Source organism: Cryptomeria japonica, chromosome 10, assembly GCF_030272615.1.
Source record: "Cryptomeria japonica chromosome 10, Sugi_1.0, whole genome shotgun sequence".
Lineage (NCBI taxonomy): Eukaryota > Viridiplantae > Streptophyta > Pinopsida > Cupressales > Cupressaceae > Cryptomeria > Cryptomeria japonica.
This window is the reverse complement of record NC_081414.1, coordinates 537,558,601-537,630,689: the sequence shown is the minus strand read 5'-3', so window position 1 is coordinate 537,630,689 and position 72,089 is coordinate 537,558,601. Positions and strand designations below refer to the sequence as shown.

General features: G+C 36.0%; 1 protein-coding gene across 1 annotated transcript; it reads left to right on the top strand.

Moving 5' to 3' along the window:
- The first annotated feature begins 43,427 nt into the window (after window positions 1-43,427).
- Window positions 43,428-48,572, top strand: LOC131060782 (inactive TPR repeat-containing thioredoxin TTL3). Its single transcript, XM_057994176.2, has 7 exons — window positions 43,428-45,562; window positions 45,836-46,031; window positions 46,151-46,323; window positions 46,793-47,126; window positions 47,283-47,487; window positions 47,623-47,729; window positions 47,882-48,572. Exons 1-7 carry the CDS (start codon window positions 44,214-44,216, stop codon window positions 48,032-48,034), a joined length of 2,517 nt encoding a protein of 838 aa, XP_057850159.2. The 5' UTR covers window positions 43,428-44,213; the 3' UTR covers window positions 48,035-48,572.
- Window positions 48,573-72,089: the final 23,517 nt, after the last annotated feature.

The following is a 72,089-nucleotide window of genomic DNA, read 5'->3' as shown; positions in this document are numbered from 1 at the left end:
GAAAAAAATAAAACTATCACTCATATTGCAAGAATCTTTCAAATATAAGATCAACTTGTAAATCACTTTTTCATAGGCACTAGATAAGAAATTTTATGGAGAAACTATAAATTCAAGCCATAACTTGTAACAAGATATGTTAGCAATCTTTATCACATCAACATTACAAATAATTAGGGTCTTCAACTAATACCCAGGGTGATCAATGTCTGAACCTCATTGCTACTCATAGGACATTTCCCTCAAGAAAAAGTATAATTATATAATCACTCCACCTCTTCACTTCTTATTGCCACAAGAGTAAGAGTGACTTATCCACTCAAGAGATGCACAGTGGTAGCACATGTGGTGTATAATTTCTCGCTTGTACAAAACAATAAAAAAACAAATATTATGGATCAAAAAAATAACAAATATATAAATTTGTGATTCTAACTAAACATTTATGCTACCCTTATGTAACTCTCTCACCCTAATTCCATTACATTATTTTTCCTCCTCCACATAAACCAACCATGCCTTCTACTCCTCACCCATACATCCCTATTACCTTTTTCAAACTAGCTCTAATAATATTTCCTACCCTCTTTAGACAAAATACAAAATAAAATCTAAAGATCATCTTCCTCCTAAACCTGTTATGATCCTACATCTAATCTTTGATCCCTTCTCCCTATCCATAGCATTATGAGTTCAGAAACATCTAGATGGGAACTAGTTCCCTATCTCATTTAAGTTCAGTTGACTAGAACTCAAGACCCACCCCACATTCTATTCAAGAGAATCTAAAAAATGAGCCCTACCCTAATATTTGATTGTATTCTCAAACTTAAACATACTAATTAAAATAGATTTATTTTGTGATAGTATATATATTCATTTTATGATATTCTAGCCTAACACCCAACCCATTAGCATCCTCCCCCTCCTATAGCTAAATATAAACTTGAAAAGGATGGGAAATCCTTTAAACTATACATAGGGGAGAGGAGCCAAAACGTGTGTGGGGACCTAAATGTGCGATAGAACTGAGGCAGTTAGGGGCCCATAGGTGACCGCCTTACCCCCTAGTACATATGGACACATGTCCCAACACATGTACAATACAGAACCAAACAATAACACCATAAAAAATAGACATGTTTTAAACCCAAACTTTATCAATCACATTCCAAACATAAAACTTTAAGTACATAATAAAACATTAAAACATCATATTCTATCAGAATAATGGTTTCGTGTTCAGACATTAAACAGTATGTGCCCAGCAATGAGACCACAATAAAAATATTAAGTGTTTGCATTAAACATTAAGACGATAATATTTTGACCCTTCAGACAACCACGTTCCACCAAAAAGGGCTTACAAGACAACAATCCCATGTTGTGTGAGCACCCATTCAGAGTGATGTGGCCATACAAAGGCCTCCTAATGATCATGGTATGTCCATGTATGCATATGACCACAGGACCCTTTCACCACCTTTCCGCACCTGCCATCCCATATGTCCAAGTCGAACTAGTCGTAGATGGTCACTTGAGTGTCATCACTGGTCATATCACCTGCATCCATCACACCGACTTTCTAAGGCCACAAATTTAACAACAAAAATAATCAACTCAGCCACAAGTGGTAAAAAAAATGGAGATTCAAATTTTAAATGCAACGCAATTGGTAAAGATATTAAAGAACATCGATTCAAATTCAAATTCTCATTTATAAACACACATACATTCAATCATCCCATTCCATTCAGTGAAGCAAGAAGACAAAGCGCGAAGAAGCGAAGATGAGCAAGAAGCAAAAAGGAGCAAGAATACATAGCATGTTGCAGAGGTGCAAGAAGACACAAAATCAGGCAAAGAAGTTGACTACTCCGGGTATTATTCATCTTCAACAAACCAAAAATTTGTTTACAAATAACTTGTCTATTTTTTAAAAAAACAAAAAAAAAACCTTACCAAAATTGAATTCAAAAAACATTTGGCATACAATTCCTATTTCTTGGGGACCCCCATGGGCCCGTTACATCAAAAGTCTGCCAACTCATACTTTGGCTTCGGTGGCCACTGCTTGTCGTCTTCATCCCCACCCCCACCCCCACCTCCCACCTCTGCACCACCTTCTTTCTCACTCACATATTGATCCAACAATATCCATCCCACAGACACTTTGAACTTCCTAGTTTCTTGGTCCTCCCCTACTCTCCACCTAATGAATGGGAAGATGGTACTCACTCCTCCCTCTTCGGCCCCATTCCGAAGATCAAAACCCATTCCAGGGATGACCCTGTTGAGAAAATACTGTAGGACAAACAACCATTCCTCCCCCACTATTCCCTTCAATGGCCATGCAATTTTTTCGAGTTTATTCCCAATCTCCAGTCCCCATGTCGCTGCCATACTCACAATATTTGCATTGGTGCAGTACCTATGTTCCATTTTCATGAAATGGTCACCAAGATAAACCTTAAGTGTCGTAAGAAATTCTTCATCATGGTACTTGAAAATTGACTTCAATCTCTTGTCAGATGTTTTCCCAACAAATGTGAGTTGATGCCTTGTTGTGAAGAGAGTGAAAGTAGCTTCCATGGTTACCTGCATCTCCCAACTGCTTCCCCTCACCTGCACACTAACTAAAATAAACTAAATTCTCCATGCATTGCTTACTTCACCCATATAAATAGAACCATATGAGGGTTATTTAATATATCCTCATAAATTCCAACTACAAATTGTAGTCACCGAAATATCTTCTAAGATTTTGGCAAATTTATCTTCTCATTAAAAAACTACCACCTTGTATTCCCAAAATTAATGTCATTTGGTGCCAAATGCTTCGAAAATAAAAAAGGTTGTCCCTTTTCAATTCCCACCTCGTTGTATAAATTTATATGTGTTATATATATATATATATATATATATATATATATATATATATATATATATATATATATATATATATATATATATATATATATATATATATATATATATATATATATATATATATATATATATATATATATATATATATCTACTCTCAAATATATATATTTCATAGTGTATATATATATATACATATACTCTCCAATATATATATGCATTGAACTTTCAGAAAACTCTATTTTTAAATAGCCAATTCAACATACATATAAGCCCAATTGAAACATCAAAATCTAGATTGAAATGCACAATTGAACAAACATGTACATGACTGAAAAAGAACACTCCATCAATAAGAATCAATGCCTTCATGCCAATTCAATTAGACATTCAATTTTGGCTCAAACAACCAATGAACTAGTCAATCGAACAGTGACTCAATGCAATTGACAACATAAGCATCAAAATCCAAACATTGAGTCTACATGGTTGTATGTACAAACATAATTGAATTAATTGGCAATTGGAAATACATATCTATATATACATACATATACACCCACAAATGTTGTACATATTTTTATTGCCATATATGTACATACATAGCCGATGTACATAAATGTATATACAAAAATGTACCTATATAAGTGTTGTACATAAATGTATATACAGATATCTACATATCTCTACATACAATATTTGTACATACATATATGTGCATTCATGTATGAAAATTTTGGTACCTACCTATATGTACATATATGTATATACAAACTACATTAATTTGATTATTGTTTATAGCATTTTGTATCAAACTCTATACCATGTTTGTTTCACTACCTCCACAGAAAACCTTATTATCCTTTAATCATCTTACTCATGGTTATTGTTATGTCCCAGTTTGTAAATCACCAGTCATTGTTGCACCATATAGTAATGCACTCATTACTACATTCCATACTTCAACTTTTGGGTCATATGATATATTTGTAATCTATACCATGATGTAGATTATAATGGAGAAGTCAAAATGATACATTCTAGACATTAGACATGGACACATCTGAGCATGGATGTCTCAAACAGAGATGAACGCTATCAGATAGTTCAAAATTATGAACACGATAGGGAAAACTATTTGAAGGTCCATCAAACCCTTAAAAATCAGGATGTTGTTGCAACCCTCCATCCAAATGATGTAGATGATGAAATCCTAACTTACCTCTGTGAATCTTACCCCTCCTCACACAAAGCAATTCTACCCACTAAATGGCCAGTTCACATCCCATTTTCATGCATTCGAGCACAACAAGAGTGGATTGTGAAGCATGCTCATATTGTTTGTGAGCTCTTTGTCTATCCATACCCCTATGATGATCATCTCTTTCCAACCAGATTGTCTTTCTATTCAAAATTATTCAAGTTCAATAAGGAATCATGGAAAACCAACTATCTCAATAGATTTTTCTTAGAAAACTATGGTCCAGAAGTTTGTCAAAGCTCTGCAATTCTATGATTGCAACAGACACTTCAAAGAGTAGTCAATGAACATATCCCATCATGGATTTTTACCATTTTATGCATTCAACCGCATTGTGGTCAAACTGGGTTGCATTTTAATCTACCTTGCCGACTATACAGTCAACAAATTGTTTAGAAGGAAGCTATTATAGATACACCATCACATCTAGTTGACCCAGAAGGTTTTGACAATGAATCCCTGCCAGTGTAAGTTTCCATAAGTAGCTCTAAAACCCTACTATATAAGTCTCAAATAAAGAAAAACATCTCCAAGCACAAATGCCCAAAAAGGATAGCACTTTACATAGGGAACCTGATGCAGCCATAACCAGTGAAAACCCTCAAAAGAGTCAATTGGCTTATGCAGCAAGAGAGACACAACAAAAGGAGCAAAAAAACATAACAAATTGACATGAACAAATAATATTAAAGCCTTAGAACTTTCGGAAATCATTTGGCAATCATCATATTATCATCAAAGAACATCTGGTAGTTAACTGGTTACATGCAAGCTTCAAGCTAGATACAATCCAACTGAGACTCTAAGAATCAACCATATCACAATATGTGAATCTCAATCCTTATTATCAGTTCTACTTCCTCTTCCTCCATAAATGAATACATAATAACACATTTATACCCACCGAAACATATATGAGTCGGCCTCACAAGATTGCATTCACCAATGCAGGAAAAGAAAACGTGTAATTAGGTCATCCTTAAGAATTAAATAAATCTTTCTAGAAAATAACAACCAAGTGATGCAGTTCAGCAGGAAGGTCGTCCAATGCCAAAGAACATTGGACAAGACCCAAGATGGATCCAAACGCCAAGAATCACGTTGATAATGAAGGAAAACCAATGGGTAAGCACAAGAATTGTCTCGGCACCCAGAAATAGTCAACCGAAAGAGATAACTGACCAGAAAAGAACCCAAATGAATTGGAAATCTGGAATCAAGCACATGAAACCATCTAGAAATAGAAATTAAGATCTTCCATGAAGAACAAGCAACTACGGGTAAGAATACAAAAAACTGCACAAGGAACTAAACAAGAACAAAACTGAAAGGAAATATTTTTTGTTGATGCAAGATTGCTCATTGATCGGGGATGCTCCTACATCAGAACCATACTTCTATTGTTCAAGCATTGCTCCTTACTTGCACAACAGTGTCATGTCAAGCATCAAAGTTAATATCATTTAGTGGGCATCGATTTACAACATCACTTGGTTAGTTGGTTCCATCTCAATGTAACCCATGTTGTACTGTATATATGTTTGCAGGTTACATTTAAAATTACAGAAATATTTCATACGTACTATAAAATTAATATTGATATGTATATTTGTCATGGAAATACAACTAACGTACAATTTATTACTGTTCTCTACAAATAAGAAAGGCAAATAAGATGATTTCCTGTGGTGCAAAGAACAGATAATCAACAAGGTTGTCATCACATAAAATAGGTGTGAAATTCCTAGTTCAGCCACAAACCCCGCCTCCTAATGAGGCCGAAGTAGAGCCTATACCCCCATCACTAGAGGATCAGGAACCAAAACCTATCCCGCTACCCATAGTGGAAATTATTTCTCCTTCAACTAGAAGTAAATTTACAAGGCCACGGAAGTTGTGGTTGGATTCCACCATGGAGGGTACAATCCATGATGTAAAGTAAAATGACATGTCTAACAGGTCTGTATAAAAGAAGTGGGGCATCCCAACTACAATAGTGACAAAATGGTTGGGTGGTCTAACAACCACGTTGAAGAAAGGTCCCCCAACCATCCTCACTACTAAAGAGGAAGAAGAGATTGTTGAGTGGTTCCAACATATGGCAGCGGTTGGTCATGGCTTGGAGATCATGATCTTGAAGGCAGTTGTGGCACATATTTGTGAGGGTAGACCCAACCCTTTCAAGGATGGCATTCCTAGGAAGTCATGGTGGGCTTGTTTTAAAGCTCAACATCCAGAACTCACCTTGCGGACAACTAAAGGCCTTGACAAAGACAGGGCACTCAATTTGGGACCTGTCATTGTTACTGCTTTCTACGAGACATTATCAAAGGCCTATGCAACAAATCTTTATGGTCCTCGTCGGTTTTGGAATTGTGATGAAACTAGGGTTATGACAGGCAGAATTGGTGTTATGAGGGTGCTCACTAGGAGAGGAAGTCACAATGTCTCATACATAATCTCGAAGAGTCATGAATGGATTACCATGATGTGATGTGTGGATGCTTCCGAGCAAAGCATTACAAGCTTCTACTTGTTCAAAGGGAAGAAGCACCTACAAAATTACACCGCCAAATGCAAACTGGGTGCTTGCATGGAAGCACAGAAACACACATGGATGATGAAGGAACTATTCCTTAATTGGCTGCACCACTTTGTGTGATCTGTTCCAAGGGGTGTATCGCCCACCAATAGAAACTTGCTTATATTTGATGGCCATGGAAGCCATGTTGCAATGACAACCATCCAAGAGGCAAGGATGATTGGTATATAATTGCTCACATTATCGTCTCACACCTCTCACAAACTATAGCCACTGGATGTGAGTGTCTTCTCTCTGTTCAAAATATACTTCAAATCAGGAAGAGCATCGTTGTTGGCAAGGTTTCCAAATGTGGAGATCAAAAGGGCAGAACTGGCAGAAATAGGAAGCAATTCTTTAAAGAAGGCATTGATAGTTTCTAACATCATAGCAGGCTTTAGAAGGACAAGGATATAGCCCATCAATCTCAATGCCCTCATGATGAACATGCAGCCCAACACCACATTCGACATTCAAAATGGCAAGGATGTTTCAGCAGTGCAAAACATGCTTAGCCTATCTGGTGTTGATGTTTCAAGTGAAGTTGTTGCAGAAAGCATCAGTGAAAGCATGAGTGACAGTGTGGAAGACAATCTTTATCTTCCATCATAGCGAATAGCACTGACATGGGTGGTCAATGGGCCAATGGCTCTATGAGTTGACTTGGAAAGGCAACAAGAAGACTCCACATTCACTTTCCCTTCACCACCCGCAACTGCCATGGATGATGTGGTGCATTACTATGTCAATTGTGGCATATTAGATAGCCAACCTAATTCAGAATTTGCACAAGAAACAACAAAAGTTGGTAATCAGGAAGAGGAGAGCCTACTATCACAAGTCAGTGAGATGCCCACCTCTCAACAAGAAACAGGACTGTCAAGATTTTTAAAGTTGCTTGTTCACATTGTGAACAAGATAAAAGGGAAAGGTGTTGATAATGGACTTCGATTGTGCCGCGATGCACAGTTGATTACATATGATGAGTTCATGGAACAGGTAATGGTTCGAGAGGTGAAGAAGATGGAAGTGAAGGAGACCAAAGAAAGAAAGAAAGAGCATGCCAAAGAGAAAAAGGCAACAAGCATATTGGCAAAGCAAAAGAAGGATCAAGAAAAAAAAGAAAAGGAGATATTGCATAAGGAAAAGGAAAGGCTAAAAGAGATAGAGAAGAAGGAGAAGGAGGAAAGATAGAACCGAGAGAAGGCTTTGAAGATGCAAGAGGAAGAGGAAAGGGCCCTCGAGGAGCAGAGAATGATTCTGGTAGGAAAGAGGATGCTAAACAGTCTATCCACTCCATCGAGTCCATTGCCTGAACTAAATCCAATAATGTGGGAATCGTTGAACACAATGATCCCCAACTTTCGACCACCTTCAATTTGTCAACCAAATTCCCCACTCGCGACCTTTTCTATTCCTTCAACTCACATGCCAGGGGTTGTCGACAACCCTTGGTATTTCAGCCCAAGAGAAGGTGAGGAGAACATGGCACCTGTGGTAGGCTCAAGGGTTGCACCTAAAGTTGGAAGAAGTTTGTTTCCCCCTTGGTTTAACTAACCTCTACATGAACATATTTGCTTGTTTTTTTGTCTTTCCGATTTATCAGGACAAACCAGAACTACGAAAATGTCTTTTGAAGACATGGATTTGACATGATTTTTGTTTCGAACTATGCTCGTATGGTATCTTTTGTTTTATGTCAATGCAATATAGAACAAGTAATGGGATGATTGAGGAAGTTGTTTTATTTTTATTTTTTTATATGTCAATGCAATTGAGAACATGTAATGGGATGACTGAAAAAAGATAATTGAGGAAGTTGTGAACTAGTAAATGCTTTTAGTTTCCAATTATGTGCATTTCAATTTTTTTTCTATGATTTTGTAATTCAATACATGTAGTGGGATGATTGAGCAAAGATGACAACAACTACATTTTTTTTGTCTCCAATTACATACATGTAATGGGATGAATGAGCAAAGATGACAATTTTATATGTCAATGCAATTGAGAAGATGTAATGGGATGAGAGAGCAAATATTACAACTACCGCTGAGTTGGCAACCCATAATCAAAAGTTGACATGCCAACTTGGATTTTTGCTAGGTGAACACTGACTTGTCCTCCAAGTGGTCAAAAAAATGCCACTGCGGAGCATCAATCAGAACGTTAGTGGGCCCACGCTCGAAACCTGCCACGCTTGCCATCCACATCAAACGGGGTGGCCTTGTGGTTATCAATCACTTGCACACCTTATCAACCATCGAATCCACCCAATACTCCTACCACCACATTCAAATTCCATCTGCACAGGCATTAATTACACGTCACCTCTCCTTACTTGCACCTCCATAATCGACTACAACAAGGACACACAACTGTTTGAATACCTTTGTACTTGTGAATTGTGATGCACAAACCATTCAATATGAATTTTTAAGTGCGACATAAATCACGACTACAAATATTTCAAATGACATGTCCTCGTTGTGTAGAATTATGAGGATGGCATGTCCTTATCGTGTGAGTTAATGTAGTTGTTCCAATTGTTGAGACCTTGGCCCAATCATCACATTACATGTGAATTGGATTGAATCTAACAAAAGAGTCCTCCCATAAACTAGTTTGTGGACCTTTCAAGTTTGGATGTGCTACTTATACATGTTCTTTGATTACTGCTAGTTCCGCCCTCCTGAACAATATGGACCAAAAATATGTACATACACAAATGTTTATACATATATGCATATACATGTACATACATTTATGCATATACATGTACATACATATATGTATATACATGATTTATACATACCAAACACACACACACACACACACACACACACACATGTGTGTGTGTGTATTGTGGCATCTTAATTTATATATAGAAGTGATAAGGAAGGAGGAGGGTTCACATTTTCACTTTTAATTTTCCCTCCTAAACAATATGGACCAAAAATATGTGAATACACAAATGTTTATACATATATGCATATACATGTACATACATATATGTATATACATGATTTATACATACCAAACATATATATATATATATATATATATATATATATATATATATTGTGGCATCCTGATTTATATACAGAAGTGATAAGGAAGGAGAAGGCCTCACATTTTCACTTTTATTCTGCCCTCCTGAACAATATGGACCAAAAATATGTACATACACAAATGTTTATACATATATGCATATACATGTACATAAATTTGTGCATATACATGTACATACATATATGTATATACATGATTTATACATACCAAACATATATATAAATATATATATGCATATTGTGGCATCCTGATTTATATACAGAAGTGATAAGGAAGGATAAGGGTTCACATTTTCACTTTTATTGTCCAATGGGTTTGAGGGTTTCAAAGTTGATTTAGGGATTCACTTGATTTAGGGTTTCAGTTTCACTTTTACTGTTAAAGGGTTTTGAAATGGGGCAGCCAGCACATCAATCTACATGGGCATCTCGAAAAGTTGGCCTTTGCGTCCACGTGGCGTGCCACTTGGACCGAAGTTAGGGTGTGCACGTCCTGGCTCCTCTCCCCTAGTCACCTCCAAAAACATCTGCATATATACATGTACATATGTGCATGCATATATTTAAATATGTTCATGCACATCCATGTGCATACATATATGCATATACATGTACATACATATATGCATATACATGTCCATACATATATGCACATCCATGTACATACATATTTGCATATGCATGTACATACATATATGCATATACATGTACAAAACATATATAATGTTTATATATATGCATATTGTGGCAGCTTGATTTATATGGACAAGTGGGAATGAAAGACAAGGGACAGTAGTTAATGGTACTGCAAAGAAGAGTGTATAGTGGTGCCTAAAAGCATTTCAAAGAATGGTATAGTGACACATGTTTAAGGGATTCAATTTTATTGTTAATGTTTAAGGGTTAAAGGATTCATAATAATTAATTTTGTACATGGACATACATAATGTTTTCAATTAACTTCACAACTAGAATTGAAAGCTAGCAACCATTTCTAAAAGTATGAAACATGTAAAGTGATTGCAACAAATTAGAATGTAAAATACAAGTGAAAATGTGAACCCTTATACATTAAGAGTGAAACATTTAAAATTAAAGACAAGGAGTATTTTCAAAGTGTTCACATTGATTTAAACCCGCGAACAATGAACAGAAAGAAACGTTGATTTAAACCTTGTGATATTATTCTTTTTAAAACAGTGAAGAGTGCAATGCAAATTACTTTAACAGTGAACCCTAAGCCTAGATCCTTTAACAGTAAAAGTGAAATTGAAACCCTAAATCAAGTGAATCCCAAAATCAAGTGAACTTTGAAACTCGTAAAACACATTGTAAAATAAAAGTGAAAAGTTGAAGCTGTATAAATTAACAGTGAAACATTGTAATTGAAACCCAATGAGTATGTAAAAGTGTTCACATTGATTTAAACCCTCGGACAAGGAACACAATGAAACATTGATTTATACCCTGCGACAATATTATTTTTTTTAAACTAAAGATGTAAACCCTATGACAATGAACGCAATGCAGATGTGTAATCCGAATTACTTTAACAGTGAACCCTAAACCAATGAAGTGAATCCCATAATCAATGAAGTGAATCCCACAATCAAGTCAACTTGGAAACCATCAAGCACATTGTACAATAAGAGTGAAAATGTGAAGCCTTTTACATTAATAGTGAAACATTGTAATTGAAACCGAAGGAGTTGTTTCAAAGTGGTGACATTGATTTAAATCCTCGGACAAGGAACACAATGAAACAAGGATTTAAACCCTTTGAGAGTTTTCAATTATATAAACAGTGAAGATTGAAAAGTGAAAATGAAACCCAAAATGGAGTGAATCCCAAAATCAAGCCAATTTTGAAACCCTCAAACCCATTATACAATAAAAGTGAAAATGTGAACCCTTTTACATTAATAGTGAAACATTAAAATTGAAACCGAAGGAGTTGTTTCAAAGTGGTGACATTGATTTAAATCCTCAGACAATGAACACAATGAAACAAAGATTTAAACCTTTCGAGAGTTTTCAATTATATAAATAGTGTAGATTGAAAAGTGAAAATGAAACCCAAAATGGAGTGAATCCCAAAATCAAGCAAATTTTGAAACCCTCAAACCCATTATACAATAAAAGTGAAAATGTGAACCCTTTTACATTAACAATGAAACATTGAAATTGAAACCAAAGGAGTTGTTATAAAGTGCTCACATTGATTTAAATCCTCTGACAAGGAACACGATGAAACAAGGATTTAACCCCTTTGAGATTTTTCAATTATATAAATAGTGAAGATTGAAAAGTGAAAATGAAACCCAAAATGAAGTGAATCCCAAAATCAAGCCAATTTTGAAACCATCAAACACATTATACAATAAAAGTGAAAAAACTGAACCCTTTTACATTAACAGTGAAAAATCGAAATTGAAACCAATGGAGTTGTTTAAAGTGCTCAAATTGATTTTAATCCTCCGAAAAGGAACACAATGAAACATGGAGTTAAACCCTTCGATAATTTTCAATTATATAAACAATGAAGATTTAAAAGTGATATTGAAAGCCAAATGAAGTGAATCCCAAAAACAAGCCAACTTTTAAACCCTCAAACCCATTTTACAATAAAAGTGAAAATGTGAACCCTTTTACATTAACAGTGAAACATTGAAAAGCCCTCAAACCCTTTGACAATAAATGTGAAATTAAAAACCTAAATCCAGTGAATCCGTAAATGAAATGAACTATTAAACCCAAAAACCCATTATACATTAACAGTGAACCATTCAAATTGAAACCATTAAATCACAGTGATGTTGCAAATCGATACCAAAACTCCCAATATTATCATTGATACACAAATTGAGCCATAATTTTAATCAAAGGTCACCATTAAAATTACAGTAAAGCTAGAACAGAGGAGTATGATTCCCTTTTCTATGTAGTTGTGTTTATGAACACAGAATGTTGTGTTCAAAAAACACAAAAAACAACCATAAAAATTTCCTGAAGAATGCCAAACAATTAGAAACAAAAAATTTATGAGGAATGCCAAACAGTTAGAACAATTTTTTAAACGATCAAGTAAAAGGACAAATGTCAAAAGAAAACAATACAAATCGTTGCAAATTTGTGAGCCTTAGTGAGGAAAATTCCTCACCTAGGCCGAAGGGGAAAAGAGTTGATTCAACATCTGCAAGTAGATCCTCGTCGTCCTCATCGTTCAGTTTTGTACTTGCGAAATGGAGGCGGCGAGGGAGTAACAAAAAAAAACTGGAGCCGAACACGGAAACGTAACCCCAAAAAACCAGACAAAATCTTGTGAAATAGGGTATGCACTGAGGCGTTACCTGGTTTTGGGTGCGCATGTTCTGGTCCAAATCCGAGTTGAAGGCGTTCCATGGCGATCGGGTTGTGGCAACAGACGAAACCACCAATGGAGCTTGAGCGGGAAGCAAATAAACGGGCATCGAGACAATGTATGAGGGGTCGAGGGCATTGAAGGCTGAACACTTCAAAAAATGCAACCGAGTAGAGACAATGAAGGCGAGGTGACGCGTAGTTAATGCGAGTGTGGTTGGATTTTGAATGTGGCGGCGGGAGAATTGGGCGAAGTAGATGGTTTGTAAGGTGTGCAAGTGATTGATCGCCACGCGCCCAACACATTGGATGCAGACGGAAAGCGTGGCACGTTTCGGGGGTGGGCCCGCTCACATTCCGGTCGACAGTCCGAAGTGGCATTTTTTGGGCCACTTGGATGACAAGTCAACGTTGACCTGGCAAAAATCCTCATTAGCATGTCAACTTTTGATTTTGAGTTGCCAACTCAGCAGGGTACATGGACGGTTTGAAAAGTTGGTCTCTAGATCCACATGGCATGCCACATAGACCCCAGAAGTTAGGGTGCACACCTTCAAGCTCCTCTCCCCTATTAGTAGAAAAAGTTAAAGTAGATAGAAAATAAGATTAAAAAATATGCACTTTTCATCAATACACTCACACCAAAAACGTATTACAAGCAATGTATTTTTTAATATTGTTTTCCATTATTTTCCAAGAACTTTTATAATTAATGAAAGTGGGAGTGCATGGGCACATTGATGATTCTTGAGCGCCAAGATATAGCAGCTATAGCTATGGTTCTTGAAAAAAACGTTATGGGAGTTGAATTATTTATTGGGAAGCATTTTATGCGGCGTGACATAAAGCAAAAGTACGTGGGTGTGTGCATCTCAGTAATTAACGGGTGAGAATCTTCCACATAAACCTTTCATGCAATAATTGGATTAGATTTTGTGTAGAGTAAAAGCAAAGAGAGAAAATGGTAGAGGCTTCAGTAAAAGAGAAAAAGCTCCAAAATGATTGCTACACATGGGGCCTTACTAAACTATTTCTTCTTAACCATGTGACCGTCAGAGTTGGGAGCATTTTAATGCAAAAGTAACACTAATTTCAACTCTTATTAAATTGGAGAGCAGGAATAAAGGGCTTCCCAATGGAAGATGTGTCATTCCATTGCAAATAACTTTGGGACTTCATTAAACAATAATTCTACACATGCCCCTATTCACTTTAGCCTTTCCCAATCAATAAATACACACCTTTACATCATTAACTCTTCACTAACTTGGAGCTAACAATAATAAACATGTATTAATAAATTAATACATATATTTTATAAGGTTGAAATTTGTATATTAAAGTTAGTTTTTATGTAGACTACCTTAATACAATTATATGTTGTTTTGTGTTATATTTGTGCTAAATTTGTTTTCTTTCTTAATTTTTATCTATCTATATTTCATTTGATCTTATAAATTTGTCTTTGTTCTTACTTCATTTACATTTATTTCAATATATCACATCATTTCTGACCCTTGATTCTTATGCACTCTTTCTTTTTTTATAACTTTTGGAAATCGAATTGATACATACAACAAATTGTTATGTCTTGATAATATTTAAAGACATTAAATAATTCATATGATTATCATTTGAAATGTGAAGTGCATTACAAGAAACTTGTTTAAACCTTTAGAATCACTAGAATAAACCTCTAGAAATAACTATAAAACATTTTTTTGACAATAAAAACTAACCATTCATCATCTCTAGTGAGCATATAATACAAGTGCAACTATAATTTAAAGATAAAACAAATCACTTCCATTCTAGCCCAAAACACACCATCTACACTTTATTTAGTTAGCTTTTAATGCAATAATGCCCTAAATTAGCATCTATATCTTATCAATCAACATCACATAATCAATTGGTAACTATTTAGTGTTTATAAATCTCCTAATATATTAGGCATACAATTAGTCTTTGTTGTAAAGTTGTCAAATATTTCTTTTAAGTCACAATAACAAATATTAATTATAATGATTAATTAGTGGATTCATGTAGAATTTATTCTTCTATTTAAATTGCTTACATACCCTATACATATGTGGAATCAAGATCACGTCTAGTTTTTCCTTTCTATAGTTTTCTTTCAATTTGAATATTAAATTTTATCATAAGTTGATTACTTACAAGAAATACATTATTTTGTTTTAGTTTTTTCAATTTGTTTAATCATTATATTCTCTAACAATGGGATCATGAATAGTTATTTATAAATCAAATGAGTCATGATATTAAAATAATCAAATCTTTATCATATGAACAAGGTTTTCTTTAACAAATAATTTTATAATCTACTTACTAGCTATCATTTCACAAATTAGAGAATTATTGATAATAATTATATATTCATTTATTTAATCAAAATTAATAAAAAAATATTAATAAACTTTTAAGTGTTTCAAATGATGATGGTTAGGTTTAGATAAATAGATTTTTTTCTTGCACGAAATCACATAAGAAACCCTCTCAAATTTTAAATATGAATTATTTGAATTTTCTCATAAATTTAAAGTCATAAAATAGCTAAAAAATTTATGCTTTTATTTTGAAACATAAAATATATAAATTATAGATCATAAATCCACTAATAATTTATGATAATATTATAATGATTCTACTGCAACCCTTCTAATTAAGTAAACCATTCATTTGTTTCTATTGTGAAAAAAAAGGTTAGTTTCAAATGCTCATAAAACATGAATCTCAAAAAAAGATTATAAAAACATATAATTTTCTATTTCATCTAAATAATCATCAAATATTCAATTTTTCAAACCCCAAGCCTTTAATTTGATTAAAACATGATTTTGCATTATATTTCCCTATTTAACCATTTCATCGAAACTCATCATATTGATCATACAATATGCATCTAAAGAATTATTCAACCATTTATGAACATAGTTAATTATTTATATTAATATTGCAATCATGTTTAGGTCAATTTCCTCTTCCTAGAGTAATCAAAACTTAGCATTAATATAAATTTCTTTCCTACATAATCAAATACAAGGTTTGACTCTAATTTATAATTCGATCAATACATATATAATTTTACATATTCTATATACATCTTACTCAAACTATACATAAGTTTTTTATAAGAGATTTATTAATTGTTTTGGTTACTCTATTTAGAATTTACTAATTTATTGTTTGGACAATAAATGCAATTTTAAGTATATTTAATCTAAATTGAAAACATTTTCTTATGAGAGTTTTATGAAAAAGACACAATCTTTCAATGTTTTTGATTAATAAAGCAGTGAGAACAAGGGCATTGACCCTTTACATAGCAAAACTATTGAAAAATCATAGTGTAGAAACAACACTATAGCAACAATTAACAGTAACTATCAGCAAAAATGAACCAAGTCTTTAGAAATCAGAAACAAAAACAGATAACAAAAAACAAACTACAGGGGTGTCTTGCGCACCCCAGTGGCATCCATGGCACTGTTCCATTCATTGGACATGAACTTATAGAGGTCCATAGCCTCCTTCTTGTCCTCCTCAGTGTCTGTAGAACGTTCCCTCGACGGAGAGAGGGTGAGTGCGGAGCTATGTAATACCTGCACATGGAATTTGTTAAGGCCCGCCATTTGGGATTCCCAAGCCTCCATCTTGTTCTTGAGCCAGTTGACATCATCCTTGATAGTTTGCCAATCAAGCATAGGGCCGAGGTTTTCAATCCTCTGCGTGATGTCCAACACATCCGTGCTCTGCTTTTCCATTTATTGAAGAGTAGGGACACCCTGGGGGTTCTCGGCAGCCATGTCATCCATAGTCTCTTTGGTCTCTTTGGGCACACCACCAGCAAGGGAGTTATCACTATCATTAACCAAGCCCATTAGGGGGATAGATTGCATCACCTGTTCAACCATTTTTAACTTCGGGTCCAAGTTGCCAGAGTCCAGGGATTTGCTATCAAAAATTTCCATGCCCATAAGACCCTCAGTGCCCGTGTTCATAGGGGTCGTATCCTTAACATCAATGGGGTCATGGGTTTGTATTTCAGAGTTACCCATGTCAGTGGCACCAACAGTGGTCGAAACCATGGGGTCCCTAGTCGTATTCACATCCACACCATCCCCATTAGGGCCCCCCATAGTGGTATTAGGGTCCTCTTCCTCCTTGTCCCCAATGGGGTCCTCCTCAGAGTCCAAAATCTCGATCATCGGGGTCTTCTTTTTGCGGCTTTTGGAAGCTAGTCTGGAGGATCTCCTTTTAACCTCAGAATCAGGGGAAGGATTGTCGTTCTCAACATCCTCAGAGGAAGAATTGTCATCAAAGACAATGCATTTGCATTTAGCAGGGGTTTTGCCTTTGCCCTTGGACAGGGAGCGGGAAGCACTGGGAGAGGAAGATAGAGTTAAACTGGGGGAGACTGCCGATAAGTAAATTGTTGAGGCATAAGAAGGTAGGGACATGGTGGCTGTAGCAAAGCCCTCATGGGGATATTGGAAGAAACTACCGAAATCCATAGACAGGGCCGCAAGCTGCTGAGGAGTAGGCATGGGGGCTGAGAGAGCGAAAGGTTCTGGGGGGGCAAAGGGCCTCATGAAATTTATACAACTTGTAAATGAGGCCCTGGTGAAGGAGGTATGGTTGCCTATCCCCATGCTTGGGATCCATGGTGTCTTTAATAAAACTTTCTATAGAGTGTAGTAAATAAAATGACAAACAAAGCAAATCATTGTTGCGGAAGTGATTGAGGAGGGGCAAATGATAGTAGTAGAATACCTTATGCCTGCCTTCGAGAGTGAAATACTTAATGATCATAAGGCAGATCATGTTCCACGGGTGTTAGAGCTCCTCCTGAGAAAACCCACCTTGCATCTTGACAGGTTCTTCACGGTTACGAAAGAATCATTTCAAACCTTCGCTATTTGCAACATGGCTGGTATGCTTCTAGCTGCGACCGTCAAGGATCGGCTTTGTAGCTTGGGAAATAGTCTCCTTAGAGACATCAAATGAAATTTCACCAACTGAGACACGCCTACCAGACTAGGAGGAGGCAAAAGTAGCCGAGAGATGCTCAGCGTGGCCCTTCAGGCAATCCAAAAAATCGACAACCCCACCTTCAACACATAAATTCTAGACCAAGGGGTCATTATTAAAATTATCAGGATTATTCGGTTCATATCTAACTCTGTTGCCCCCCATATCCTCCGCCAACAGAGCTTCTTTAGTCATAAAAAAATTAGCACAGAGAAAGTTGCAGAGACCCTTCGAGAAGCAAGCCACGAAGAGATAATGGGAAGTGTACGAGCCCGACGTCATAAATGAGAAATGAAGTTGCGCGCATGGGAAAAATGAAGTCACTTTTAGAAATGATTTCCTGGTTACAAGGCATTAAGAGCTAGCAAATACCGGCGGCAACCAACACGTTACCAATCCAATCGTACCTCATCATGACTCTACAATCCCAAAGGAATTGCCAACACAACATCACGTGCATCATCACCAGCCTGGCCGAACGAGTCACCACCACATCAGAAGGGATCAAAGGGATATTCCTAATATTTGAATTATGAAACCAACTCCTCCAGACTACCCCGAGGGAAGAGAGGAGTGTAAGGGAAGCACTTGGCAATTGCTCAATCATTAGTAAAGATTTTGGATTTCTCTTCTTGTAGAAGGAAGTTAACATGGTCTGTGGAATCACCCTCAATGTCCAGAATCCTAATTCCCATGGTGAGGGAAATGCAGATTCCCCAGGCTAAGGCCATCGCTTCATCTTGATTAGAGGAATGCCCATTTAGGTTACCCACATAAGTAGTAACAAGGGCCCCCAAATGGGATCTAATAACCCCTCCACCACCAGCCAGGCCCCCCTGGTAGCCCCATCAAAATTGAGTTTAAAATTTGTAGTCGAAGGGAACCAGACCATGCTTTGTCTTAGGAGTCTATTAGAGAAGTCAACAAGAGAGAACGAGGGGGGAAGGTTCCAGCATCTAGCAATTTCCCAGTCCTAGGTAGAGGGGGGCTTGGATGCCATCTAGGTTTTAGAAACAAAGATATTCTCAAGAATCAACTTAAGGAATCGAGCAAACATAGTTTCCACAAAGGTCTCTTTGTCTTTGAATATCCTGTCATTCATTTCCTTCCAGATACTCCATCTCACGTGGGGGGGGGGATCTGCTTCCATAGTTGTTGGATAAGGAGGTTGGAAGAGGGGCCCCGAAACTCCTGGGACAGATTTAACAAACTATCATTCATGATCCAACAGATATTAAGCTTGTTGTAGACCATCCCCCAGAGCTCCCGAGTGAAGGCACGGTGGAGGAAGAGATGAGCAGGACTTTCTTCATCATTTTTGCAGAGGATGCATCTGTTAGGGAATTGGAATCCCCGCTTGACCAAGTTGTCTTGGGTTAAAATTTTGTTGAGGAGAGTAGTCCACTAGAAGAAATTAACCTTGGGGATTCCAGACCTCTTTCCAGATAGAGGTGTAAACAGGTTCTCTAAGTAAGCTGGTGTAGGCAATTCTGACATAGAAGTCTCCAGAGGGGTCCCACTTCCAAATAAATCTATCCTCCCTAGGAAACAGGGGGAGGAATATACCAGCCAAAAGCTTCTGGAGCTCTCTAGCAGTAGGGAGGAGGAAGGGATGATCAATGCAACAGTCCTCTAAGGCCCTCCAAGTGCAGTTGTTGAAATAATCACTGACCCTTTCACCAAAGAAGCTTTTGGTGGCATCCCGGATCCTTCTCAGGGAGGGGGGAGAATCAAGGGGTCTCTTTCCTAACCAACAATCTTCCCAGAAGAGAGTATTCCTGCCATTTCCAATAAGCCACCTCAATCCATGAGATAAAGGGTCTGTGGAGCTCAAGATGTTATTCCAAATTTTGGAACCCCTAGGAAGGCCCTCCTCTTTCAGAACAGAGGAAAAGTTCCCATTACCCAGGTACTTGGCCCTGATGATCCTACTCCAATCTGTATCCTTATTCAATAGCTTCCAGGCAATTTTAGTCATAAGGGCCTTATTGAACCTTGAGATCTTACGGGTTCCCAAACCGCCCATGGCCTTACAAAGACAAACTTTGTCCCAACCCACCAAGGCGAGCCTCTTATTTTCTTCCATTCCCTTCCAGAGGAAAGTCTTTTGGATGTTTTCCAGCTTAGCAGCCATAGTTACAGAAATCTTGAAGAGGGAGAGAAAGTACACAAGGATCCCCAGGAGGGAGGAGGAGAGCAGCTACAATTTCCCAGGACTACTGAGGAATCTACCTTTCCAACCAACCAACTTATTCTACATTCTTTCGAGGATAGAGATCCAGAAGGAATTAGAGACATCTTTAACAATAAAGGGGAGGCCCAGGTAGGTGCCAGGGAGGGAGGCCCTTTGACAACCTAGGATTCTGCAGACTTTATCTTGGAGTTGGACATTAGTGTGAAAGAAGTAAATGCTCCTCTTTTCATAGTTAATGTGTTGGCCAGATGCCAGAGCATATGAGTTAAGAAAGGATTTCCAAGCCTTAGCTTCCTGAATAAAGGAGATACCAAATATAATAGTGTCGTCGACGAACTGCTGTAGAACATTGGGGGGCACCGTAGAGGCAAGTTTGATGCCCAATTGAGCTCCCTTGCAAACCATAGAGTTCAAGTTAGAGGCTAACACTTCAGCAAGGATGATGAAAAGGTAAGGGGATAGAGGATCCCCTTGTCACAACCCTCTGGAGGCCCTGAACTTCTCCAGGGGGCTCCTGTTTAGAAGCACAGCATAGGTGACAATAGATATGCATTCCCCAATAAGTTTGATGAGTTTGTCTCCAAACCCCATAGCTATGAGAACTTTGAAGGGGAAGTTCCAGTTGACTCTATCATAAGCCTTGGAGATGTCAAGCTTGAGCACCATCCCCGGTTGATCACACTTATCCATGGAGTGAATAATCTCATGAGTAGAGATGACCGCATCAAGAATCTGTCTACCCAGAACAAAACCCTTCTGGGAGGGGCTAATCAAAGGATCCAAGAAAGGTTTGAGCCTATTAACAAGAACTTTGTTGAATATTTTATAAATAGTGTTGTAGAGACTGATAGAGCGGAAGTCCTTAAGAGTAGATGTCTCCTGAGTTTTAGGGATAAGGACAATGAAGGTGTGATTGAGTTTGTTGAGGAGCCTTCCATATCTGAAAAAATCCCTAGTAGCCAGAACAACATCAGGGCCCACCGCATCCCAGAAATCTTGGAAAAAAGTCGGGGGGAAACCATCAGGACCCGAGGCTTTGAAGGGACCCATAGCAAAAACAACGGACTTGACTTCCTCCTCAAAAACAGGGGCCAAAATAAGGTTGTTATCTTCCACCAAGAGGGGTGGTGGGAGGCAATTGAGAAGATCCTCCCCAGCAGGGGCCCCCAAGTCACCATCTTCCCTAAATAAAGTGGCAAAATAGTTGGTAGTCAGTCTGCTCAAACTATCAACATCATTGACCACCTGATTGTTGTCATCCATGAGGGAGGAGATGTGGTTTATACGCCTGTGGATAATAGCATATATGTGGAAGAAAGTTATATTCTTATCACCCTCTTTGAGCCATTGAACCCTGGATTTCTATTTCCAGTAGAGTTCTTCTTTGTGGGAGTTTTCCTTCCATTTTATATGGAGAGAAGCCTCCTCCATATGGGTAGCTTCAAAGGAGTCACCTTGATCAATGCGCTCTTGGATAACAATCAGTTTATTGTTGAGCTCCTTTTTTTACTTGAAGATATCCCCGAAGGTGTATTTGTTCCAACCCTAGACATTTCTTTTGACCAAGTCGAGCTTCTGGGCAATCTTGAGCATAGGTGTACCTGGTATGTTGGTGTTCCACCATATTTTAATGCAATCCTTGAACTCCGGATGAGAGTTCCACATAATTTCATATCAAAAAGGATGATTTTTCCTTGTAGCATTTGTGGTATTCCAAAGGAGCAGGGGGTTGTGGTCAGAGACCATTCTGGGGAGGGCAATGAGCTTCAAGAAGGGACCAATTCCCCAATTACTCAAGATGAGAAATATGTCAAGTCTCACTTGAATAAGATCCTTTCCCTTCCTAAGATTGGACCAAGTGATTTTTTGCCCCATTAATTCCACATCCATCAACCCATTCCTGCCAATGAAGTTGGCAAGATCAGTCATGTTGTCAAAGTACTCTGGAAGGCCTCCCAACTTCTTAGAGGGGATCAAAGGAGAGTTGAAATCACCTGCAATCAACCAGTGGGCATTAACATTATTTTGTATTAGAGTAGTTATGTTGTTCTAGAGATTTAGTCTATCTGATCTGACATTGGGGGCATAAACATTAACGAGAAGGCAGGAGTCCATTGAGGAAGAGAGTTCACAAACCAAAAGGTTGCCCGAGGAGGAGAGAAGACTGCCAGAAAAATGGGAGGGGTCCCACATGGTGACCAAGCCACCAGAGGCTCCAGTAGCATCACTAATAACAAACTTAGCACCAAGCCAAATTTTCCCAGCAACAAGGGAAAATGAAGACATAGACATCTTAACTTCTTGGAGAAGAAGGACCATAATTTTATTTTCAAAAATACACTTCTTAAGAGCATATTGCTTTTGGGGGTTGTTGAGGCCCCTTATGTTCCAAGAGAGGACCTTCATTTCTTACCTTTTATGGATGTCTCCAAGGTCCGCTGCCTACCATTGGCAATATCCCTTGTTGCTTCCTTTTGTCTTGATAGTCTCTGCGATGGTCAGCCCACTTTAAGGTCAGTCCGAACATTAGGCTTTGCATACCTAGTCTTGTGTCTTTGAGTAATCCAGCCCTCGTCAATAGGAGTCATGCAACCACTGGATGACGCACCAGGAGCACTAGGTGAGAGGATACCTTGGTTCGAGGTGGGAAACACCAACAGGGAGCGAGTTGTCTCCGAGGCGAGAGAGGGGTCCCTCACAATCTCACCATCTTCTAGTTGATCAACTAGTGAAACCGAGATGACCATCGAGGAGATGCATTGTTCCTTTAGGGCTGAATTAGAGGCTTCCTCCACATTCTTTGCAGGAGATTTGAGAAGGTTGTTAATACTCTCAACAAAGGGGTATTCTTCCATAATTGGGTCCTCAACTGCTGAGGGAGGCAAGTCCAGGCTAGGAGTAGGAGTCACAACAAGCCCCACAACCAGGTCTTGATGAATAATAGGAGCATCTGGAACAAGGTCTTCAACCAAGGTTGGGCCCTTAAGCTTGAGAGGCAGGGGGCAGAGCCTTGCATTGGGAAATAACATGCCCAAATTTACGACATTTTTGGCAGAAGAGGGTGGCATTTTCATAAACCAGGGCTTGAGTCCAGCAACCAAGCCTGGATTTGAGGGTTATAAAGTTGGGGAGATTCATGCTCACAGTAGCTTGAACACAGAAATGAGCATAGACCAGGCGCGATTTGGTTTTGGTGATATCTTTAACACCAACAAAATGACCAAAGGAGTTCCCAATCCATTTAAAGATGGACTCATCCCAGTATTCAAGGAGAAGCCTCGGGAGCCAAACCCATACTAGAGCAGTTTTCTGCAAGTCAGCCGCTGGGTCGAAGCCAACCTTCCAACGACAGAGGGAAAGGTTGTTTTGACCATAGGACCAACATCCAGAGAGGACAAGAGCAGAATCCTCCTCGGCAGTGAATTTGAAGAGGAAGAGGGCTCCAGGCATGGCACTAACAGAAACACTCCCTTTAAGTTTCCATTTGTCCTTGACCCATTTTCTGACCATCTCCACCGTGGGGCATAGGGAGAAGGATTTTCCCACCAGAGTATTAGCCATGTTCTATAAAATGCGGTCCAAAACAACGTCAGGAAGCTCTAAAGACGTTCCCTCCTCAGTTTGCGAGTAGACAGGGACGATGTTGGGGTCCACAGTCTCAGTGTTTCCAACCAACACGTTTTTCCAACCTTTGAGATTCATGTTAACAGCCGAAGGCTCCGTGATATTATGTTTATCAAGAACAATCGACACATCGAGAATAGGATCACAAACCTCGAGCGTGGCCAGAGAGCTCTCCGAAGAAGAACCGTCAATCTGAGACACAGTCGGACCAAAGGGAGGAACCACCGTGGGACCAGGGGAGGATGTGACAGACAGTATCAGTTTCGCAGGGTCCAAAATGGGGTCCGTAGGCAATGGGGGGAGATCCCCACCAGCAGACACTACCATGAATGACAGGGGTTTGAATTTTGAACTTGCAGAGCGAGAGAGCTCGATAATGTTGTTGTGTTCATCTTTCAATGTTAAATTAAATTTCCCATTAAATTTGATAATCAATCCATAATATCTCTCTAGAATAACTCTTCAAATTTTATAGATAAAACTCCTTTCAATCTCCTCAAAGCTTGCTTATCAAAACTTGTGTTACTTTTATAAGTTTCACTACTATTTAATAATATTCAATCTTGTGATTCACATAATTACTTGTTAAGAATTTTTAACCTATATATGCCCATCACACTTTACCATGATGAATGTTACATGTGCTCATAACATGATGTATTCACTATTACTATTTCCTTACCTAATTCATCTATATGTATGCTTATCTATAGATTATATTTACTTTCATGTATGGTTTTCCCTCTTCTTCAAGTCCTTGCATCTCATGGATACAACCAATTGAAGGGATGCATATATTCTCTCTAACATGCCCATGTTGAGTTTTTGGGTAGTGATGAGGGCTATAGAGACTCATTACTATGATTAGATAGAGCATTATCATATGACATGCCTTAGGATCCATGCACCTATCATCCTATGGATGTTGAGTCCAACAAACCATTATCATCTGTTAAATAGTTCCTATATCTTTACTCATTTCATGTTGTTCCTATTTCCTTGACAATTAGCAAGCTCCTATTTTGTACCTAATTTTCACTTGTGAGATAAAAGATTATCATTGTATATTGTTTCTCTATCTTGAAAGTTCCGATGGAGGGTGCATATTAGAGGACACACTTACATGTAATAATAGGTTACATGGTCCATTACTTTATATGGAACCCCTTTCATGTCCTGCGATGTTTGAATGTTTACTTTGCATGTGTGTGTTACATGCGTTGAAATGCACAATCATTTTAGGATTCTCTTGCACTTTAAAGTGGGGGCAAAATATAATGATAAATTTTACATGCACATGTCATTTCCTACTTCGTTTTGTACCTATTTTAATGACATGTCTTCATTTACATACAAAATGATAAATGACACAATCTTGTGTAATGCAACTCACTCCCCTAGCCTTTTATTCAATAATATACATACTAATTCTCATGCACATAGTACATCCCTTATCCTTATACATATTCTAATACATTTGTCATATCCACACATTCATTGCATTACTTGTATTTGTTGGCCACCTAGATTAGACTATTTTTCCAATATCATTTTTCGTGTTTTTAGACATGATCCTTTCCTTTCTAAAATTCAAAATTCAAAATCGACTTACTACCCTCCATTATTTTCCTATTCTAAGTTGACTAACTACATATTTTGTAAAAATTGATACTATATGCTAACACTTGAAGATATTTAATTGCATTCATTTCACATCTCTCATTTCTCAAGCATTGATTCTACTCGTAGAGCATTAAAGGGGCAATTAATAGTGTCAAATTTCAATCTAGTGTTGTAAGAGAAGTAGCAAATTTGCATACATCATTCTATTACTCTTGTTTGTTGTCTTAAAACTTTTATACACATTTTTTAAGGTTAAACTAAGATATCATGTCACCTTGTGACATAACAGTAACTCTTCTTATTTATTTTTTAAATGCCACCAATCTTAAAATAAATAAAAGAGGAAAGTAGATGTAAATTTATGGAAGAAGCAACATAGTATAATTGTACATTATGATGTTTTCAATTGAGGCTAGTTGTCCCCTCTCTCCCCGCTCTAAGTCTTTGGAGGATGATGTCTCGTCGAAAAGATTGTTCAAAGAAGGAAGATACTTCGTCCTAAACATGTTTGTGTTTTCCACACCCAAAACAAGACCTAAGATTATGTAGGTGGTCTTCCATGTCTATTTTGTTTGGTAGAATTGATACAACCTCATTGTATAGGACTTATGGGCCCCTTCAAAATCATCTCTATGTTTGCAACTTTGCTACATGGGTGTCTCCCAAAAACCAAACCTTTCTTATATGGCCCAATCCACCACAATCCTTTGTAATCCCTCAAGATGGAAACTCAACCAAGTTAAGGGATCTGGGTGGTTCAAATTTTGATCAAGATTTGTGGGCTGTCGAGATTTCTTGCAAGACAAGACAAAATGTAGGAATTCAATGGAGTTTTACCAAACATAAAGTAGGTAGTGTTGTGCAGTAGCAAATGCAAGTGAAGGAAAAGCAGTGTCTAGAAAGTTGGTGGTCCAGCTCAGCAAACAAAAAATGTTAGCTGGGTAGGTGGTGGGTGCATTAGAGTGAGACAGCAGGGCACTTTGGAAGAAGTGAGATGGAATAGATAGACCGTATATTCCATGTGCTTCCAGCCTGGCATCACCACCTTTATTGTTTTCATTGTATGAAAGTCTCTACCCTGCCATGTAGGACAATACATTCTACGTGTTATTGAAAGAGCCATTCCCTTGTTTTAAGCGTGGCCAAAACTCCTCCTTTGACTGCTCACAGGACACACGACAAAAGCCTCCCACTTAAACAACTATTTTCATCAGGACTTCAAATCATGCGATCTGGAATGTTAAGAGCCACACTCACATGCACAATATCTATACAATGGAAACGTATTCAAAATAAGATTTATAATAAAATTTGTATCTTCTGTGAGAATGATGAATGAATTTGAGGAGATTAGGATTTATATCAAAATTGATGTAATGTAGATTTTGAGTGTGTGATTTTATGATTTTAGTTTTGGGATTTTGTATTATAGATTCGAGATGAATAAGATTTTCAAATTTGAAGATTCGAAACAAAATTTTATTTGTGATCTAGTTTACTAACATGGTTATGTTTCAATGGTATAGGGTGGTAGAACAAATCTTTAGTACTTGTAGAAAATGATTGTGTAATAAAAGTGTAAGCATTGCAATTGAAAACAAGAAATATAAAAGATTTTAAGAGCTACATATCTATACAATAGAAACATATTCAAAACAAGATTTTTGTAGAACAATCATGAGAAGTTATATTGTGAATTATAAAATGTATGTTGTCTAATGGAAATGATGAATGAGTGTGAGGGCATTGAGATTTATATCGAAATTGATGTAATGTAAATTTTGATTTTGTGATTTTATAAATTTGGTTTTTGGATTTTGTGTCATAGATTTGAGATGACTGGGATTTTCAAATTTGATGATTCAAATTTTTTTTTTTAACTATGATCCAATTTACTAGCATAGTTATGTTTCAATAGCATAGACTAGTAGAAATAAACTTTTCAAACCTATAGAAAATGTTTGTCTAGTAAATATCTATGTTAGGAAAACTAGGTCATGCTAAATGTAAGCATTGGAATTGAAAACAAGAAATATAAAAGATTTTAAGAGCCACACCCACATGCAAAATATCTATACAATGGAAACTATAGACATCTAAAAATGGTCAACGCTTGTGAAATCATACTTTAACATTTGCGCATTGCCTTATTTTAGGGTTCTTGCGTCGCATTAACATTTCTTCTATGTTGCGCACTTGGTCTTTATCATTTGTGAGCATCGAGTCCTTCTTCTGCATTCCTCATTTTTCTCGCTTTTGAATTAGGTCTTGTCAATAGCAAATTTCAATCATGATTTTGGTCAATCCTTGTCCTTGTCAATCTCATCATTTTGCGATCGATTCGTCATCGATCCCTGTCCTTGTCAATCTCGTCATTTTGTCGATTCGTCATTGATCCTTGTCCCTTGCCAATTTTGTCATTTTGCGATCGATTCGTCATCGATCCTTGTCCTCTTCAATCATGTCAATTGGCGCTTATCAATTTGATCTCCTTGTCAATCTTGGTCAATTTGTCATTGATTTTTTGTCAAACAATTTTAATCATTTATCAACATTGGTCCTTTGTCAGTCATAATCATGATCGAACCTACATTAATCTCTTGTTGTCTTGACCTAATTCCTTGTCCTCTTATTTCTAGGGTTTTATGATTTGATCATTTAATCCTTTTCTTCTTCTTGGTGGGTTAAATAAATCTATTTATTTAGTCCTAGGTCTTTTTCATGAATTAATTAATAGATGAAAACCTATTAATTAATTCACCTAATTTATATTTCATCTTTTTCCTCAATTTTTCCAATTTACTAATTTCTCCTAATTCCTAATTTCTATTTCTCCTATTTTCTTCAATTTTTCTAATTTTTCCCCTAATTTTCTCCTATGTTTATGCTTCCATTTGTTGCAATCATGGAGGCTATTTTCTCTCTTCCCTTTTGTCATGGGAATGGTATTTCAATCTTGTCATAATTTGTCATAATTTTTGCCATTCATGATTTGAATTTCCATTCAAATCAATTTCATGCTAATCTTGTCCTCTCTCCAATTTGTCTATAAATTGGATGAGTTTCTTCAATCAAGAGAAAAAAAAACCATGCTTCTAGTATCCTTATGCTGCCATTTTTCTAGTCATCTTGCTTTCATACTATGCTTTTGCACTTGTAGGTGAGATCCACAAACACACTAATTTGAAGGAGAAAGAAGGGCAATGGAGGAACAATGAAGGAGATACATGCTTCGGTTTGCGTTTCATTTTAGTATTTCATCTTCATGCCTTTATTGAATGTTTTTAGGATTTCTTATCATTGCAATCTAGTTTTTGTGGTTGAGCTAGTTTAACATTGCTTTGATGCTCCCCAATTTCCTATCTACAGAAACATATTCAAAACAAGATTTGTAGAACAATTGTGGGAAGTTCTATTACCAATTATAAAATGTATAAATTGTCTGAATGTGAATGATGAGTACACGTGAGGGGGTCATGATTTATATCAAAATTGATGTAATGTGGATTTTGAGTGTTTTGATTTTATAAATTTAGTTTTGGATTTTGTGTTATAGATTTGAGATGATTTAGATTTTTGAATTTTAAGATTTGGAACAGAATTTTACATATGATCCAATTTACTAGCATGTTATGTTTCAATGACATAGTGTGCTAGAAACAAACCTTTGGTACTTATAGAAAATGTTTTTATAATAAATATCTATGTTAGGAAAACTAGGTGGTGCTAAGAAGCAAATCAAAACCTACTATAATAAAGAGCATTTTACTTCATCACTAACAACCAACCCCTTGGATCAATTCAACGATATTGGAGGTAACAAAGATTGCCAGAGGTTGAATAATATTGCCCAATATAAATTGAGACTGAGTGTATGAATGAATATGTAATATAAGAATTGACAATATTTTTTCTATTGACATTCAATGTGATCATGTTTGGATACAAATAAACTAGAATGTTTTTATTTGATATTGGCTTTATGGTATATTGAGATAGTTGATCAAAATCTTGATATGATGATGAAACACTTGTCATGTGACAAAAGTGGCCTTATACAAAATGTTTTGATGATATGGATTCTGTGGAACTTTGTGTCCTAGTCCTAGTCATAACCCTGACATGTGTTTTTTTTTCTAATCATAAGCTTTATCATCTATCACTACTAATTTGTTGGATCTATTCATTTGAACTCCTACACTTTTTTTCTAAATATCTTGTTGTGCTAAAAAAATAACGGGACTTGCTTTTGAGATACAAAGTGATCATAATTTGTCTATGTTATGCCTTTAACCTACTAATTATATTAGAATATGTGTAGTAAGCTTGAGGCTAGCATAACCCTTAATCAAGTTACATAATCATTTATATAGTTGTTCGCAAGTATTATCAAGTTTTTATAGCATATTCTCTATTGTATTCTTCTAGTGTTCAAGTTATTTCATTACAAGTGGTATGAGAACATGATTTCAGTAGCTAGAAGTCAAGAAACAAGACAAAAATATTTAATGGTTTAAAAGTCAAATTGTGAAGTGCATATCTCTCAATTTAGATTTTTTTTTTTTTTTAAAAGAACAAAGATAACACAATCTTCGTAATATTTTGCATCATGTAATAAGATAACAACAACCACCCTATAAAAATACATATTATTATTCACCATCAATTTGAAAATATAATTATTTAATTGAACATGTTCAAATTACTCACATATTACATAATATTTTACCATTTCCCAAATTTCCAAACCTTACAAAAGAAATAAATTAGCATATACATAAGACTCTAGCTTGTTATAGATAACTCACTATAGAAACATCAATAAGGATGAGAAGAGACCGTAAAGATCTTTTATTTAAAAAAAATAAATAATAATAATAATAAAGAAGAGAATAAAACCAAGGCCATGAAGATGGGAAGGATTGACAAATCGAGAAAGTGTTAAGTCGATGATGTCAAAAGAGTAAAATCATTTGATAATTCCTCTTGGTTATGAGTGGATAATCTTTAGATTCTTTTTACTTTTTGACTTTACAACAATTTGCAATTACCTTTATAAACACATACAAGCTTTCACGTATTTCTTAGTGTCATTGGATTAGTTTGTTACAAATCCCAAGTCATGTAGAGAAATAATTTGAGAATACGAAATTTAATTTTCTCAACCACTTAAAAATCGCATGCCATTAAAATACATTTCATTAACCAACTAGGTGAATTTATGTACCTTATAATTATTATAATTCGCCCTAGTTTCAGATATTATAGTAGGAGAGGATGTTTTTTTATTCAAACTTAGCTTATTAGATTCCCTACCACAAAAATCTAGTCACAAATTATTGGTTATCTTATTCCACCATGGAATCAAGTTAGGATTAAAACGTTGGACATGAAAGGGAATTTAAATATGTTCTAAAATAAAATTAGATTAAAAAATACTTTAAAAACATTTTGTTTTTGTTTGTGAAATGTTTTTGATAATAAAGCAGTCAAAACAAGGGGCTGATTCGGATTAAATTTGATTTAAAATTATTTTAGTTTTAAGATTTTCCATCTATTAGATATGAATTTCAAATTATCACAACTTCAATGACATAACATATATCTAGGTTTTAAATTTGGATCTAAACTCAAATCAAACATAATTTGATGATATTTTGGTTCCAAATTCTTTTTAGAATTTAAAGTAGTCTACAAGGTACTTTCGTTGTGCAAGTTCAAATTGGGTGTGAATCCTACTTAAACTATGACTTATCAAATTTTTGGATCTAGTTTTCATTCTTTTAGAGATTAAACTAATCTTGGATGCAAAACCTACTTAATATAACATATCTCAAAATATGAACCACAAAAATCGTCATACTTAACAAAGGTTAAACAACTAAATGAGTTCATAACAAGTATAATGATCAACTCAATGTATAATCTATCAAACTTGTATTATGAATTATTTATAATGATTCTGACATAGATAATATAGAACAAAGTACATCATGAATGAGTTCATAATACAATTGCATCTATTAATACATCTACTAGAAAATATACAATATGCCCAACAAACACGCATCTACAATCATGGTCAAGATCAACAATATAATATAAAAATTATATACCAAAATTAAGACCAATTTCCTCATCTCCCTTAAATTCTCCAACTACATATGAGTAAGGTGATATGATCCTCCCCAACCATCATCCTGCATTAGAGTGGATAAACAAGTGTAGCGTCATAAGATTGTGACCCCTGCAATTTTAACCACATTTGGGGTCCTCACCTTGGCGATGACATCTCCTCCCCTAATCGGGACCTATTTCTGTATCTCCAACCTTTATATCTTTCTCCTCCATGTCCTGTATTTGCTCTAGACCCTGTCCGAGCCCCAAAATAGGGCAAGACAGTGGCGTGGCGCTCCTGTCCCTCTAGGACATTGGTGTGGCGCCCCTGTCCCCACCTCTTAGGGTGGCCCTATGTTAGGTATGCCCGGTCTCCTATGCATTATTTGTCTTTGGGGCTTGCAATTCCTCTTTGTCGGCCTTCGGTGTTTGAAAATTAGTCCTTGAGGCATGCATAAAAGGGAATTAAATACCCTCATTCATGGACAGATGACAAATGGATAAGGAAAAGATAGATAAAGAGCATAAGGAGAAGTTACAATATTTCAAGGTCATCATCAGGCATTCAAGTCTTCTTCATTCATCCATTGGAGCAACATTACAACATTCATTTGCAAGCATGTGTGTGTGTTAGGGTTTTGCCATGTTACATGCCATTTCATACAACATTTGTGGTTACATTCAGGAAGCAAAGCAATCATCACCAACAAGTTGCAGATCTAAAAGGTATACATCTCCATTGTTTACATTCAAGCATTTGCAATTACTTTCTTTCTAGGTTGATTCCTCAACCGAGGTTTGACTAAGGCAAACCCCTATCCACAACCCTCCTTTTCTTCTCTTTTATGTGTGTAGGTTGCAGGTGTGTAGCTGTAATTGCAGGTTTGGGCTTCATTTGTAGAGACGGAAGAACCCTTTTTGTTTTGCGGATTTTGTGGCGGACCATGTACATTCCCGCCACGGTCCCGATGAATTTTCTCCAAATTTGCAGGGCAGATCCGTGTTAGTTTAATTAGCTTAGATCCAAATTTACAACACGATCCCAAACCAGTAGCTCTTCATTTCACTCATTTTCCCTCTCTTTTCCGCATAGTCAACAAGTCAACTTTCTCATTTACAAAAGAGGATAAATCATGCTTCAACCACTTGCAATCCACTCAGAATTCACATCCTTGTTTCCCTTGGATTTGGATCTAGTGGATTCAACCCCTTTTTTGAATGTAAGGTCCTTTCCAAGTGAAAATCATCCTAGTGGCTTCCTTTCTCCCTCCTAGGTGGGGAGTCACTAGGATCCAATTTTCCACTTTACATTTTGGTGAACCCGACGTGAAACACATTAATTCTAATTGCTCATTCTTAGATCTGATTAATTGCAATTTGAATTTCAAATTTTTATTTTCAAGTTTGATCTATTTGCAAATTTTAGAGGTTAATTGCATAAAAAACCCTAATTTTTTCATTTTGAGAAAATTAAGCTTGTGAAGTGTAAAATATTAATTTCTTGTTTCAGATCTGATTTCTATTTTAAAATTACAATTCAAATCTATTTCTTTATTCTGAAAATTCAGTGGTTAAATCCTAAAACCCTAATTTTTAAGATCTTTTCATTTTCGACCTTTGACTGCAAGTTTGATCGATCAAGACATCTCCAAATCAGCTATTTTTTTGGATTCCGCATTAAAATCATAATCTCTATCATCCCTGAAAATTTTGAAAAAAGTTGGTCGGACCGTGTGCATTCCCGCCACGGTCCTCGACTTTTTCCCCAAAATTTCAGAAGACGGAATTGACTGTATTTTTCCGCTCAAATCCAGAAAATCAACGTACTTTATCAATTTTCACACTCTCTAAGGTCAAACACAAATTCAAAATTCATCAAATTCATATCTTAAAATTAATTTTCATAAAAAGGTCTTAATTTTAGATTTGTTTTTCCACCAATTTCAAATTTCACTTAAGAGACTTTTAATGGCAATTAATAAATTGGATTTACTTGCTCTTTCACATGTGATTACATTAATTTTTGCATATATTTATCATGTGTCGGATAAGAGTTTCTTTCATTTCCTATTGCTTCTCTTTCTTCATAGCACTTGGTCATATTGTGTTGTTAGGATTTCCAAATTATTTTCTTTTCAATTAGATCTCAAAGCTTTCATGTATCATTTATGTTACATTATGATGATGTTGTTAACAAAATGCATTTCCTATGTTAATCACCTTAAAGCTTTTGTAGATCTTGAACCTAAAGATCCTAACCCTTGTATCTTTCCTAGGGTATCTTGTGTGAAAGAAATAAGATCTAATGCTTTACCCAATGATCTTTCTACGAGAAAGAAAGCATTGGAAATTAATATGGATCCATCTTCTCCTCATATACATACCCTTGAGCAAGGGGGTCAATGTGACAACATCAACATTCTTACATCCTTAGATCCTCCTTATTCTCCTAGGACCTATCTTCAACATCAAAGTCTATGTAGGGAGGATGATGTCATGCATTTTATTCATGACCTTTCCCCTCACATAGAAATAACTAAAAATGAGCTTTTCGATGATGAAGACATTCCTCCCCAATCTTCCAAAAAGGATAAGCTTGATAAAGGCAAAGAGATTGTCATTTCACATGATACACCTCCTTCATCTACAAATCCTTTTTTGCCTCCTCACACATCAGATTTCAAATAAATTCATGATTTTGTTCCTTCATCTAGTCAATTGCACCATTCTTATAGTCGTGGCTTTCACATAATTACAAAACAAGGTTTTAAAGGACAAGGAATTGGTAAATTTGAGCATGGAATTCATGTCCCTATAAATCCTCCTACACAAACTACTACAAGAGGCCTAGGAAGTGGTACCCTTCTTTCTATGGGTGAATTCCTTAGGCTTCAAAACTTTAAGGATTACCTTCAAAAACAATAAATCAAGAAATCTCGCAAGAACACTTCTTCTTCAAAGCATCCTTTTTGTTTATTTCATCAAACTCATGACCATAATGCTGATGATTGCCCTGATTTTCAAAAATCTATTCAAGATGGAATAGAAAGTGGCAAAATTATAATTGTGGATAATGAAACTCCTTCTTCTAACAAACCTTCTTCTCATGGGAAGATGATATTTACCATCCTGACATATTAGTTGCAAGAATCTTTTGGAGATTGAAATATGACAAGAACATTTCCTTTCCTTCTCAAAATAAAAACAAAAATCTTAAGCAAGTGAAAGGTATTGAATATGGCATTTTTCATGATTTGTATTCACATTCTATTGGAAAATGTTATGCATTTAATAAATTTTTTCAACTACAATATGATCTTGCACACATTTGTCTCACGGAAGACCTAGCTGTATTTCTTGGTAAAAGCATCATGCCTTAGCACTACTTTTCCCTTCATGTTTCTCTTCACCCTATGGCATAATTATCCCATTCAACGTATCTCTTTATCATTAGTGGTGGTATGGTTTCACTTTAACATAATTTGGGGCAGCAACATGAAGTCTATTTTTCTTCTTCTTTCTATGCATTTATCTCTATCTCGGTGCATTATTCATTTTTAGATCTCCTTTCTTGCAAAGGGTTATTCTTATGTGAGCATATAATTGTTCTTTGGTTTTCCTCTTTGCTTGGAGAGGGGCATCTTTAATGAGTACTGCACTTCTTCTCTTTCCTTCATTCTCTTGGAAATATTACCTCTTCTATTGTTTCGATCATTTGCAAGTATGATATGCCCCTTAGCAGGGAATGATCTCTTGAGAAGTATGCATCCCTTCCTTGAAAATATTTGTTCCAATAGGGTGACATATCACTTGAAACTAATCACCATCAAAAAATGTGTAATATTTCTCCTTGTTCTCTTCACTTGGGGGGCAAGGATTTCGCTCCTTTCCCTTGTATCATTATTTCCTTTAGGGGTTGCATTTTTCATATGTAATTATCATTTCTTACAATGGTATGCTTTTATGATTAATCCCCCTTGGGGAATGTATGATTCTTTTTCTCTCTTCTTTTTGAAGATTACCACTTCTTGAGATGTGTGTTTCACATTTACTAATGTCTTTTCAAGCATGTGGTCATGTAAGCTCATTGCACATTTGCTTATGTTCAATCTCTCTCTAGTAGATTGTGTAAGCTCTTCTCATTGTCCCATTAGCTTGGGGGGCAATGATCCTTCTCTCTCTCTTTCTCTATGGATCCACTTTGCCCTATTAAGTGGATGGCGTGAGTTCTATTATTTGATATCATTCCTTGTGCATAATTGTTGGTTATTGGCTTAAGGATTCTCTCTTATACAAGAAGTGTTAATCCTTGACTACGACCTCTTTTGCACTTGGTTATGTACATCTATGATAAGTCCAACCATCCCTCTAGGGGCTAAACATGAGTCATCCCTCATCAAGAATCCCTTTCACCTAGAAATAGGAGGAAGGATTGGATTCTTGTTCTTTCCTTTTCTTATTCTAGAAGATGTTATATTTGTCTAAGACAACACCTCTTGGGGGTAGATGTCTTTTTGAACAAAGATCTCTTCTCCTCCAAGGATCACCTTTACACTTACAATGAGATATCTCTTTTCAACTATCTTATCCTTACTTAAAGAGTATTCCCTCTTTTGCTTGGATTTATGACATTGTTGCATGGTGGATATCTTCTTTGTGGTGAAGGTAGGTATCCTTTTTCTTCTTTCCTGAAGATATCAACATTAGCCTACGCTGACATCTTAAGGGGGGGGCACCCACACTGCTCCTTTGTACCATACTTCTCTCATGCATTGAACAGTAGGACATTCTTGGAACCAAAGGGAAACTTCTTAGAGCAAGATGTCGTCACTTTTTGTACAATAGGTCATTCTCAAAACCAGAGCACAGTCTCTTAGATCGAGATGTCTTCACTTCTTCTTGTCTTGTATAATGAGACATTCTTGGAACCAAAGGGAAACCTCTTAGAGCAAGATGTCGTCACTTTTTGTACAATGGGTCATTCTCGGAACCAGAGCACGGTCTCTTAGAGCGAGATATCACACCTTTCTTGACACTTGTACTATACATCCTATACAGGTTGTAGCGTACTCGGGTATAGACTCCTATGAGGTGCTTTGAACTTCACTTGCACACATGCGCATGAGGTTGAGTGGGACTAACTGTGTTCTCACTCTCTCTCTTTACATGGATCACCTAAGCAAGCTCTAGGGGCGAGATTTTCCATGTCCTTCTCTCCATGGATCACTTATTTTTAGGGGTGAGACGTCCATGGTTTCTTTCTTCTTCGCTTTTCTTCTCATGGATCACCAAAGTGTGTATTCATATTCTCTCTCTTCTTCCTCTCATGAACTCATGGTTTTACTATTGATAGTTCATAGATGATGTCAGCTTTTCTCTTTTATGTGATCACTTATGTTTATGTGATGGCATTGGTCTTTGTGTCCTGAATAGTTGTTGAGACATCTGATCTCGAGTTCTCTTCGGCTAGTTAGTTTGTCGTCTTGTGTCTTGTTCTTGTTGTGTGTCTTTTTGCACTTTGTCTTTGTTTTTGTGTGTCTTGTGCCTTTTTTGTTTTGTGTGCTCTTGCATATTTTGGCATGAGTTAAGACCTTAAGATTGGGGGCTCTTTGCTCCTCGATATTAGTGGTGTCTTATACTCCTTGTGGTTTTTCTTTGCATCTCTCATCTTCATCTCTCTTTCTTTTACTTTACCGACAGTAGTGGCGTAAGCCATGCTCCCGCTAAAGTGGGGGCTAAATTTAGTGTCATAAAATTGCAACCCTTGCAATTTTAACCATATTTAGGGTCCTCACCTTGGCAACGACATCTCCTCCCCTAATTGGGACCTATTTCTGCATCTCCAACCCTTCTCTCTTTCTCCTTCATGTCTTGTATTTGCTCTAGCCCTTGTCCGGACCCCAAAATAGGGTAGGACAGGGGTGCCCCCTAGGATAGGGACGCACTGTCCCCCTAGGACAATGGTGTGGTGCCCCTGTCCCCACCTCTTAGGGTGGCCCCATGCTATATCTACCCGGTCTCCTATGCATTATTTGTCTTCGGGGTTTGCAATTCCTCTTTGTCGGCCTTCGGTGATTGAAAATTAATCCTTAGGGCATGTATAAAAGAGAATTCAATACCCTCATTCATGGATGGATGACATATGGATAAGGAAAAGACATGTAAAGAGCATAAGGAGAAGATACAAGATTTCAAGGTCATCATCAAGCATTCAAATCTTCTTCATTCATCCATTGGAGCAACACTACAACATTCATTTGCAAGCATGTGTGTGTGTTAGGGTTTTGTCATGTTACATGCCATTTCATACAACATTTGTGGTTACATTCAGGAAGCAAAGAAATCATCATCAACAAGTTGCAGATCTACAAGGTATATATCTCCATTGTTTGCATTCAATCATTTGCAATTACTTTCTTTCTAGGTTGATTCCTCAACTGGGGTTTGACTGAGGCAAACCCCTATCCACAACCCCCCTTTTATTCTCTTTTATATGTGTAGGTTGTAGGTGCGTAACTGTAATTGCAGGTTTGGGATTCATTTGCAAAGATGGAAGAACCCTTTTCGTTTCGTGAATTTTGTGGTGGACCATGTACATTCCCACCACGGTCTCGATGACTTTTCTCCAAATTTGTAGGGAAGATCCGCGTTAGTTTAATTAGCTCATATTCGAAGTTACAATGCGATCCCGAACCGGTAGCTCTTCATTTCACTCATTTTCCCTCTCTTTTCAGCATAGTCAACAAGTCAACTTTCTCATTGACAAAAGAGGGTAAATCATACTTCAACCACTTGCAATCCACTCAGAATTCACATCCTTGTTTCCCTTGGATTTGTATCTAGCGGAATCAACCCCTCTTTTGAATGCAAAGTCCTTACCAAGTGAAAATAATCCTAGTGGCTTCCTTTCTCTCTCCTAGGTGGGGAGTCACTAGGATCCAATTTTCCACTTTACAGCAAGTAACCTAATGACAATGAATTAATTGGTAATGATGAACCATGCTTATATTAATTGTATTATAATTGTTGAAACCCCATTTTACTGTGTCCATTTTTTCTTTGAATCTTAACTCCATATACACATTTTGGCCTTATTTTCCCATCACAAATAATTGATATATGAAAAATATAAACGGGTCTCCTTGGTCAAGGTTTGCATAAGTGTTGTTCACTATCATCCCCCATGTGCCTATCATGTGTTAAAAGTTTATAAGCTACAAAAAGGTTCTATGTGTGGAGGTTTTATGTTCCAAGGACTATGTTAATGTCAAAATTTAGAGTTTCATTTCCTAGTGTGCATTTCTTCCCATCTCCTTCTTCTCTTTTGTCTCATTAGGATATTAGACTTTCATATCCTAGCATACCTTTTCCCGACCCCACCTATGTCCCTTTTCCATGATCCCCACCCGTGTCTCCTTTCCTAATTGTATTTTAAAGTATTCCTTTTTGGCATCTCTCCCCAAACTTTCTCTCTTTCTCTTGCCCTTTTCAAATTTTTGCACTTTCTCAAGTACTATTATTCTTTTCCTTGGACCACCGACTACCCAATCCTTCATACCAAGTTACCTTTCAAAATTATAATTTCAGTCATCCCTTTTGCATGCATTCTTTGTGGGGAGTTTTGTGGTATCCCTAATCCCCAATTTTTGGCATTTCGCTTCATACACCTTTTTGGATTTGGAGACATGAGAATGCATCTTATGTGGTACTTCTAGCATAATTTATTAAGTGTCTTCAATTCTCAACCACTAATACTTTCCATTGTATTATTTTATCAATATTTCAATTTCAAACCTATTCTTATTTGCATGCCTTGTGGGATGAATTCCTTGGCATTTATAATCCTCAATTCCCAAATTACCCTTTTCAAGTTGGAGATGTGAAGACACCCTTATCTATTTGATTTAATCATGAAGTATGTGTATTCTCAATTCTTGATCCTCAACACGTAGTATTGGTTATGAGGTATCCCTAACTCACAATTCTTGATACTTTGAAACTCTTATTAGGAAAATAATGTAGGCTAATTAAACCATTTTCAACATGTATACACCCATGATAGAAAAGAATGCATAAAATATGTCATAATAACCATATACAAAGATCAAAGAAATATCATGGAGTGATTGTAATTTGACCTTATAAGAGGTATCAATAATGTGGATTATTTTACGTGTTTCAACATTGGAGTTGAAAATGCTTGTCATTTTGTATGGTCTTGATCTAATTTCATGTTGGATAAAATGAATGTAGAGCACACAAGTCAATTTAGGTTTAAAAAAATAACTCTAAGTTAAAAAATATGCTTTGATAATTGAATATCATTTTAATTTTTTATTCTTTGTGTGTCGGTAAGAACCACCTGGTTGAGGGGCCATTCAGAGTTCTTTGATTGGTGTTGGCGAGGGTTGGGGAGTGTATGAAACCTTTCCCCTTCACCCCTTGTGTTGTCTCCCTCATGTTGGAGCCTCTTGTGGTCTCCCTGTCCCTTGGGGGTTATCTCCTTTATAGGGTAGTTAAGAAAAGATAGAGTTTCTAGGACCTTTTTGGTTCCTTGATTGTTTTCATTATTTTTAATTTTTTTTTTTTATTGTTCTTTCCTAGTGGTCCTTGAGAATCGTGCATTTTCTTATAACCAAAGATGAGCTTTGGTTCTCTAACTAGTCTAGACACTAGTGTTAGCTCATCGAGACTATAATGCAATGAAGGACTACAATGCATGTGTTGGGACTCCAATGCCAAGATGAGACACTTGTGCACTTGTGCTAGTGTCTTGTTTAGGTGCTAATGTCCTTTGATGTCCTATTTTTATCATTTCATCATCTGTTGGGTCTTTCAATCATTCTTCAAGGAAAAATTGTATATGAAAGTTATCCACCTTGTCTTAGGGAGTCTTCCCAAGTTGTTGATTCATTGAAAAGTATCATACCTTAATTTTTATTACACCTGTTTGTCTTGGGAAGCATGACATTTCTTGGAAGTGACTTGTTATCATTTTAGCTAGTCGAGGACTCGTACCTCCTAGTAAGAAAACCTCTTGTGAAGGATTGTTCTTGCATCTAAGTGTTATTTAAGGTTTTTGTTGATTAGATTGGAGGTGAATGTACTCTCATCCTACTCCTTATTCTAGGAATCAATGGTTGGGTCATCTATCAAGTAGTGCTAGCCCCTAGTCATTCCATCATCTATGTAGACTTTTATTTGAGTTGATAGAGTGTAATGGTGTGGAATTGAGGTTGATGATTCATTAATTCATCCTCCTTTTATGTTGTGTTGTGAGAGCACCATTGTGAGTCAATACTCAATTGTTGTTTGGGTTCAATTCCCCTCTCACAAGTTTATCATGGTGATTTTATCCCATGATGGGTAAGTCTTTCATTAGTACCACCTTGGTTGTAGTAATGATGAGGTTATTTGTGTTGTTATTGTTGTATTTATGTCATTTTATTTCACAATGCACTTATGTACAACTGTTATGTAGTGCAACATGTTGTTGTCACATAAATTAATGGTTGTGGTTTTGTTTCAAAAAAAAAAATTCAATCAGGGTCAACCCACAATAACAAGTCCCACTTTTTGGCCAAATCAAGATAGTGAAATCAATGTTTTTCACCAAATCTTCACTTTCAGATACCTATAACAGCTAAACCATTAAGAATTTGAAGATGATGCAAACTAGTGATTTGTGAGATTTTGTGTGCAAATTTTGTATATATATTAGAAATAAATTGTGAATCTTTTTATATAACTTTTAACAACTTATGTTTTATAGTAAACAACATTTTTTTAAAGTAACGTTTATCTTGTAATGCATAACTTTTTTTTATAGAAAGGACAAAATTCTAATTTTTAAAATATAGTTTTTTCACACCAATGTCTAGTGCATAGATATTTTTCAATATTTTCTATTGCATATATTATTTTTAATTAATTTTTGAAGTAATGGTAATTACAATTTGGACATAGTTGTATGTCGTATCAAATAACTTTTTGTATACATTTGAAATAACTTATATTTTTTTGTTGAAATGAGGACATCAATACTCAAGGAACATATACTTTTTAGAAAAATTCCTCTATTTTTCTATTTTCCACATGTGTGAAACAAAGATCTTAATGTTTCGTATACCAAAACATAAATTCTAGTTGAAATCATTTGATTGCCCAAAATCTAAAGCAAAAGTGTTTTTTGTCTGCATATTGATAGCCCTCTTCAATTAAATCATTATATTTTAACAGAGCTAAGGCTCAAACCCGCATGCACATTGTATCAATTAAGGCACAAGCTTGTGATCATAATGGCCCAATGGGAGTTTGAACCTTGTTGGTCACAACAACAATACCACCACTTAACCAACACACTATGAGAAGAATCCCAATGCATAACTTTTTTTATAGAAAGGAAAAAAATTCTAATATTTGAAATAGTTTTTTTACACCAATACCATGTGCATTCTTTCATAAATTTTTGTTGCATATATATATATTTTAATTAATTTTTGAAGCCATATCATATAACTTTTTTTGAATGCATTAGAAACAACTTATTCCTTTATGTTGAAATGAGGACAACAATATGTTGGGAACATATATTTATCAAAAAAATTTCCTCGAATTTTCTATTTTCCACACGTGTGAAACAAAGATCTTAATGTTTTGTGAAAACCCTAGATTCACAAGAAATTAAAAATAAATATAATAATCAATTTAAATATATTTAAAATTATACTTTTTCAGAAATCTTAATAAGGGCTACATACTTACAAAACATAAATTCCAACTGAAATCTTTTGATCCCCCAAAATGTAAAGCAAAATAGTTTTTTGTCTATACATTTTAATAGGTGTATAGGAGATTCCATTGCAGGTATGATTTAAGATAGTTAGAGGGGTTCTATTCAACTGGGTTTGATCTAACCCTCTTCAATTAAAATCTTTTAAATGGAATCTCTCTAGACTTAAATCATTATATTTTAAAAGTTTGAAATTCATATCTTCGAAAGTATAAATGAATTGAATCAACTTTACACTTGTAGATTCAAAATAAAAAGTAAATAAATCTAGAAATCAAAACCAAATCTCTAAAAATAAATAATAGAAAGCAGATACCACTTAGTGTACTTAATATAGTGTAATCAAAAGGGGCCCAATTTAGTATAAAGGGAAAGGGCATGGTTATGGTGGTATGCAATTTGCACCATGGGTTGTTAATGTTTAAATTTATTAATTAAACGTGGCATCGTGCAATTATATGCTTCTCGGGGAAAATCACGAGCTAAATTCTCGAGGAAGGGATTCCAGTTCCTAGTAAATAAATATGCAACGATTTTTTGGCCCCTGAAACAGAAAAATGAAAAATAAAAAACAAAAAATAAAATATTCCTTGGAAAAGAGCAGTCTGAAAAGGAGAAAAACAGTTCACCCCTCACATGTATCTGCATGGCTCCCCTCCAAAAGGCCGCATCAACTGCCCACCTTTTAATTTAATAATTGAGGGGGGGGGATGCCACGTGGTAGGTGACGTGGAAGAAGCACAGGGCGAATGGCAGGGAGTGGCACATGGCCAGCTCCTCTCCTGTCATGAGCACACATGGACGCATTTTAACTCTGTTAACAATAATGCCATTATTCATCTTATGCCTTCTCTTTGTCATGTCATCATCGTCCCCACTGCCAGCCATGCCATGTCAGCACATAATTAAAAAACATATGTATTGGGTTTTAGAAGAAACTGGGAGTTTTGTGGGAGCTTGCCAGGTTGGCAATGGAAGCTTAGAGATCCCGGTTATACAGGTTGGGCAATGGTTTGTGAGAGTTTAAAATTTTTCTGGGCACCCTTCTCGTGAATTACTTAGTCCAAGTTTGAGTCTTGGATTTTAAGCTATTGGGGAAAATCTTCCCTTACATATCTTCCTTCTTCTTCAGCCTTCACTGCCAATGCTTCTACATTAATGCTCCAAAGGTCTCTAGTTTCTCATTCAAATACTCTCACTGCACTTCATTCATTTCCCAGTTGAATGTATGGGCTAGGTGAGTATATATTCAGTTTTTGAGCCTCTGTTCCAATCTCCTCCTCTTCTTCTTCTCCTTCCTATTGACGTGGTTGGAGGTGTGAGTGGGTCCTGTAACCCACTTTCCTTGCAAGTTTAATACCCCCCCTCAGGGTATATTACTAGCAAGGAAGTTCTGGGAGTGAAGATTTGAACTTTTATTTTTCGGATTTTTTGGGAGTTCTGTGAGATTTTGATTTCATCTGGTTAGGTGGATCGGAATCTTTCAACCACCATTTTTTTTTGGAGATTTCAATTTGGGTTTTCTTTCACATTTTTTTTGGTTAAATTCATTGCGAGGCCTCCAAATTAGGCCACTGCTTGTTCATAGCTACAGATCACATTGTCTGCTGGTTAGCGTTTCTGCCATTGTTTGAATTTCTTTGGAAGAAGATATGCAAGCACAAATGGCCTATTTTCCTCCTGAAACCAAGAAGCGTGGTGGGTTCGATTTGTATGGGGGGGTCTTTAACAGTAGGATTTTTGGGTCCTTTAGGGATTCTAATGGGAATGCGGATCGGTCTAAGAATAATAATAATGGGGGCAGTAGCCCCTCCTTTTATTCGTTTAGTAAGAATGGCGATGGTGATAAGCAGCGGCAGATGCCTGTAGGAGAGACCAAAAATATCATGAAAGCTGAAGAGATCCATAAAATGGCAAATGCCGGTGGAGGAATTGCAGACAGTGGGAAAGAAATGGAAATGAATTTGAAAGAAGCTCAACACGGAGATGCCAACAATGTGAATTTGAAGGGATCCATCCACAAGATTGGGGCGGATTCGGGAAGAGTCGATATGGATAGCAAGAAGCAAGATGCGGAATTCTCAGATAATTCTGTTAGTTCTATGTCTGTAAGCTCTAGCCTGGGCAGAAAATCCTCTGATGCAAGCAGTTGTAGTTCTTGTGGGTCGGTCAGTGGTATTGTGAACATGGTAGTGAGCCCAGGAAGGGAGATGGTTAAGTTGGGTGGAAATCGTAGCCATTCTGGAGAGCTGAGCAGTGGGGGGAGTTCAAGTGGAGGAAGTCCTACGGTTGAAAGCAGCGGAAGGAGGTCCTGCTCAAGCGTTGGCAACATACTTGGAAATGGGCCTGCAAGGAAATCATATTCCGCTCCTTTGGGAAATTTGAAGCATCATGGATCTAGGGCGACCAAAAGTGACTGCTATCCGCCCTCTCTGAAAAGTGGTTATTCTTCTAGTTCTTCTGGAGAACTGACCAGTCACAGTAACAATAGCAATGGCAATGGCAATGTCTCTCACATTGGCAATGTGCTTTCCAGTGGAAACATCCTTTCCAATGGAAAACCAAAACCAAACGCTGCCACAAACAATGGGAAAGGGATTCCAAGGGGGACATCAGATCATGTTCCAAGCCAGTATGTTCTGAGATCTGGAAATGCAAACTATGGACATGGAAGCATAATCAAGGGGAATGGAGTGACTGGAAACATTCAGATTGCTGGCGAAAACATAATGTTGAAGCGTGTCCTGGCCAGTACAGATCCAGAGGTTGTGAAGAATGGTGGAAATGATCAGTATCATAAGGGGCATTTTTCAGAGGCACTGTTTTTGTACGAAAGAGCAATTGCTTTATCTCCTGGACATGCTTTGTATCATAGCAATAAGAGTGCTGCACTTACAGGCCTAGGCCGTTTGCAGGAAGCGGTTCAGGAGTGCTTGGAGGCAATTAAGCTTGATCCTTCCTATGTTCGTGCCCATCAGAAACTTGCAACTCTCTATCTCAGGTATGCTTTGTTTATCTATCAACTCCTCTTTTTTCATTTTTGACATTTTAACCAGAGTAGTTAGTCATTGAATTCCAGGCAAAAAGAACAGACCAGGGGCAGGGGAAGCACAAATTACACTTTTTTTTTTCAACAAATTCATTTGGCTTGAGAAGTTAAACCCCTCGGTTAACATTGAATCACAGAGTAATTTACAAAAATCCAGGAGGTAAAAGGAATGAAACCACAAAAGAAATAAGATTATGATTAATTTATTTTGGGTATGCAATGCAGATTGGGGGAAATAGAAAATGCTAAAACGCACTTAAAGATAGCTGGGCAGCTGCCAGATTGGAGTGAACTGCAGACAGTACAAGCAGTGGAAGTTTACCTAACCAAATGTGCAGAGGCTAGGAAGATAGGAGATTGGAGAAGTCTTTTGAGAGAGAGCACTGCAGCTATTATGGCAGGTGCCGATTCTGCACCACAGGTAGGAAACCGGAGGAGCTTTCATCCTTTTTTCAATGAGAAGCTTTATTTACAAATTTTGTTGCATTGTATTGAGGGTTGTTCTATTCAGCTGATTTTGTTTTCATGCTTCTCCTGCAGTTATATGCATCTAAAGCTGAAGCTTTACTAAAGATTCAAAGATTAGATGAAGCAGATGGGGTTCTGATGGCTGCACCCAAGATAGTAGTTGACGCATCTGCGAGATTTTATGGGATTGTGGGAAATTCTTATCTGCTGCTGGTTCAAGCACAGGTTGACATGGCTTTGGGAAGGTGAGTCACTATGAACAAGTTGTGATCAAAATTTTCTCATTTGCATTTCTGTTGTATGGTGTTTCTCAACAAGCTTTTGTTAGAAAACTAGGCAAATAAATAGGTTCATTCTTTTAGACAATCTGCATACTATCAGGGGATTCAATGCACACAAATGATCTTTCAACACAATGTAGCATTCATTTCAAACTTGCATGAATCAATTTCTCATCCTAAGGACTGTTAGTATGTCAAGGCTTCAAGCTCATTAGAGATTGATCACAGAAGAAATAACCGGTCTTGTGAAACTGGTTAAGAGAATCAAATACTACACACAGTTTATCCCAAAGAATTCTGTGTAAAAATGTTGTGCTACAGAAACTTCAATTGCTTACAAATGTTATCTTAGTCACATATTTTATGGACCGTTAATTAGAATTGAAGTCAGAATCTAGCAAGAGGCATGACCAATGAAGAGTGGTGTCTGCAGGTTCGAAAGCGCAGTTACAAATGCAGAAAGAGCAGCTCGTATGGATCTATATAATCATGAGGTCACTGCATTGCTTAGAAAGGCTAGATCTGTGGCTGATGCCCGCAAAAATGGAAATGCTTTATTCAAAGCTTGCAAGTATTTTGAAGCATGCACAGCATATGGAGAAGGGCTTGAACATGATCCCATGAATGCAATTTTGCTATGCAATAGAGCAACATGTAGGTCTAAGCTTGGGCAATGGGAAAAGGCAGTAGAGGATTGCAATGCTGCTTTGAGCATTAAGCCTACCTACTATAAGGCTCTTCATAGGCGAGCAGACTCAAATGCTAAGGTATGCAAAGCATCACCTGGTGGGACTATAATGGCTGTTTCCTTTTTGATGGCCTTCAATTTTTCTTCCTTCTAAAGCATATTTTGCTTCAGGCCATATAGATCAGGTTTCATATTCATCTTTTTCTTACTACCATGACTTATTAAACATCAACAGCTTGAGCGATGGGAGGATTCTATGAGGGATTATGAAGCTTTGAGAAGAGAAGTTCCTGGCGACATAGACGTGGCTCGAGCTCTTTTTGATGTGCAAGTGAATTTGAAGAAATCACGCGGAGAGGAGATTAATAACATGAAATTTGGAGGTGAAGTTGAGGTGGTTTCCAGCGATGATCAATTTAGACAAGCAATTACTGCCCCTGGTAAGATTGTGTTGCATTCATCTATGCATTGTTATTGCATTTACTTTTATGATAGGGTTCCCTGATTGCATTTTTGATAAGTACTGTAGGTGTATTGTATTATTCATTGATAAGACTGTTGGGTTCACTGTACAGGTTTAGCAGTTGTCCATTTTAGTTCAAGATCAAATGAGAGATGCAAGCAGATTTCTCCATTTGTTGACCACCTTTGCAAGAGATATCCATCTGTAAATTTTCTTAAGGTAGTATCATAGCTTATAAAAATCTGCTATTTTGTTGAAATAGTCTTTTTTATGGCTTACCAATGGGCTAATTTATTTGAACCTTTGTTGTGTGCATGTGAAGGCTTACCAATGGGCTAATTTATTTGTACCTTTGTTGTGTGCATGTGAAGGTTGATGTACAGGACAACCTTTTCTTGGCAAAGTCGGAAAATGTGAATTGTGTACCAACTTTCAAAATTTACAAAAATGGTTTCAAAGTAAAAGAAATCATTGGGCCAAGTCAGCAAATGTTGGAGAGCTCAGTAAATCATTATAGTCTTTAATAAGCAGTGGGATTCATACATTTAGTTTCACATATTTTTCATGAACAAATAAAGTGGATCATCACCACAGCTTTCTCACATTCTTTGAGACCTGAACTTTGGTTCAGACAGGCTCTTGTATCCCATTGTATTGCATTTAGGACCATTCTGCAACATACCTAGTTTGCATTCTTTCCACTTCTATTCATTTTGTCCTTCACTCAACAAAGTGCAAAGCAAGACCTTATTCCACACAGGTGTCAAGTGATCTAGCAAGATTTTGTAAAAGCCAACTTTTTTTTTTATTATCAGCAGAGGAAGTCTTGAATTGCACTTTGTTGAATGGGTGCCTTCTAAGATAGTGGGTATGGGCACCGGGACATAAGTTCTTCTTGTATACAGATGATTTTTGCAGCCTTCGCATCTGCATCTGCTTCTCATGATGGTAGCTGGTTTATATATAGCTTCATTAAGCATTCATTCTTCCTTGTACATATGTTCAATGGATTATATTCTTGAGAAATATTCATTCTCTAGTTGTTCTAGAGACCTTCATCTTTGGAACATGTACATTAAGCCAGGAGTATAATTATAATTTTCTCCTCTTTTACTGAAAATAAATCTTGATTAGCATGGTAACTATAATTAAGGTTTGCTCTATCTAGTACAAAATATTTCTTTGGTGGCATAATTGGCTTAGTGGCTATAATTAAGATCCCACTTAAATGCCAGTATAAAATTAGTTCAATCCAGGCAAGATTTTAGTTTTGTTGCGGAGCTCATTCTACCAAACAAGTGGATCCCATTAAAAATAAAAGCAGCTATTATAAGAATCTCTTACCAAATAATTGTGGTTAAGAAATGTGTCCATCATATGAAAATTGTGTGCAGAAATAATCAGTTGGAAATTTTGTAGGATTCTTTCCATGATGGGCATGTGAATATGAGGAAATCAATGGGAATTGATTGAAGGAGATGATCACTAGAAATTTGTTATACTTCCCACCAAAGTGGGGCCCAAAAAGAGGGTTCTGAAATGACCATGGTTTACACTATAATGCTAATGCATGCGCACTACGACATGTCCCACTCTTAGTTCCAAAAATAACCTAACCTATTTCAACATTTCTCTTTCCATTCATATGCTTTACCTAGTGTTTACTATTTCCTGATAACCTGCTCTCACTATTATATTTTCTTTGACTACAACTTCATTTCCATTTGAAAAGAAATCTCACACACAAGACAAAAGATAAGTGGAAGATAAAATTCGAATAATCCAAACAAATTCCATCTAGAAAAGTACGATGTGCGTAAGAGACAGACACAACATCAAGAGCCAAGTCAAGCTACATAACTCTTCATTGAATACATTCAGCTTTGAGGACAACGATTGGCATATATTCTGGGTCATTTTTTAATCAGTTTTATTTCAATATAAGATCAATCATTTTTGTTTGGTAATTTTTTTTTAGAGTGTTTTATAAGGATTATATATCATTTATAAGATCGTTTTTGTTTTCATATAAGAATATAAGTCTGACTGAAACTTCTTTCTTTTTTAAGAGTCAAGGAATGGTCCATTCCAACATTGTCTCTTATGACGTGAAGGCATTGCATTCGGTTTAGAATCATTCAACTTCATCATCTAATCAAAGAGTATAGACTTTTTCTTTTTCTTTTTCTTTTTCTTTTTAAAAATAATATCAAGATTTTGCATTTAATAAGATTGATCTGGACTCGTTCATAACCATTGAACTAGACTTATAAATTGAAGATTCATTAATATTTTTAAAAATCTGACTTTTCCCATTTTCCAAAACCTCATTGATTGTTGCTTCTAACATTCACCCACAACTTACGCTATTAAAAAACCCCTGAAAATTAAGGATGATGAAGGATTTATAGGGTACATGTATGAGTTGTTCTTTCATGGAAGGAGAAAATAAGGCTTGTTGGTTGGATACAGCTAATTGTTGGGGTTGTTTAATGCTGCGATGAGGTGATCAAATGAGGGTGGGTCTGTCTTTTCTCTCAGTCCTCACGCGTGGGAGCAGGCTGACTAAGAATAAGAATATGATAGGATGGGATACATCGATGACCAAACTCAGAGGTGTCTCAATTTTGTTGGTTCTAGGCAGCCCTAGAAATCCCATCAGCTTGGAAACTCATTGTGCTCAATACTTTTTCCTAAAATATGGTAAAGATTATTTGGAGAAGGCCAACTCTTAGCATGGCATTGTTGGCTATCTATACCAACTCTAGTGTGATTGTAGCATTAATTTATTCTATTCTAGATCTAAGGGGGAAAGGGCTAGAAAGATGATAGGATTTAAGAAAATAATGGTAAAGAAGTTATATATCAGAAACATAAGTTTAATTTTTTATTTTTTTTAATTTAAGTGTAATTTTCTGAAGGTATACTTTCTTGTTAGCTAGTGTCTATTACAAAGTTAGTAAAGCATATTCTATAATAGGAGTTGTCGTCACTGTTGAAATAATAGTTAGTTTGGATTAAAATTTAAATATTGTCAAATGACAATCATATTGTAAACAACTTGTGTGATCTATTCTCCTTATTGTAATTGGGCTAGGACCCAAACATAACGTGTACCCTTAATGTGAACCCCAAATGGGCGGTAAAGGCAAACACACAATAATGTCTTAATAAGTCAAGACCTATTTGAGCGGTCTATATAATATTATTATGAAATTAATAAGGAAGCCGACTTGAAACTTGACACCTCAAGTCAAGTATATATGCAAGTGATTTGCATGACATTATACACAATCACATTATGCGAATTACATCAATTAAGTCAACGAACTTGTAATGAGCCTCAAGTTAGCGAAATTGTTGTCTCAAGCTTATTCATCTTCTTGAAGGTCAACGCTCATCTCTCTCCATTGGTTGGTCTGATATACATGTTGTCAAGTCTGCAAGAGTTATCTTAAGTTTGAGACAGACTTCTGGAAGGCCAACGATCACCCCCATGCAAGTGAATTCCTTCTACATATCAGTGCATCACATCTCCAAGACAACAAGGCAGATTTGATACATCTCAGTCAAGCGAATTGATTGAAGACTATTTTGGTAGCAAACTGATTTGATGTTGGAGATAAGTTTCATGTCTTGTAATTGCCTTCACATTTGACATAATATAATTGGATTTTAAGGCTGGGTTTTTCACCTCCAAGAGGGAGGTTTTCCCAGGGTATTGCTATGTTGTGTTTATGTGCATTGTGTTTTTCATTACATTTTTAGTTTACATTGAATTCTGTTATACCTGATTGGTAAAATTAATAGTCACATACAATGCCATCTATTATTGTCATGTTGAAGAAATGTGTCAACTAATTATCGCTATGAAAAATGGTAGGATGAATAATGTGAAAGATGGGGTTATCTATTATTGTCATGTTGAAGAAATGTGTTAACTAATGATCACTATGAAAAATGGTAGGATGAATAATGTGAAAGATGGGGTTTGTGTCCCTTGTGTGACACAGTGGACACCTATGTAAGGAGACAACTGGGAAGGAAAAGTTGGGAAAATGAGTGGCATCCAAAGGAGTATTACTCCTATGATAACCAAGCTCAAAAGAAGGATCTTATCTGAAACACAATTGACTTAGCCCTAGAGAGAACCCTATTCTAAGCAAAAATAAGCCAAATAATTAATTAAACATATGGAGCTTGCTTCATTCACCTACTCTTAAGTAAAATAAGATCATTTCTTACATAAACCTTTCAAAAAAGTATTAGATGAGAGAAGAAAGTATACATTTGACAACCATTAAATGTCTTTACTATGAATTCTTTTTCATTCAATAGTTTAACATAGAATGTAGCAAATGAAACCATAATCTCAATACAAATGATTAATTAAACATATTGAATTGGTTTCATTCATATATTTTAAGTAAAATAAGATAATTTACTATAAAACCTTTCAAAAAAAAGAAAATGAACAAAAGAATTACACAAACATTAATTACCTTTACTATGAATCATTTTCTACTCAAATACGTCATGTAACAAATGAAACCATAAGATCATCGCCAATTCAAAAGCGTAGGATTATTACAAATTCTTTCACCATATAGAAAAGAGTGAGGGAGACCACAATATCATTACCAATTCAATCAATACCATGAATATTTTCCTCCCACCATGAAAGAGAGTGGAAGGAGATATTCATTCATTGATTAATTTTTTATGCTTATGTAATATGGATAACTTTGTTTTTATAGAGAGAGAGAGGGGCTTCCAAGATAGGGTGTAGTTGTAGGACTAGAGGTTTTTAAAGGTAGTTGAAACTAACAAGATCTGGTATTTGCCTTATTGCCTATATGGTTGTTCAGATTGAGGGTAACTTTATGGTTATTATTTTTCTCAAAGATTTTACAAATGATCATCACGCTGCTATAGGGAGGGGAACAATGTGATAGAAAGTTTGGCATTGATAACAACAATGGTTTTCCAGTAGTTAATGATATTAAGAAGTGGAAGGACAATGCTTTATTATCAAGGGGAGGTTTCAATCCTTTGATTGATGATATATTGCATCAGCTTGTCCTTCTGATTTGGTGTTGAGCCACACATTCAATCTTTTCTTCTATTTTTGCAGGATTTATGATGTTCACATGCTCTTTCTTTGCTTTGATGTAACTTGCTACACTCATTTGTTATTCCCTCTCATTCGGTACTTTAAACTTATCCTTGCATCAGTTTGATGTGAGTGATTTTGTAGGGGTAAGGAGATAACATTTCTGTTTATTTCACCCTTGTGTCTGGGAAACTTTGGATCATTGGAGTTGTATATTAAAACTTTGGTTATTGATCTGTTGCCATCACTTTCTCCTTGCTTCAATTTTCTTCATTTTGTCTATTAAACACAATGTTTGTATTATAAATTGTAAAAGTTGTGGAAATGGGAGAAAAGGAGGTGGGACCATAGTCTTTGAAAACAAGGAAAATCTTTATTAATTGCTCCCTTATGGTTGAAAGTATACTTATAATTGTTGTGAGACATCATATTTAATGAACCTGATAAGGGATGCCAATATTGTTTTATTCCTTGAAAGTTCACACTTTTAGGAGATCTTTGTTCTAGAGGTGAAGCTAAAAGTGACTTTGGATCAAAGAAATGGGACTCGGGCTCGGTGAGGCCGACTCAACTCGAGACTCAAACTCGGGAGTCAAAACTCAGTTGGACTCGACAAAGTGAAAAACTCAAGAAATTTAGAGATTTTTAAATATTTAAAACTTGTTTCAAGCACCCTTTATTAAATACACCTTAAAGACACAATAACATAATCAAATAGAAGCTAATTTGATTACATACACAAGTATACATCAATCACATAAGCATAAACGGAAATTGTATCTGAAGGAAATAACAAACATAGATATATAAATATTGTCAAATGTATACAATATTACAAAACTCATGGAATAAAAAATCCATGTCATCATATGATCAAATGAGATGCAAACTCTTCCTTTCCAACTCTCAATGCACCAAATGAAAGTATATGTTGTTATATGAAATTGGAGCCAAATCGGACTCAGAGGTTAAAATTTCCCTACTTTTATCGATGCAATTTCCCCCCTAATTTATGATGGGGGTTTAAGGGCATCGCCCTTGGTGCGCTCCCTGTTGCGAAACAGGGCAAGGTCGAGGGGCAGCGCCCCGCGAGGCCAAAAGACTTATTATTTTATACAGGCGTCGAGTGTTATTTTTCTATTTTTTCTCCTCTAACTCACCTTTCTCCTCCTATTTTGCCAAATGAATGAAATGAAGTTCACTTTTAGGCTCAAAGCATAATATAAACCAAAAAAATTCAATTCAAAACATATTAGAAGTTGTGTTTTTTTTTAACTTAAAGTTACATGCCGCCGACCGAGTTTGCGAGTCAGGACTTGCCAAACTCGGCGATTTTGGGCGATTTTTTTTTACCTAGACTCGTCCAAGTCCAAGTTCGAGCCCACTGGACTCGGCGAGCATGACTCGACTTGGAAATCGCCTAGAATAAGTGATTTTGGGTGATTCCCGTTTCTCTGCTTTGGATAACTATGGTTGGGAAATGGGTGGCATTTTTTGATTGATACTAGGGCTTCTTGTATTCTCTTAATGGCTATAAGGGAATTGGTTAATGATTAGCAACTGTCACGAAGAAAGATAACTTGCGGAGCACCAAATCACGATCCATCTGAAATGAAGATACACAAGACCATCCCAAGAAGTATCCCAAAAACTCAGCACAAAATCTGATCACACCAGAATATCCCGGAGGAAATACTGATCTCTGCAAAACAATGATCAACAAAACAACACTACAAACCAGATCATAAGATCTTCCCAATCAGCAATCACCGAAGAAAAACATAGGAATATGTTGACATCAATGACAACAACATATCCTAGCAACATCAATGACCAACAATATCCAATAGATACATGGACACAACTATGTGTGAGTTATATAATGCTAAAATAATATTATAATATAATACTTTTCAATTAACTATGTGATCAAAGATAAGAACACATCTAACTACTAAACTATCCTACCAACTTCTAGTTAAATTCAAATGATGACGAGTGGCATCTACAAATCATCTTTAGCATCAGGGATAAATTTTATTAGTCACAAGGATGTGCAAAAATTTGATAAGAAGTGTAACACGTATTTAAATAAATGTGTCGAGAGAACCATATATATAGTTTATATAATGAATATGGTTTAACAAATATTAATTTAATTTATAACATAAGCTCTCCTAGGACCACTAAGTCCATAAATATATTCCTCTACTCATGAATGGTTTGGAATACATTTCCACAAAATTCACACAATACAATCAATTTTTATACTATTATGCTTGGTAGTAAGTCTAGAGCTAAAATATCCCTTTCTAGTAATCAAAATATTCTAAAATTTTATGAGAAGTCTATAGCTTCTAGTTTATCATATGTTCCCATCGATAATGTAAAATATACAACAATGATGAAATTTACTAAGAATTGTGGTATCTATGTAATGACTAGAGTGTTATTGAAAACCTATAAACAAATAAATACGTTGAAAGAAAATATCCTTGGATGATGCAAGATTTCTCTTAAATTAATTACCTTGGGATATTACAAAATTTAGCCAGTAAATTTTTCATGTCTAAAGAGAAAAACTCAAATATTCTACCCCAACCTTAGAAATCTAAGATGAGTCTTCCATGGGTCTCTCCTTCAATTTTACCAAATAATCTTCATACTATCAATTTCTAGTGCTTATCACAATCCTACTACCTAAAACCTCTTCATTCTCCTCTCCTTACTATTGTGGTATATGATTATTCCGTTATGACTCTGTATTACCATTTTTAATATATCCTTCATTATAATAATATAAATTCACAACATTTGGTGATATACCTATATTTTCTAGTAGCTTGCATTTCTTGATTTTTTTGACAATTTTGCAAGGACTAAATTTCTTCATTTTCAATCTGTTATATTTTCCAACTAGAAATCTCTCCTTTTCAATACGTATCATTACTTCATCTCCAATAAAATAATTTGTATATTTTTTCTTCTCATCTACCTTCTTATATCTACCATTCATCCTTTTAAAATGACTCCTTACTTTGATGTGCACCTCTTTCATGTCTTTTATAGATCCTTCTACTTATACACTCATCTTCTCTTTATTATTGATATCTCTTAGTTATCGTACATTCATTTGACTATTACCTTATGTTATCATAAATTGTTTATTACTTATACTCCAATTTACTAAATTTTTATATGCAAACTTTTCCTTCTCTAAAATCATATCCCAATTTCTTGTCTTCTTCCCAACTAAACATCTCAAAAAATGCCTTACCTCTTGTTCACAAATTCTATTTTACCATCGCTTTATGAGTGATATGTGAAATTGAACTTCAAATTTGATTTCACATTATTTTATAGCATCTTATTGTTAGGATAAGGTAACATTAATTTTGCAATCCTAAGTCATTTTCATTTGTCTCCATGATCCTTGAAATGTGTAATTGGATGCCTAGGGTCATGAGAGATAAAAATAATCCATATTTATTTATTTATGAAATTTTTTAATTACATTCATAGAGGTGGATCCAGTCACCAATAGTGGTTACAAAGGATATTCATAAAATATTCCTTTTAGACATCCACTCTGGGAGTGGGGTACAATTGGACATGTCTATGCATGTTGACATATGTCATTTGCATGTTATCTTGAGTGGGCTTCCCAAATTTTGATTATGTACATGTTAGCCATTGGATCTCAATATTGACCAAATTTGATTGGCTATGGGTTAGGAGCCCATGTGAAGGTCGTGTGATTATTAATTAATGTCTACTAAGCTAATAAGATTCCCTGAAGATTGTTGATGTAAAAAATTCCTACAGGTCAAAGACATGTTGTATTGATGTATACTCTTTTAAAGGATTAATACAAGTATTAAAGATCTCTTTGAGTGTAGAGTTTTTTTTCTTTCAAAAAGGTATATTCACATAAATTCTATGTCACTTGTGGTAATTTTTATTTTTTCATATTATTGTTGAATGTGTCATCACATGATTTTTTTGGGTAATCATGGATAGTAAAACTATTTTTATATTTGCATACACTTTTTGATGTTAATATTGTAGCAGTTTCACCTTGATTTTGAAAATTCGGTGTTAGAACTAACAATTTTGTTGAGAGAGGGACACCTTTATCATAAGTGTTGAAAGTTTTTTTTGTTGTATTTGGAGTTTTGAAATTAAGGTTTTTAATATATTTGTGAAAAATATCGCATACCATGGCTTCTATCTCATACCTAGATATTTGGAAGTTCAAAGGACATGCTTAGAAAGATTGGGATCAACAAATTTGAGAACTTTTTGAGAGCACCTAATGATTCAAATGAGCATATTCAAGGTCAACTCCCTAGACATTACCTTTAATTCTCTCACATCACTAAAGATAGGTTGGAGGAGGAAGTGAATTTTATTGTTTTCTCTTTTTGACATTTCTAGGCCCCTAATTTAGATGGATCCCCCTTGCTATATTCCAAGAATATTGTGGCATAGTGAAAAAAGACACCATGATTGTTGCATGTGATTTTTTAAATTAGGAAAGACCCTACAACAACTAAATAATACCTTCATATATCTTGTCCCAAAGAAAATGCATGTGCCTAGTATGAAATAATTCAACCTCATTAGTTTGTGTAACACCATTTAAAATACTTTTACTAGGATTCATGTCATTAAACTCTAATATTTTTCCTATCCAATTTGATTTCTAAAATGAAAAAATGATTTTAGCCAAAAATAAAAATATTGCATGATGTTATGACTACCTACAAGATCTTTTATTTGATGCATAAAACTAAAATTGAAAGCATAACTCATACTTGAAATCTCCAAGTATTGTGGTATAAACATGTATAAATTTATTTTCAAGGTAATTGGAAAAGTTGAGTTTGTAAGATAAGTTAATCAAGATTATTCAACAACAATTTTCTTAACACTTAGTGATGGGGTTCCATGTTGATTCTTCAATAGTCATAGAGGGTTGAGGCAAGGTGAGCTAGTATCTATAATTATTTATTTTGGTGGCTAAAGAATTTAAAAGAAACATTGCTAGATTGATTTCCTCTAAGTAATTGGAGGAATTAAAACCTACCCCCTCTCTACCACTCTCCTCACACCAACAATTCATAGATCAAAACATTCTCTTTAGGAAGTCTTCTATTGTTGAAGCTAGTTTTTATAAGGATCTTTTAAATAAGTATGAGCTAGCATATGGATCAATTTTAATAAAATTTATTTATTATTTGTCAATACTAATATTCAGCTGAAGTAGATGATTTTTGTCTTTATAGGTCATAATGTCTAGAAAATTTGGGAACCTACCTTGATCTACCTTTATATTCAAGAAATATAATCACTAGCTTCAAGAACTCAATATTTTAGATAATCCATCAAAGATTGATTGCCTAAAATGAGAAGTTATTAAGTCAAATAAAAATATTTCAAATATTGGCATCCTCCCTATGAAGCATCCCCTTTTTTTCCTTTCGATTTTCAAATCACTAAATTCTTGAAAAACAAAATTAAATTGATTCATAAATATTAATATTTATGATCAAATTATATGGAAGAGAAGATATTGTCTCTTATTAATTGGCAGATTACATGGTACTCAAAATATATAGGAAGTTTTAGTCTAACAAAAATTAGTCACATGAATAAATATTAAATGGTGTGGATTGCCCTATTCAACCCTTGCAGATCAATAGCAACATACTTCATCTTTCTCAAATAGGTACTTGTGAGCTAAAACCTTGTTGTAGAAATTGTTAAAAAATGTGCTACATCTTAGAAAATTAAATTAGAACATGTGGGCCTTTCTTGAGTGATTGAAATGAGTTTGTAATTGTGAAATATAAACATGTTTATGTAATGTCCTGTCAGGAACCCCAAAGGAATGGCCACACATCTAGGCAACTAAGGGTGATTTTTTTTCTTTTCTTTTAGTATATTTATCACATTAAGTGCATTAATTACTATATTGCACAATATTTTTTTAAAATCTCTGCAACAAAACAGAGAGCAACAGATATAATTTTTAATTTTTTTTTTGTTCCCCCAAACAAGATTTTCAGAAAACCAAATGAAATGACAAGACCCATATCAAAAATCTGGGCAAATTTAAAGAGAAATAAATAGAAATAGAGAGAATTAAATCAATTCCTACATTTCTTCACACACAGGAAGAATCTTTGGATCAAACAAAGAGGGCAAAATTGACAAAATTTTGCCAGCATAACCCCCAAATTTGGACAAATAGAAACTTGCAAACACTCAGAAAACAAATTCCATTCCATACTACACTAATAGAGGAAATGATCAAAAACCAAATATTTGCAAGAACTTGAAAATACACAGCCAACAGAAAATTGGAAAAACTCTTCAACAAAACAAATTGAAATGAAATTTAATTGAATCCAATAGAAAACTACTCCATTTTCCAAAACAAGCTTCCAACAAGAGTCTCCAACAAGATTTCACAAATTTAAATCAAACACACAGGAAGAAAGATCAACATTCAATTTTCTTTTTTTTTTAAATTGAAACATAAGAAGAAAACTACCCAACCTGTAAAGCAATCCAGGAAGCAAATTTGTGGAAGAGCTTCAACCTTGCATACAAATTCCAAATCCAAGTTCCTCCTTCCAAATGGAATTTCAAATTTTGCATTAAAAAAAATCCTCCTCTCTTCCTGTGAACTCACAGGCAATATAGCCAAAAATATTTCAACCTAAAATTTTTAGGTTAAAAAGTTTTTCCAACCAATAAGAATAAACTATTGAAAAAGTAAAAGAAATCTGTTTTTTTTTTCATGACACAATCCTTTTTTGAACAAAATAAAATCTAAAAGTTAAATAAAAAAGGTAAAAGGGAATGCCTTTATTTATTTTTCATTTTCTTTTCCAATGAGACTTTAACTCAACATAAGCATTTAAAATTTAAATAGAAAAGCATTTACTTATTTCTTTTTCCAATAATTTAATACAATTATAACACAATATATTAAGCAAATTTAACCATTTAAATCTAGGAACTCCATTTATTTAATTAAATCAATAAACTCGAGAGCATATTAAATAACTAATTACGACAACATAATAATAGCATTCACTCAATTTTAATAACTATTCAAATAATCGGAAGCACGCAAAATGAGGAATGATCAAACGACGACTCACAAAACAAAAATACCAAAGCACTATGACTCGCATACCAGACAAACGGGAAAGCCGACCGACTGACAACACTCACATGAGTGTAACTGTGGTCAAGTTAGGGTCCAACAAGTATCTCCTTCACTCCCATCGGACAAATAAGGCATGCTCAGACCTATGAAACCAGGTGGAGTCGATACCCCGTACCTACCCAGTACTTGTACCTGCAATGTCCTGCATCAACGAACCACACATGCATATAGACAAATATATAAACATACATGACACACACACAGATGAAGGAGAATCATGACGTTCCCTATCTCACCGGAGTGAGTGAAGGAAAATCATCCCCTTGCATCCCATAAAGTAAATGTGTTAGTCCATGTCAGTAATCCATAAAAATTTACATTTAATCATAAGTACTGAAACATTGCATGAATGCATACACTACACATCAAGTTAAAACATGCAATAACATCTCATAAAGTCTAAATAAAGTATAATAGTAATATATCCACTGAACAACCAACTGAAGTCAAACATAAGTCCAAAAAGAGTCTGGTCGAGAAGGGGTACTACATTCTCCCCCCCAAAACTAGGCTTACTCCTGGAAGCCTAAAACAGATAAGAATAAAGCTCTCTCATCTTCGCTGCATCCTCCCATGTCACCGAGGTCTCATCATTAGGGTCCCATAGGACCCTTACCTGGTTGATGGTACGACCCCTGAGGGTCAAATCCCGACGCTGAAGGATGTGCACAGGCTCCATGGAAAGCTACCCGTCCTCGACCTACAAAGCGTTCCAATCAAGAACATGAGTCACATTAGGATGATAAGGTCGAAGAATAGAAACATGAAAGGCATTGTGGATGCGGAATAGACTCGGTGGCGAGGCAAGATGGTAGGTAACAAGTCCTATCCTCTCAAGGATCTCAAAAGGGCCAACAAAATGAGGCGCCAACTTAGAACTCTTTCCATAACGGATCAGACTCTTCCACAGACGCACTCTCAAGAACACACGGTCGCCAACTGAAAAACTAACGATCCACTCTATGAGCATCGACATACTTCTTCTACCTATCCTAAGAAGCAACCAAATGCCCACAAATCTTCTCAACCTGCTGCTCCATCTCTTGAAGCATATCCGATCCTAAACGCACCTAATCCTTTAATCGATCCCAACTCAAAGGAGTATGGAAAGGATGACCATACAATGCCTGGAAGGATGACATGCCTATGGAGCTGTGATATCCATTGTTATAAGAAAACTCCACAAGGCAAAGATATTCCTCCCAATGCGACTGCTGGTCCATAACATACATGCGAAGCATGTCCTCCAAGACCTGATTCACCCGTTTAGTCTGATCGTCAGTCTCTAGGTGATAAGTTGAATTGAAGTTCAACTGGGTCCCCAAAGCATGCTGAAGTGAGGTCCACAATGCTAAAATAAAGAGAAGGTCTCTATCAGAAATGATCTGCCTAGGAATCCCATGCAACCTCACCACATCTTCCAAGAAAACTCGTGCCACCACTGCTACTGTATAAGAAGATCGAATAGGAACAAAATGAGCAACTTTGGTCAATCTATCAACAATGACCATGATGACATCATGACGATGCGAAGAAACAAGCAACCCCACTATGAAATCCATGGAAATGATATCCCATTTCCAATCCGGTACCAAATTAGGCTGCAAAAGCCCTGCAGGGTGCTGATGCTCCGCCTTCACCCACTGACATTCTAAACACTTCGACACAAAATCAACAATGTCACATTTCATACCAGCCCAATGATATATTTGTCTAAGATCTGCGTGCATCTTCTTGACACCAGGGTGTGCCGAATAAGGTGCACGATGGGCCTCAGTCATGATCAAAATGCGAAGACCCTCCAAAGGAGGTACATAGATCCATCCAAGATGTCGAAGAAGACCATCTACCTCAAGATTATATCCAGAATATCTACCCTCTAATGGCCTTTCAGACTCCGTCACGACTCTAACATCCCAATACCAGGTATCCTAAGGAAGAACTCCTAGAATTCTCTCTCTCAAGTCCACTCCAAGGGACAATGCTGCAACCTCATGTCGCCTACGACTCAAACTACATTCTCTTTCCCCTGAATATATCAAAACTCAAAATCATACTCACAGAGGAATTCCATCCATCTTCACTATCGAGCATTCAAGTTCGGCTGCGTGAAAATATACTGCAAACTACGGTGATCACTATGCAGCTCAAACCGACGCCCCAACATAAAATGTCGCCATCTAACCAACGCATGCACTACATCTACCAACTCCAAGTCATGAACTGGATAATTCAGTTCATGGTCCTTGAGTTTGCAAGACTCATAGGCAACCACACGACCATCCTGCATAAGCATTGCTCCTATACCTTCTAAAGAGGCATCTGTGCATACCATAAAATCTCTGGATGGATCAGGAATTGCCAAAATCAGAGCACTAACAAGGAGTTCCTTCAAGGTACAAAAAGCTGACTCACACTGCTATGACCAAACAAACTTCTTCCCTTTCCTCTGAAGAGAAGTGATCAAGTGACCTATCTGGGAAAAACTCTGAACAAAGTGACGGTAAAATTCAGCCAAACCAATAAAACTTTGAATCTCTGAAACATTGGTCGGCATTGGCCAATCTACAATGGCTTGGATCTTAGAAGGATCCATAGATACACCTTCTCTAGAAACTATATGACCAAGATAGTTCACCTCTGACTGGAAGAAATCACACTTCGCCAAGTTGGCATAAAGTTGATTCTCCCTCAGGCACTGCAATACCTGTCGCAAGTGGCCCTCATGCTCTTCTATAGATCTAGTATAAATCAATATGTCATCGAAGAAAACAAGGACAAAATGATCAAGGTAGGTGCGGAAAACCCCATTCATGAGGCTCATGAAAACTGAAGACGCGTTCGTCAACCCAAATGACACCACTGTGAACTCATAATGACCATAATGAGTACGAAATGTCGTTCTATGAATGTCTGCATCATGAATGTGCAACTGATGATACCCATATTTCAGATCAATCTGAGAGAACACCTTGGATCCCTTTACTTGATCAAAAAGATCATATATTTGAGGCAATAGATACCGATTCCTGATGGTTACCTTATTTAGCTGTCGGTAATCAATGCATAACCAAAGACAACCATCCTTCTTCTTAACGAAGATAATAGGCGCACTCCAAGGAGAAAAACTAGGATGAATGAACCCCTTGGCCAACAATTACTCCATCTACAACTTCAACTCACTCAACTCCTGAGTAGTCATCCGATATGGAGCTCTCGAAATAGGTTCCGTACCAAGAACCAAGTCAACGTAAAAGTCTATGTCTCGCTTTAGAGGCATACCGGGAATATCCAAAGGAAACACATCAACATACTCTCAAAGAATAGGGTGACCATCAAGAGCGATTTCTCGACTCTCTTCCTCATCCACATCCTCAAGAGAAATTGCAAAAAGATGACACCCTCGACACATACACCGCTTAAGTTGCATAGTGGAAATCATACGTAAGGATATCGATCTCTGAACTCCAACGATCTCCACTTTCCTGCCATGATCATCTAAACACTCCACTATCTTCTGACGACAATCTACATGAATGCTATGAGATGATAGCCAATCCATACCCAACACAACTCCATAAGACCCCAAAGGAATGACTCGAAGGTCAACTGAAGTAACAAAGGGTCCTAGGTCCAACTCACAACTGGGAATGCAAGTATCTATGGACACACACACACATTGGTAGCCAACTCTACTTGCCACCTATCTGCCTTCCTAGCAGACATGAGTCCACACCGCTCCACAATGGATGAAGAAATGAAAGAATCAAAAGCACCAGAGTCAAAAAGCACAGAGATAGGAGTACCACCCAACACACCTGCAGTCTCGATCACTGTACCCTGATGCTCAACCTGACGGTCATCAACTGCTGCAAATACTCTATGGGATCTACCTGCATTCCCCACTATCAGCTCTGATGTTGTTGGCCTCTGACTACCTATCTAGTGAGAACACTGAGGGCATTGAGCGGCTATGTGGCCAAACTGACCACAGGAGAAGCAAGCTCCCCTACCAAGTCCTCTACCTCCAGACGGTCCACTGGATTGCTGGAAGCTTCCCCTACTAGGGGCTTGAGATGCACCTTGAGAGGACTTCCCTAGGAAACTCTGCCTACTCCTCTGCCAGTTCATGTTCTTCTTATGCTAAGGGTTGCCACCTTGCTGGCCCTAAAACTACTTCGGCCTCGGCGGTTGAAAACCCTGCTGTTGCTGCTGCTCACCCTTAGTGAGTGCCTGAGAACCCCTAAACAATGCAATAGTCTGGGACTGATTCCCTCTAATTCTGAACCTACTGAAAGACACACTCCTGATCTGCACTCCAGACTGATCGCCATGAGCATGGCTAAGGTTCTGCTCCACCAACCTAGCTTTCGCCACAACTACCTCTACTGAAGCAGGCTCAAACACTCTCACTCCTCCATTGATGCAGTCGTTTAGACCCCTCAAGAAGTGTTGAACTAGCATCGCCTCATCATTGCCAATACCGACATACTGTTTGAGCTCATAAAACCTGTGCTCAAACTGATCTACTGACATGCCAAACTGGCGCAAAGCATAGAACTCATCTGCCTACGACTGTCTCCACTAAGGTGAGAGAAATCGTGCCCTGAATCTCTCCAAAAAAATCTCCCATGATATGGTGCTAGTGCTCACACCAATCCTCTCCTCCTCTAACCACCACCAGATAGATGCAAAACTCTCGAGACGCATTATGGCACATCTTGCCTTAGTGTTGCTGCCATACAGACGCATGACAAAACACTGATCTAGACTAATCAACTAGGTCTCTACCTTGCGACCGGTACCTTTACCATCAAAGTAAGGTGGATGAGAGCTCATAAAGTCCCCCATGTGTCCCATGGTAGCTGAGTCCTAGTCTACTGAGACCTCTCTCCTTCTGGGAGACCTCTCTCTCTCTCTCTCTCTCTCTCTCTCTCTCTCTCTCTCTCTCTCTCTCTCTCTCTCTCTCTCTCTCTCTCTCTCTCTCCCTCTCTCTCTCTCTCTCTCCCTCTCTCCTTCATAATCTGCTGATGAGACTCCTCTACCTAAACATGGATGGGCTGATCGGCCTCAGGGCTGGGGCCTAGTCTGGCTAGTACCTCCTGAAACATCTGCCTCAACTCTTCCCTTTCGGGAACTTGCTCTCTTGCATGTTGCTCATCCTGATGAACAGATTGATCCCGATGCACACTCACATGAGTGGGTGGTGGTGAAGGACTATGGTAGTCGGAACCCCGACCACGTCCCCCACCTCTGCCTCTATTGCGGCCACCAACATGGCCACCTCCCTTGGCTTTCCTAGCCATGACCTAACACTGCACAAGAGAAAAAGGTTCAGATCTATGGCAAGGATAATAACAAGGAAAACACAAGCACTAAGACCTAATCAAAAGGTCAAGCTGAATGGGCTCAATATAAACTAGAGTACCTAGTGTTGAAACATGGGCTCTGATACCAAATGTAATGCCTTGCCAGGAACCCCAAAGGAATTGCCACACATCTAGGCAACTAAGGGTGAAATATTTTTTTTTAAAAGTATAAATCACATTAAGTGCATTAATTACTACATTGCACAATAATAACACAAGTGAAAGACTAACAAAAGAATTCCTAAAGGGTTACCAACGAAGAATTAAACGAAAGGTTAAATTCCATAATTAAGATTAATCCAATTAATCACCATTTTCTCATTGAACATATTAAACCAAATACATAAATTACACCATTTAAAGATTGAAAGGATAATAATATAATTTTATCTTCAATAAAGTATTTGCACAAATCATAAGGATAACTGATAAATAACATCCAAAACTTAAGATTACATTGATCATAAAATACATGGCTTCTAATAATACATATAAAGTTTACATCTTTACCAAATACAAGGTTACATAAATCCATTAATACAATTGACCACATAGGTCTCAAAAGGCAATAATATCCAACATGAGATGATGCACGAATCACGAACCACAAGAACACCTGCGAAGCCAATCCTCGCATGAAGGCATGAACAAGAACATCCGATGGGAAGTGGCACTACCACCCAACCATGTGATCCCAAAACAGAATCACCCCACCGTGCTAGAAGATAGCAGAGGACCCTCAAGAAAGCATAAGCAAGACATGGATGACAATACAATACAATTCCACAATACTCCAGGTGCCTCGACATCACAATACACTAGTGACCCTAAAGAGAGAGTGTCATTGCATAGCTTAAGATGGTTTCCCTAGGTAGGCCTCCATAGGTCCCAACCCCCATCCTAGGTTATCTTGGTAACCTTTCCTGAACCCCTGGTTCCATCTAAGTCTCATGCCGACCCTACCAACCCTTCGTGAAGACAAGGTGGTCGGTTTGCCATTCTAGGCCTTCCCACTACATCTTGAGCCTATACAAGCACTCAACCATGTGCGGGGTACAATATCTTAATTAATATTAAAAAATACCCACCCCCTAATCAATTATTAGGTTATCACTTATTATCTGACTTTCGAGGGGTTATCTTGCCAACCACTTTGGGTGCGACCCCCACTCGAAAGCCACTCTCTCATAGAACACTAAACGAACATGGTCACTCTACAAGGACCCTATGGCGAAACAAACAACCATAACACCTCTACCAAAATACAGGTGGCCAAAAACAAAGACTTACTAACCCTTGGTTAACCATAAGGAATAAGCACAACATGGTTAAGACAACGAGGTCATAATACATCACTTGGTCAAGAGACAAAATATGCCACAACAGGACGACTAACAAAGACGAGAAATAACCACCAAATAAACCCCTTGCAAGAAAAGTTAAATTCACTAAGTCCGAGCACAATCAATCTTTGAGAATAACAACATCATATACACTTGCAATTTCATCGTTTAAATTAAATAAAACATCACCATGAAGATTACGAGAAATTGAAGTCATCATTGAACCAATAGGACTAGAAATCTAACTAATCATAAATAATTAATTTACCTCTTTTAACTTGAACCGGCAAAAATCATAATAATTAAATGAACAAACACCCCAAAATAAATAATTCTTTTATTCTAAAGGCATAATTTAATTTGTAAATTAAATCATTTCATTAAACTATTAATAAATTAATAAGAACTAATATATATAATATAAAATTATTAACTATTAATAATTAACAAAACACTAAAATTATATTATTATTAATTATAAACTATTAATAATAACAAAGCACTAATATTATATGAATATTTTTTTTTTTATAAAAAAATAATTAAAAAAAAACTTAATAAAAAAAAAAACAAAAAAAAACAAAATGTTCCATGGTGGGTCCATGGGCCCACCGCTGCTATGTGGTAGTAGCGCTGCCTGCTACCAGCGCTAACTACTACCAGGCAATGGCTACGCAGGGGACAAAACAGCCCCCCCATGCCATGGCATGCCTTCCCTTCTCCATGCGCCCATGCCATGACGCCAGTCCAATCAAACTGTCGCGTTCATTTATTTTAATATGTTATTAATTTATTATATATATATTTAAAAGTTACAATAAGTGATATAATAAATTAATAATTGATTACATATTTAGATTTTTTAATAATAAGTTATATGTTTTTTTTATTTTTTTATTTCTATTTATATTAAGAAAAATCATATTATAATATTTATAATATGTAATTGATGATTTTAAGATATATGTATTATATAGAAATTTTAATAATATTACTTTTTAATTATTTACATACATATAAATAGGTAAATAATAATTTATTTTTAACTGAAATATTTTTAACTAAGTTATACATATTTAAGTTAAAAAATATTATCAAATTTACTAAAACTAAAAAAATAAAAGTAATTAACTAAGTTTCTTAGTGAAAAATATTATAGTAAAGTAATTAAGTTACATATATTTAAGTTACACATAGCAAAGCATTTACTTATTTCTTTTTCCAATAATTTAATACAACTATAACATAATATATTAAGCAAATTTAACCATTTAAATCTAGCAACTCCATTTATTTAATTAAATCAATAAACTCAAGAGCATATTAAATAACTAATTACGCCAACCTAATAACATCATTCACTCAATTTTAATAACTATTCAAATAATTGGAAGCACACAAAACGAGGAATGATCAAATGATGACTCATAAAATGAAAATACCAAGGCACTATGACTCGCATACCGAACAAACGGGAAAGAGGACCGACTAACAACACTCACATGAGTGTAACAATGGTCAAGTTAGGGTCCAACAACTATCTCCTCCACTCCCATCGGACAAATAAGGCACGCTCAGACCCGTGAAACTAGGTGGAGTCGATACCCCGTACCTACTCGATACTTGTACTTGCAATGTCCTGCATCAATGAACCACACGTGCATATAGACATATATATAAACAAACACGACACACACACTAATGAAGGAGAATCGTGACGTTCCCTGTCTCACCGGAGTGAGTGAAGAAAAATCATCCCCTCGCATCACATACACTTGCAAACACAAAACATATAAATAACACATCGCACATATAAAATAAATGCGTCAGTCCATGTTAGTAATCCATAAAAATTTATATTTAATCATAAGTACTAAAACACTGCATGAATGCATACACTACACATCAAGTTAAAGCATGAAATAACATCGCATAAAGTCTGAATAAAGTATAACAGTAATGTATCCACTGAACAACCAACTGAAGTCAAACATAAGTCCAAAAAGACTCTAATTGAGAAGGGGTACTATAGTTTACTCTTTTAAATGGGATGCCCTAAAATGTGATTCAAGAGCTCCCAATGGAAAGACATGGTAATCACCCATTATAATATGATGAAATAGCTTAAGATCTGCTAAGCATACCCTAGTGATTAATTATATGGTTTCAAAGACTTCCTAAGAGAATAGATGGAATGGCAAGAATGCTCATCCTCATTAAATTTGTTTGGATAGCTCGTCATGTTATTAAATGATTGACTTTGAAACTCTTTGTGCCTATGAAATTTGTGGGTACAAGTCTAAAATATTGATAAATAAGATTTTGTGAGACTTTTTAATTGAAATCCAGTTCATTTTAGAATTTTTTTTTTCACAATGCATATGTCTTAAGTTTTATTGACATCGAAACTCTTTGTGCCTATGAAATTTGTGGGCATAAGTCTAAAATCTTGATAAATAGGATTTCGTGGGACTTTTTAATTTAAATCCACTTCAGTTTAGAATTTTTGTTTTCATAATACATATGTCTTAAGGTTTCTCAGATGATGTTATAACTAGAGTTAATGGTATGGTAGTCTTATATATATAGTTTGGTTTTGAGCTCTTGCAATTTATACTGTCCATGTAATCACATGTAAATGTTACTTCCCGAGGTCTATGTATGGAAAGATATCAATCGACTTGCTATCTAAAGCTGTCAAAAACTTATATAGGCTTAGTATTTCATGTTTTATCAATATATAAAAATTATAGCAAGCAATGATGTCAGAGATAGTATGGTTAAATGATAACACCATCCATGATCTTCACTAAATGTTTGACATAGAAGGTGAGCTTGGTACTAAAAGTCTAAAGGGGTAGGGAGGATAGCTATTCTCCACACAAAATGGAATAATGTTGTATGATAATTCATCTGCATAACACAGTAGATTTTCACAAGCCTGATTGTTATAATCTGCCTCTATAATATTATTAAAACACAAAAAACCAATGAAAAGCCATCGTATTATACAAATTTGGATTATTGTACAATATACCATTTTGTGTGAAGAATAACTGCATCCCTAAAGATAGCATAGCCTTACTTGACATGAAATGATTGAGGAGATGGTCACTGCACGATATACTTCAACACCTTGAATTATTATTGTCTTTTAAGGGGAAAAATAAGACGAGAGGTGGCTAGGGAATAGTATAATAGAGGAATAGTATAAAGGGGTAGAGACGTCGTTGAAGAATGAAATCCTCAATGCCATTGTTGACTCTCAGTGTGAGCGTTACAAATAACAAGAAATCTAAGATGTGACTTTGAGGTTTGAATATATATATATATGTAACACTGCCCAAACTGTGAAGAAGCCAAGGTATTAAGGGATTCTATAATTTCGAAATCAGACCCAAAAGAATGGATAATGGCAATCATTAAATCATGATTTAACACAACTTCGATGGATATTGAAACAAATTTATTTATCTTCATGCTCATTAGTTCTATGATGGTTATTCCTCCACCAAGTTTGATGGGGGTGAGGAATTTTTCCCATGGCTAGTCTATGTCACCTGTTTCTCTTTTCTCTCTTTCCTTCTCTGCAACTATTTTTTTCCTTTCATTTACTCTAGCCAATATAGAGAATAACGCTATACAATCTCTCTATCCCCCCTCATTTTGAGGGCAAAGAAGGGTGGAGAATGGAGAATGGAGAATGGAGAGTGGAGAATGCTCTTACTCTTTTTTATGGTGTTGTCTTTACGTCTAGTTCGTAGTACAAGAGTAGGTTGACTATGTCAAATATTTAACTAGTTGTGAAGTAGTTTCAAGCTCAATAAAGTAATATGAAGAGTTCTTTTCATTTGTTGAACAATGCAATAATCTTTTGTTTACATAGAGTTTGAGTTTGAGGTGGAAGGGGAGCTTTATTTATTTTCTAAATAATTATGTTAAATGATCTTTTAGTTTTATATGTAGAGTTAATTTTATTTAACTTTCAATTGATTAAAAGTAACTTAATACATGATTTATAATATATTTAATTTTAAAATATTCAAGATTTAAAGGAAGGTATGGTACATTTTACCCATGTAATCTAAATATGGTTTATTATGGAGGAGATAACTCTACATACAAGTGGACTATATATTGTTTTACATGCCATTTTGAATTGATAGTCTATGGTGTTTGCCGAATTAAGAATTAATTAGGTTTCTATAAATTTCATATTTGATTTGTAAGTTGAAAAACTTTACCTTGTGTTATATAAAATTATACTATATCTCTCTTAATGAGAAATTAATTAGATTTAGCTATACTAATGATGCATCTTGATCAGAAGAAAATTTGAAAATATTATTATATATTTTCTTAGTTTTTCTATATGTTAGTAAATGGCATTTTTGAAGGCCTTCATGGCATTTTTAGCCCTTGAAAGCGACTACATATGCTTTCGAAATCTCGCCTACAACTCTTGGAGACCTTTCCAGCGAGTTAAACGGCTCGTAATTTCGAGTCCTGTGCAAAAAGTTATGCCTAGTTAAAGTTAGGACAAATTTTATATAGTTTTTTGAAAAATTACAAAGTTTTAGATTTTATTATGTAAATAAACCTGATATGACTGTTGGTTTTTCGATTCTCAAGGAGTTGTTGGTGACCCTTGGAATCCCTTGGACTACTATATGTTGGATTTTTGAATTGAATACAATACTTTTTGGCTTGCTTCAATTCTGTATTATCTTGTTCATCCACAACACCGCAGGTTCTCATTTAGGTGTTGTCGTCTGAATCCATAATTCGGATCACATCTTTATATAATATTTTATATACACTATGAGAAAATATTAAATAATTTAACTGCAAACCTTTAATTTACAAAGCATTCTAATGGTTTGACTATCTTACATTGATAAATAGCTCTCTCTCTCTCTCTCTCCCTCTCTCTTTATATGTATGTATGTATGTATGTATATGTATATTTGTATGTGTATGTGTATACACACATATACACACATATACACCTACATACATATACATACAATCTAACATTGAACTACTATAATATATATAGAGTAATTAATTGATAGATTTGGTTCATGTGGCTAAATGAAATTAACCATCTAAACCAAATTACTAGAGTCTAGATTTTTAAATACTTGAATAAGAAATAAAGAGTGAAGTTCCATTGTAACCTGGACCAATCAATTGAGTTGGAACTTGGACTCACAAACTCATTTTGTCATAAAATAATCTTAAAATGTTGGTATCTAAATATGTACCTTATTTATAAATTATCTAATTACTTTAGCCAAAGTCTTCAAATTAATACGGATCTTCAATACTTTATTTATTTATTCGTTCATTCCCTTTTAATGGGTTAACTAGGATGGTCCGCAAGGTTACCCAAGAACATCAATATTTAGTTATAGAAAATTGAAGGACACAATTCACTCTCATGTAGAAAACTTTCCATTCTATATGCTACATCAACACACACGTAAATGCATACCTCATATATCATAT

Coding starts and splice junctions, on each gene's coding strand:
- LOC131060782 (XM_057994176.2), top strand. CDS start 44,214: ATGCAAGCACAAATGGCCTATTTTCCTCCTGAAACCAAGAAGCGTGGT. Junction 46,324..46,792: donor GTTGACATGGCTTTGGGAAG/GTGAGTCACTAT, acceptor TGGTGTCTGCAG/GTTCGAAAGCGCAGTTACAA. Junction 47,127..47,282: donor GAGCAGACTCAAATGCTAAG/GTATGCAAAGCA, acceptor AAACATCAACAG/CTTGAGCGATGGGAGGATTC.